Source organism: Scleropages formosus, chromosome 20, assembly GCF_900964775.1.
Source record: "Scleropages formosus chromosome 20, fSclFor1.1, whole genome shotgun sequence".
Lineage (NCBI taxonomy): Eukaryota > Metazoa > Chordata > Actinopteri > Osteoglossiformes > Osteoglossidae > Scleropages > Scleropages formosus.
The window spans coordinates 13626248-13689400 of NC_041825.1; the positions used below are offsets into that span (position 1 = coordinate 13626248).

General features: G+C 41.6%; 1 protein-coding gene and 2 long non-coding RNA genes across 5 annotated transcripts; 2 read left to right on the forward strand and 1 right to left on the reverse strand.

The window, feature by feature from the left end:
• The first annotated feature begins 693 nt into the window (after positions 1–693).
• Positions 694–4432, forward strand: tob1b (transducer of ERBB2, 1b). The gene is made up of 2 exons (XM_018761416.2): positions 694–981; positions 2469–4432. Exon 2 carries the CDS (start codon positions 2653–2655, stop codon positions 3619–3621), a length of 969 nt encoding a protein of 322 aa, XP_018616932.1. The 5' UTR covers positions 694–981; positions 2469–2652; the 3' UTR covers positions 3622–4432.
• Positions 4433–29018: 24586 nt separating this feature from the next.
• On the reverse strand, positions 29019–37737 carry LOC108939994 (uncharacterized). 3 transcript variants are annotated; one of them, XR_001966540.1, is made up of 3 exons: positions 37298–37737; positions 31364–31434; positions 29019–29372 (listed from the first exon to the last, which is right to left on the reverse strand). It is a non-coding gene; the product is annotated as an uncharacterized LOC108939994 (long non-coding RNA). The 3 variants fall into 3 exon arrangements; XR_001966541.1 differs by lacking the exon at positions 37298–37737 and adding an exon at positions 36493–36693; XR_001966539.1 differs by lacking the exon at positions 37298–37737 and adding an exon at positions 36425–36692.
• Positions 37738–39542: 1805 nt separating this feature from the next.
• Positions 39543–51075, forward strand: LOC108939840 (uncharacterized). The gene is made up of 5 exons (XR_001966534.1): positions 39543–39664; positions 43296–43326; positions 44107–44189; positions 48585–48663; positions 50270–51075. It is a non-coding gene; the product is annotated as an uncharacterized LOC108939840 (long non-coding RNA).
• Positions 51076–63153: the final 12078 nt, after the last annotated feature.

The window sequence follows — 63153 nt, forward strand, 5'->3', positions numbered from 1 at the left end:
TGCGTGCGTCCCATTCAGTCACGGCATGACGTATTATATGGCATCAGCAGCTTAGTTAGGACCGCTCAGCCAATCACCATGGACCTATTTTTCATCCGCGCAAGCACTCGATGACAAAGTACAACTCTACAGCTGTCGTGAACTGTGTAGCTCCGCATTTGGGACTGATCTTTAACATAGCATGGAAATTGGTTTACTGCTGCCTGTGTGATTATTTTGTCACACATCCTTCCCGTGGAAACGAGTATACGTACTTTTTGTTATTTCTTCGAATTTTATAAGTCATCACATTATTTATATGGTATACGTGTCGTTTTTTTTTTATCTGACAGTACATTGACGTGTGGTGCAGCCACGAAAAAACACATTCTTTAACAGTTTACAACGGTATTGTGCCAAAAATATATTTTGTGGATGACCTGTCTTCCTTCAATTCACATAACTTTCAACGCATTCGTCTATGATCCCTTAAGAGTGTCCAGCTGATGTAGCTCAACCAATCAGAGAGTAAAGCGTAGACTCATCAATATGGCGAAGAAGTACCCACTCCCCGCTGTTGGTGTATCGCAGAATAGACCAATGAAAAACGAGGAGGGACCATCTTTGGACCAATAGCGTAGCCTGGGTGTTTCTCTCTGTGTTTTGACCTCTGTGAGCCGCATCACCGCCTACTTCATGCCCGTGGCGGAGTGAAGCTATAAATTGCGGGCAGACGACAGCTGGTTTGAGAGAGTTGTAAAAACTCCCCAGCAATAGGGAGTCGGTTAGTCTACACACAGATAAACCTAAATATCTTAAAATAGGAAACACTTAAATAAAAACCTAGAAGACTGGAATACCTTTTCAAACAAATTGTGTACCAATACATAATATATGAAGAAATTGTTTGCCTAGCTAATCTTACATAATCCACTTTTTTGCACTAGCTAGCGAACGGTACTTCAAGAATCTGCTGTGAATCTTTTGTATTTTTTACCTTAAGTAAGTATTATTTTCCGATCTTTGTGTCCGTTCTTTTGCTGCGTGGGTACAGAGAATGCTGTGCATCTACGTTGGCTAGTAATGCGTGGCGTGTTCGCAGCTGTGACCTTTAACTTGGCGTTTTCTGTGGAAGAGCAGGAGTGTCGCTGAGCAGTTATTCACGGTATGTTGTGTGTATATATGTGTAGGCGGTATATTATTGTATGTTCCGAGCTCCTGCGTGTGTGCCCGACTGCTGTTCTCGTGCAGAGCCGTGGAAGCAACACTTCCCAGCTTGCTGGTCTAGACTACCGCGTTCCGATAAGTACGGAGATGCGGACGGTCTAGAGAGACGGCTACCCGGAATTGTGTACACACACAGCTACTGCGCCCCATCTCGCATCCGTTCGACGGCTTCATCAGCTGCGTTCCTTCGCTGGCACAATATGTTGAACGTTTATTTGGCGTGTTGCGTAACGGGGCTGCGGTGGTTTCGAGCCGCGTCGCTCGTGCGCTGAACGCTGCGCCTGCTGTGTTGGATCGAGCTTCCAGCCGAAGCGAAGGTCAGAGCCGGAGCCGAATTAAAAGGTCGCATTGTGTTCACTCTGGAATTTGCAGGGCTGCACCCGCGACTTCGGCTTGCTGCGCTTTCCGTTCCTTGGGCTTGGGAGAGGGAGAGAAACTCGGTGGACAAGTCTCCGCAGCGGCTGAGATGACTCAATGTGGGCGAAATGGGGCGCCAGGGCGGTTCTCGAACGTTCTTGGGCACGGTTTTTGTGAGGAGCGCCCCGCCGCCACTTTGTGATAAGAAATTTAATGAGGACCGCCTGTTATGTAACGAGTTCAGCTGCTACCTCCGGTGGTGACAACCAGCCGCAGCCCCGACGCCCTTTCTCCGCATTAATATTGCACTAAATCATGGACTCGAACCGTTTCGGAAGCGGGTATCGCTTTTACGACGGTGGTTCTTTGCGACAGCCCGGCTGAGGCGAACGAGCGCCCTGTCGACGCCCGAGAAATGAACGAATGTTTCAAATTAGAAGCACTTGCCCAGTAGCTTCCATACGCACAGTGCCTCGCTGAGGAGGAGGTATTGTGTCCTTCTCACGGTGCCGTAGTGCCTCCTTTAAAGGTCATTCACTGCACCGCCCAGCTAAACTACTAGCTTCCGAGCCACTAAGCATTTATTTCGGCAGCTTATCTGTATGATCACTTGAGTTTGTCTGGGCTAACTTGTATGCCAGGAGGTTGTCCCCTCAGTGGCTGTTTTGGTTGCTTGCGGTAATATATATGCGTCACAGAGGCTTGCCCAGGTGGTCAAGTCATGATAAAGGGGAAGTAGCAAAGAGAAACACCTTACGTTGACCGTTTCCCTTCTGTTCCTTGACTCCGAGTACTTCTGGGTATCTTTTCACCGTGTGAACATCCAACTGTCCTTTTAGATTCACAGCAACTGTTACTGCCTCAAAGTAATTCTTTGTTTTCCTCCTTCCTTCTTGTCCTTCAAGGAACAAGAACACTTCCTTGTGGAAAGACAGATTTCTTCTGCAACCACCTGTTTAATTTTCATAGTTTGTTTTCCTCTGTTTGGGGAAGACTGAACACTGCTGTCTTGGAGGGTTTTTTTGGCAACACTTGGCAAAAGGAACAAGACAAAGGAAGGGAAACTGTACACTGTACCGTTCAGCAGCTATGCAGCTTGAAATCCAAGTAGCACTCAACTTTATTATTTCTTACTTGTACAACAAGCTCCCTCGGCGACGTGTGAACATCTTTGGCGAAGAACTGGAGCGCCAGCTTAAGAAAAAATATGATGGACACTGGTACCCAGACAAGCCATACAAAGGGTCTGGATTCAGGTGCATACATGTGGGAGAGAAAGTGGACCCAGTTGTGGAACAAGCAGCCAAAGAGAGTGGGTTGGACATAGAAGACGTCCGTAACAACTTGCCTCAGGATCTAAGCGTGTGGATCGATCCTTTTGAGGTGTCTTATCAGATCGGGGAGAGGGGACCGGTCAAGGTGCTCTATGTGGATGATAACAGTGAGAATGGGTCAGAGTTGGACAAAGAGATCAAAAACAGCTTTAACCCTGAGGCCCAGGTGTTCATGCCAATCAGCGACCCGGTGGGGGCCTCCTCTGAGTCCAGCTCCCCTTCGCCACCATTTGGCCAGTCCGCTGCGGTCAGCCCCTCCTTCATGCCGCGCTCCACCCAGCCTTTAACCTTCACCACTGCCACTTTTGCTGCCACCAAGTTTGGCTCGACCAAAATGAAGAACAGCGGCCGCAGCAGCAGCAAGGTCGCGCGCACGTCCCCCACCAACCTGGGCTTGAATGTGAATCTCCTGAAGCAGAAAGCCATCTCTACGTCAATGCATTCTCTCTATGGGCTTGGTCTGGGCAGCCAGCAGCAGAAGACTTCTGCCCTTTCTCCCAATGCAAAGGAGTTTGTGTTTCCAAACATCCAAGGGCAGGGTAACAGCAGTGCAGTGTTCCCAGGCGACAACTCCCTCAGTCTCAGTCCTCTCCAGTACAATGCCTTTGATGTGTTTGCGGCCTATGGTGGCCTCAACGAGAAGTCCCTCATGGATGGCTTAAACTTCAGCCTGAGCAACATGCAGTATTCTAACCAGCAATTCCAGCCAGTAATGGCTAACTAATAAATGAAGATGCATATAAACAGCAAATGGGGGTGGATAATGAATAAATGACATGTCAGTTTAGATCCCTGTTAGTTGTTGAAGTAAAAGCGCATGTGCCCAAGGGTGGGTTTTTCTTTTGTGCCCCCTTGAGTTTGTTTCAAAAGCTTGTAGTAGAAACATGTCCAAGCTTGGTTACTTAAATTGAACATGCATTTTTTTTCCTTTTACTTTTTTGCCAACCAAGCACAAGATTTTTTTTTTTATACTATGTTTGAGGGGGCACTAAAGTGTTAAACTCAAGTTATGGCCTCTTACAGTATTTAAGTTAGTAAGACATGGCTGATTTTTAAAAATTGGCACTAATGGGGTTACTTGGTCTTTTTTCTAATTGTATAATTTAATTTAGTACAGAGTTTGTAAAATATCAGAGTATATATTGTTTCTACGACATGGTATTGCATTTATATCTTTTTACTACTCCAGTGATCTGTGATGGCTGCAGCAGCTTTATGTTATTCTTTTTTTAACGGAAATTGTAAAACAAATCCATCTAAAACTATTCTAAAGATTGTGTACAGAATATTCCTGTTGTGGTGGAATTACAGTGTAGGAATATTTGCTTTTTTTGAAAGAGTTGTATTTTCTGTTAAGAGTTTAAAGATTTTGCTATATTGAAAAAATGTAATCGTATATAATTTTGTACCTACATTGTGCAATACTTGATGAAAAAAAACGGTATAACAAAGTATTTTGAGTCAGTGTCTTACATGTCAAGAGGGACTGAAATAGTTTATATTGTTAAGTTTGTATTAAAATGCTACAAAAATTATGCTTGTCTTTATTTTTTTTAATTTCATATTTGCATCTTGGCCTTTTTAATAAAATTCACTATAGTCAAAACTGAGCTTTTGGATTTTATATCTAATGCTACACCTGTGTGGCAATGTGACAATGCTTCATTTTGAGTGGTGGAAACATTACTCTTGCAATATATTCTGAACTAGATTGTTGAATAGGGGTGTATCCAGAACACCTAGTAGTTTAGTGTGTGTATACAAGTGCTTCAGTATATTGTATGCAATGGGTATACACCCGTAAAGTGATGGTTATGCCAAACAAAAATGGGCTTGGTTTGTGTACAACACTCACTCAGTGCTAGGCCTACACACTAGAAGAGCTAATCTCCTGAGCTATGAACTCTTTGAGCCAGACCTTTAAATGTACAGCAACCTAGCACAACTTAATTCCATTATCATTTGCACTTCAGTTACTATGCTTTTGAAGGCATAAATGCCTTAATCTATACTTCAGTATGATTTCGGTATGTACCTTTGCTATTTGTAACTGCTGGTTTGTTCATTAGATAAAGCTGGCACACCTTTGGAGGTAATAGGTATCCGTCCTGAGTTTTACAGTACTTAACCATAGAGTCCAGCTGCAAATTACTCTAATTTTCTCTCAAGTAGTACTGATGACTTCAGACCCCTTAGTGACCAGTTAGCCTGCTGGGCCTAAAGTCATATAGGTTCTTCTGCCTTTCTCAAATGTGAGAGAGTATGATGTTGACATTTCTTATGAAGCATATCTACATGTGAACAAGAGGAATCTACAGTCATTTTTCTGGTTATCCTAAAAGATTGCTGTAAAAAATTATAACATGATTGCCTGAACTCCTGGTTGGTGAGATATTGCAGGATTTGTATTAGTCCTATAGAATCTTGCCTCTCATAAGGACATGTGATCTGTTCTCGGTTGTGCCAGAGTGACACGTCCAACACTTGAATGTGAGTAGCATTCCTTTCCTTAGTGGAAAAGAACTTAACATCATTCTTGATACATCATGAGGGCCCTGAGAGCAAGTGGTGTGCTCTTTATCCGTATCATAACAACTATCTTGTGCCGACAGCTTACGGTGTTTGAGCTTTAATGGACACAACGTTGTTCCTTTCTGGCAAGCAACTCCTAATTTTTGACTTTGGAAGGTCGTCTTGTAATAATTAGATATGATGGAAAGCCATTTGAATGTCGAGTGTTTTAGAATTTGTGGATATGCAGCAAAGGTCTAAATCAAAAATATTTTAAGCTTGTGTGTTGAAGCCCAAGTGATAACGTCATTCCCTGGAGTCAGGGCATGGGTTTTGGCTGCTTGCTTGAACATGGTGAGCTGATCTATCAGAGTGGCAGTACAGGTTTTTACTGCTATGAATGAAGGTCCAAATCTTGCTCAAGCTATATCTATTGTGCTGATGCTGAGAAACTCTTACATATGGGACTCATAGCTGTTGTGGTTCCTCAATGTGTTATTGGGGAGGACCAGTAGGGTGTTACAGAGTGAATAAAGTAACTGAGTCCACTTTGATAAGGTCCCTGCCTGGAGTTCTGGCAAAAATTTCATTGGGTACACTGCTAAACAAGCCTTTTGTTGCAAAGGGACTGAGAGGGGATCTCACCATTTGTGCGTTGACAGTGGTGTTTGGAAAGTCAATTTGTTCATCTTTAACAGCAGATTATTAAATTCAGCAGAGTGACCCAGATCTCCTCACTTGGCTCGCTCTGTTTTGGTCTGCCTGTCTTAAATAGGGGTTCAGATGGGTTTTTCGGTACTCTGGGTTCTCAAAGCAGCCCGTGGAGCGTTACCAGACCTTTTCTGTCTTTAAATGTGTCAGAAGAAATTTACCAATGGCAGTGTAGTGAACATGAAGTTATTTGACAAAGGCAGCTGCAATTAATTTTTGGAAGTTAATCTTTTGACCTTGAATGGGTTCAGAAGCAGAACATTATGTTCCTTTGCATATATGAGTGTTTCCAAAACAATCACGTTTGAACTAACTTACGTCTATACATTAATTTGCTATTCAAACAGGTGAGCAGTAGGCTATGAAGATTTGCAGGAGCAACACTGGTTATTAAAAGTACAAATATGACCTGCATGTTCCGAATGCATTTAAGAGAAGTGAAGAGTATGTGGCATTAACTCCAGCAAGGGTCTATATTCACGTGTCTATAATAGTTTTAAAGAATAATTCTAAAAGCCACCAGCATAGGGTGTCAAGTGAACCAGCTATAATTATATATACTTCACTTAACTGAGAAATGATTGCAGCAGCTTATATGAGGTCTGTAGTGTGGCTCTGGAAAGACACTCATTGCTTATTGCTTCGATTTTTCGTACAAAGTTAATAAAAAAAAATTATGGTGTATATCTGTAAATGTTGATAGTGTATTTATATTCATATTTACATTTATTAATTTAGCAAACACTTTTCTCCAAAGCGACATACATCTCATAGAACATGCAATGTGTGCATTACATTAGCAGAAAGAGAGACACAGATGCAGGTGCGTGATTCTTAAGTGCAGTTTGTTTCTTTCCACCGTATGAGCCAATGTTCATCACATGAGTAGCTGCATAAATCTTCATCCGAATATCAAAGATATCTTCCTTGGAATAACTTCTGTGTGTGGGTGTGTGGGTGTGTATAAACATTTATGTTACATTAAAGGAGTAGTTGCATGAAGGTTTATCCATTGTTTAACAGGCATGATCTTGAAGTTATAGTGCATGAACATTTACACATTACATGAACTTAATAGATCGCGGGCGAAGTGAGTCCAGAGGAGGTGACTTTTAAAACCCTTTTCAAATGTAGACAGAGATTCAGCAGTCCTGACTGAGAGGGGGAGGTCATTCCACAGTCACTGCGAAAAAATGGACGGTGTCTCATGTATGAGGAAACAGAAAGAGCTGACAGAAAAAGTACCTGGTTGAGTGTCAGGTAAGTTCAGTACATGGTATGTCAAGTAATGTAAATGCTGGAGGATGTAGCTGGGTTGGAGCCACAGGCTTAGTCTATGGGTGGGACAGGGAAGCTGCTTAGGAAAGAAAGAGCTATTGTTGCTGTGAGCTAAGTTGCTTCTTATTCTGATGAAATAGCAAGAAGTAATTTTCCTGCCTTGTGATGCTCTGAAGGAGCATTAGATACAGACTTGTTAAGTCCAGCAGAACCTCATCAATGGCCTTATGAGGCAGAAGCTTTCATGGATTTCACTGTAGCCAAATGGAAATGTGGCCTATAGCTGAACCCGATCTGAGAAATCGTTGAACTGCAAGGTCACACTTTTTTCTCTGCTTGGTAAGTCATATCACAACTCCACCAGTGAAGGCAAGAGATAGCACATGTTTCTAATTCATAGTTTTACTGGTCGGACAACAACAACCACCAGTCGTGATGCACCAAACATGCAAGGACATATTTTTTTTATTTGGGCGACTGGTTAAGAATTTAAAGTAAACACTATAGTTTAATAAAAAGAAAAGGAAAAGAAAAAAATAGAAGATGATATTACAAGTAAAACCCAAAGCTGAGGCTGATGATAAACTTTTAATGAATCCCTCATGTATTTCCAACGGATAAAATATATCTCTGTTTTATCTTTCATCTGCTGCCAAGTAATTTCATTGCATAGTCCAAGGATCACCCCTCTTGCCCACTAGCTATTTCAAAACAGGACAGTTATGCCTTCTTTTCATTCAACCTGAAAGTACTCCAATAAGAGTGCATAATTCAAGTAAGGTGTTCAAGTCGAACCTTAAAATATGAGTTTGGAATCCAAGAAGAGGTCTGCAGAAGCCCTGTGCACAGGTCAGAGCGAGAGCATGAAGCATTTCTTCCTCGTGTGCATAAGGTACTGTTAGCACTACGTATGCGCGCGCATACACACACACACACACACACACATTCCTGGTTCTGTGACAACAAAAGCAAGAAATGGGTGTCCTTCTATCGCTCTTGGGTGTGTCCAAAACCCTACAAATACAAGTAGGCCAGTGTGATTTTAGTGAATGTTTCTAAAAATGAACCCACGAAGAACTCGAAAATCAAGCTTAAACGCAAGTATTCCTCAGGGTGCAGCAGGTGAGATCTATGAATCACCTGGATTGTGCCAGAACAATATATCATATTGTTAATATGGCAAACGCTTAGATCATAACATCTAACAGAATATAAGAATATACAGACCCTCCAGCTTGATATTTCTTATGATTTTCTTGTTGTTATCTTCATCATCATCTTTTGGGCTAACATCTTCATCATCATCTTTTGGGCTAACAAACTTCAGATATTATCTCTTGTACAGCTTCATTTTCTGGTTGTAAAATGGTTAAAACAAAACAAGTAAAAATTTTTTTTACAAAATTTACAAGTGCAAGTACAAGTGCAATCATCTGGCGTTACCTTGAATGTTGCTAACGCTATGCTGCTGTTCTCTTATATGTAGCTATTATCTTATATCGTAAGAAAAATGAAAACAGTTCTAATTAGCCACACACACTGCTGACCAGCTGTTATCTTACATTTAGGCAACTGACTGTTCCCTTATCTGAGCTGTAACACCCAGCCATTGCCTTATATTTATAGCTATACCTAGCTGACCAGCTGTTACCTTATAAGTGCTTTTGCTCACCTGCTGTTAGCAGATTATTTTAATTTTCATCCTTCACACATGAATTCAAGCATTTCCTTTCAATTTCAGAGGTATTTCTCTTTCCTTGTAGCAACTGTTTCCAAGCAAGTGTGTGTGTTACCACAGTGTTATTCTCACTGCCATCTTTGTCTAATTTCACTGTTGTTATTATCCTATCCTACACTATTTGTAGCCTGTGCTGTACCTGATGGATTGAAACCTAGTTAGTATTTATTCAGCTAATACACACACATACAGTACACACACACATTGACTGAAACCGCTTGTCCCAAGCGGGGTCGTGACAAACCGGAGCCTAACCCGGCAACACAGGGCACAAGGCTGGAGGGGGGGAGTGGACACACCCAGGACGGAACACCAGTAAGTTGCAAGGCACCCCAGGCGGGACTCGAATCCCAGACCCGCCAGAGAGCGGGACCTGACCAAGCGCGCCGCACCATCCGTACAGTACACACGTGCCCATTGGCTGAAGCCACTTGTCCCAAGTGGGGTTGCAGCAAGCCAGAGCCTAACCTGGCAACATAGGGCACAAGGCTGGAGGGGGACGGGACACACCCAGGACGGGACACCAGTCCGTCGCAAGGCACCCCAAGCGGGACTCAAACCCAAGACCCGCCAGAGAGCAGGACCCGACCAAGCTCGCTGCGCCATCGCGCCCCCCATACGGTACATAGGATGGATACACACACACACACACACACACACACACACACACACACACACACACACACACACACACACACACATTTTCAGAACCGCTTGTCCCTCACGGGGTCACGGGAAACCGGAGCCTACCCAGCAACACAGGGCGTAAGGCCGGAGGGGGAAGGGGACACACCCAGGACGGGACGCCAGTCCGTCACAAGGCACCCCAAGCAGGACTCAAACCCCAGACCCACCGGAGAGCAGGACTGCGGTCCAACCCACTGCGCCACCGCACCCCCACATAGGATGGATATTCTCCTTCAAAATGCCTTAGAAGATCCATTTCTTTGTTTATGGTTTGTAGAGGCATCATATATTTCTGTGCATCCTGGGCCCCTTTAGGATCTCAGTTTGTTGTGTCGGAGAAGAATAACGATAGATCCGGCCATAACAATCAAGAACACTTATGAAACTGAAAGGCCACTACGCTGATCTCAGAGGGGACTGTGAATGACAATGTCATCATGCAACAGTTAAACTGTATTCTCAGGCAGTCATTTTTCACTTTTGAAAGCGCGTGTATGGGAAATGTAAAACTGATGGATTTCATTTGCTGCTGTTGCGACTTTCTGTCCAGCAGCTCCAGTTAAAGGCATGCAACTCTTTTTTTTTCTCTCTCTCCTCCCTGAAAGTTTCTGTGGTGTTTGATCTTCCAAGGCTGTGTAATTTAATCGTGGGTGATTCCCCATAGCTTCCAGCCACAAACCACTGGTCTTGCAGTGGAAGGCGGCAACACCATTTCGTCTCTCATCTCCGTGCTGCTGCTTTGGGGAGATAAGACAGTAGTTTGTATTGACCAGTGAAAGCATGTCACAACTTCTACCCTAATCATCACGCTCACAGAGGAGCACTGAAGATAGCTTGAGAAACACACACGCTCCGTGCATGGCTCAACTGCAACTAGGACCCAACGTAAGTGTGACTGATCTGTCCATTTTAGATTGTGCACATCATTACCAGACTCAAACAATCATTAGTGCTCCTCTCATACTATGAATTACTTGCATTTGTTTGGCAAGATGAGTCCTTGTTGACTGTCTTTAAGTGGACCATCACATGCCCCAGAAGGCATCTTTATTTTTTCAGGTAATCACTTCATTTTAATCTCCACACTGTATGTAGACACATAGAAGAAGAAATCATGTTTTGTTGCACACACACACACTGTCCGAAACTGCTTGTCCCAAGTGGGGTCACAGCGAACACAGGGCGTAAGGCTGGAGGGGACACACCCAGGGCGGGATGCCACTCCATCACAAGGCACCCCAAGCAGGACTCGAACCCCAGACCCACCAGAGAGCAGGACCCAGCCAAACCCGCTGCGCCACAGCACCCTGTTTTGTTATATTTACTGTATAATTAACAAATACATAAAGTATTGCTCATATCCGTCTTTATTACTGTTATTGTTCTTATGCAGTCCCTAAATAATAAAAGAAAATTTTCGAATGTAGGTTTGCACTTTACTCAGTTATATCAGACATGGTGTGAAACAAATACGTGGCCATTATTTTCTCCCCCCAAAATGGTTTTCATAAAGATGTTTTTAAAAATCGGTTTAATCATAGGAGACGGAAATGCTGGTTAAAAACAGCTTTCACCTTGACAGTCCAGTTTATACTGGTTTTGTTTACACTGGTTTCTCTGAGCTTAGAGAGCGTGCTGGAACTCCTGTGTTATCAGAACTCCAGTGTTGGCATCCCCAGGCAGATAGGGAAACACCCTGTGACTCACAACAGGAGAATTCCTGTCTAATTATGAACAATGGAATTCTAGTCAGCTGTTCCATGAGACGCAAGCAGGCAATCGTCAAATTCCAGCAGCTATTTTTTCCACTTTGCTCTACAAATGGACCATGTAAGGGACAGGTAAATCTAGTACGAACACTGCACATTGTCTATTTTTAAGCGTTGATGATTTTATGTGTTTTGCTGATTAATTGCCTTTGAATATCCAAAAATTAACTAAAAGAGTAAAACACAAATAAATAACAAATCAGAAGCTGCTATCATGATTTATGATCTGGAAAGCTGGATCTAAATTCGGTCCCCAGAGATGATTTTGCTGGTTTGTATCCAGAGATGCTAACGGGAAATTAATAAAATGTATAACAATATTATACTGTAGATAAAATTACGGTAGACTGGAAACTTGACCACATTGTATGAGCAGATGCTTTTCCAAAAGAGTTAGGCTTGCAACGCCACATTTTCTTCTACCGTGGAGACACATTTGATTCTAGTGGGTAATGGATTATAGTTCTATTTAGCATAAATTCTTGTTTCTCTGAAATTGAAGTTTAGCACTTGGTTCACTTATGGTCCAGCAGATTCATCAAGTAATACAAAACTAGCTTGTCACTTTGATCTCTAAGGATTACACATTCACTTTTAAAGCCGACACATGATTTTAACAAGGCATTAAATGACAAGGCATATCTGAGTCTCTATGAATTTTCAGAAAGTTGTCTATCAGCATTTTTTTTTCTTTACAGTTACACCAAGGAAAGACAAGTGTCAAGGCTAGATTTGGCTGAGGTCCTGTCACACTCGCTGCAGTTTTTGTTTATACTATCTATAACGACGCTTTATCTTTGCTAGAATTAGATAATATCCTACTCACTTGTTGACATCTTTTAAGTGTGAAATTGTACTTCATTTCCTGCTTGCTACTGCAGTTAATTTACCCCAGTTATTGCCATTACTGTTGTTAATGGCTATAATGATGCATTGTAGTATTATATATTGTTTTATGATGTGAAGTTATAAAAGACTGAAGCAATATAAAGTACTCTATTGTCAAAAAACAAAATATAGTTCTTGCTGAGCCACCAGGCCTTCGAATGTTTTTGATGATATGTCTCTTTCATTTCGGGAGATAGATTACATTAGCAGAACAGTAGATATTGTTTTCTGGTGACATTACGTAACACATTTGCAGCTTTAATGCTTGTGTCAAAAATATATATATGTGAGGAGTATTAAATTAGAGAACTTTGCTGAAGAATCAGCTGAAAGAGCTGCATATTTACAAAAATAGGCCCTGGGACATCGTGCTTCAGAACCGTGAAAGAACAATAGCGCTGCAGTCTGCCATTATCGGCATGAAGGAGTCACTGAATGTTGATTTTGCTTTACCGAGAAACTCCTGGTAGGGACTGCGGTCTTACCAGTTAGTCGACTGGAGGCATGAGTAAATTGACATGGGTATTTCCCCACCTTTACAGTTTTTATAGGCCTAATGCATGTTTGATAGAGTAAAGAAACACTAGCAGCAAGTACTGTGTATCTTATAGCCACTAGAAAGACCATGACAGGATTAGATGTGATTTTGGCTAAATGAGCTGTGTTAAATTGTTTTTCCTTTTTTCCCCAAACAGTTTTGTCCTCTTTAAGGTTTCTTCTTCGGCTTTTGAACTTATGATTAATGCTCACATGACATTCCTTTTTTCTTCTATATATTTTGACTGAAGTTTGACCCCGAAGAGCGAAATTTCCCCAGGCCAATACCCGTGTGTAGAATTTGAAGTTTACGTGTGAACTTTCTCATGAAATACAAAGATAGCGCTTGTTTTCAGTATGAATTTAACAATTTCTCATTTGTTACAGTGGTTTTTTGTTTTTTCTATTTTCATGGCCTATCAAAGCATTTTCCAATACTTTTCTGAGCTTTCCAGACCCATTAAAAATCTGAACATACTGTAAAACCTATATAATAATTCCATATATATATTCTAAATTATTTATAACTGTCTGAATAATCTGTGGTTTCTGAAATCATTTAAAAAATCTGAAAACCTTAATATGGCAAACACTTTGAAATAATGAAGTTGATAATTGCTTGTCCTCCTGCAGGGTCGTGGGCAGCCCAGAGCCTATCCTGGAAACACAGGGCTTGAGGCAGGGTACAACCCTGGACAGGATACCAGTCCGTTTTAGGGCGATTATGCACACACTCTTCGACACATTTGCACATTAAAGGCAAATCAGAGTGACCAATTTACCTGAAACACGTCTCCGGACTGTGGGAGGAATCCCACGCAAGCACCCGGCAGAACATGCAAACTCCAAGCAGGCTGAATAAGTATCACACCTAAATTCAGCTGTACTAGCTGCATCTTCCAACTGCTATTTCATCTTTAACTCTGTACAGCCCATTAGCTTTTTTGCAATTCAAAAATTAAAAGTGTAAAAAACTTAACCAGTTCAAATGACCGGACAGTTCGTTTTGACAGGCCTTTTGTCAGTCAGATTGTCTAAAGCGCTGCCTGTGCTTATTTTGCACGATCTATTAACTCGGCTGGGCTGAAATTTCAGCGTCACAGGCAAGGTAATGATTGACAGATTGTAGTTCACAAAAAAAAAAAAAAACAAACACCATAAGTGCGTTCCTCCTTGTGCTGTGAGGATTAATTTGCAAAATGTCCTCTGCAGTGCGCTAAGTAAAAATGAGTTGAGGCACAATAATGGCACCGCTAATGAGCCAGATGGAGTGTTTGCATCATGTCATTCTATTTTCATCTTTTATATCTCCTCATGTTACATTTAGCTGCTCCAAAGATCTTTTTTAAAGGTGATTATGTACAGCCAGAATGAAACAAGCCATAATTTTCAAATGCAGTTAAATTATCACGGTCTGATAAAACAGGCAAGCAAACTGCATGTTTTTTTGGGAAGCAATGCTGCATTACCCTCCCTGCTGCATTCCTTTTGTCCCACATCACTCCTAGGAAACCTGCAAAGTGTAATGGCCTCGGAGAGGTACCAGTATCGGTGCTGAGAAGAGGTGGACTTAGGAGCAGATGTCAGTCCAGACACCCTACTGCTGGTCTCCATGTGTCCTGCCCTCTGATAGATTTCTGTGTCGGGGGAAGCTGAGCTGCTTTCAGGATCTATATTGGGTCACACCACCCTTGCCAAAGTCATGTGCTCAGCATTATGGTGTTAGAGCAAATGCATATCCTCTAGTTCCTGATATGGTTTTAAAGTATTGGAATGGTTTACAAGAACTTACATCAACCCTGTATCAGAGCAAAACATTAAATGTACAGCTACTTCACTTTTTGATCAATTAAAATATAATATTGTCACATTTTAAAACACACCTCTGCTTCTAATTTTCACTCTTTCTCTCACTGTCACACTTGCCCAGGTTATGGGTCTGGAGCCTACCCCAGAAGCATGGGGCATGGAGCACAAGGCTAAGCATGACAGGCTGGAGATCAGTTCACTGCAGGCAAACTACACACACTACGCAGAATTTAGAGTCACTAATCAACCTGAAGCACATGTCTTCGGACTTTTGGAGGAAACCAGAGCACCCAGAGGAACTTCACTGAGACACAGGAAGAACATGTAAATTCCACACAAGGTGAGCTGGATTCAAACGTAGGCCAAAAACAGCCCAGGGGCTGTGAGGTGGCAATGCTTCCTGCTGCACCGCTGTACCACCCTGTTTATAACTTTCTTGGTTCTCACTTCTCTTTTGTTTTCAAGTTTTTTTTCTCACATTCTGGCTGATGGTTGGATGGAGTTTGGGGTAAGGTTGTTATAATTTTTTTGCTACATTGCATATGACACCGTAACCAGAAGATTATGGAAGTGACATGTAGTCAACAATGTCACATTTTCAGAGAGAAAAATGTATTGTATGTCTGTTTCAGTTTTTGCCTTAATACTTAGCACCTTGCATATTTGATATATGATTATGTTGTATCCCAGGTTATATCTCTGTACACTATGGAAAATTAAAAATAATTAATAATTTTCAAATATGAAAGTCTCATCAAATAATGGAAAGTTCAGATTTTAAGAGTCCTGAGTACAAATTTATGTCTAGAATAAAGCTTTGGTCTCCTTCTTAAAATGTTTCTCAAAATTATTTTCAAAATGTCTTCTGGGTCTGGCAATTTTTTTGGCTCTCTGCCAGGTAAATAACAAGAGAAAGTTGTTCTAGGCTGTAAGTTTGTTTTTCCTCATGTATCAACATGGGTGTTTGTGTGTTACTCATGTGTCATGTGTTCATCTATGTGGTTTTGAAGTGTTGGTCTAGGCTCTGCCCATGTGGTGTGTGTGTGTGTGTGTGTGTGTGTGTGTGTGTGTGTGTGTGTGTTTTAATATTTGTCCATCTGTGTGCATGTGTTGGTCTAGGCTCTGTACATATGGTGTGTTTTTTTAATATGTGTCCTTCTGCTTGTGTGTGCATGTGTTGCTGTGCAGGTTTAGAGCCGCAGCATTGGGACTTGTGCTGGAGGCTTTTTTCATTAAGAGTGCGTGTGATTTAGCTCTGCAGCTGGCGGCTGCCCAGGGCTGCCGCTACGTCAGCAAAGCAGCCTGCCAGGTTTAGCAAGCGGCGAGTAAACAGGCCCGTGGAGCAGGAGTGCATCCGAGAATAACTGTGCTTCTCAGCCGGCTTTCCCTTCACTGCTTCAGGGAAACGAACCTCTTGCTCATTATGGCGCTGCATCCGCACCGATGGCTGATGTGGAAGCAACACATACAAAAAGCACAGTTTCACTGCAGTGCTGGTGGTATATGTGCGAATGACTTTGTGACTATGTGCTAAACACTGTCGTTTGCAGAACCGAGACCTGAGAGGGCTCATATGTAACTAGACCAGGCAGTTCAAAAGGTTTTTATTGGCCTGTTTGTCCATTCATCCATCCGTAGATTCCAACCAACCTTTTTTGTATAACTTATCTGGTTCAAGTGCAAAGTCATTTTAGATGCAGGTGAAGAGAATACATTTACAAAGTGCAGTAGCAATCATGCTTTAGTGTACTCCTCAAAAATGAGAAAGAGAAAATTAAGGGATGGCTGAGATTTCACTGAGATTTGTCTGTGAGTTAGAATTGCCCCTTTTTTTAGTACATGTAGATAATAGTATAACTGTGGATTTTGTTTACTAGTGGCTCACATAAAGGCAGGTGAAACACTTCTAACAGTAACCAAATAAAGGAGAAAAATTCTCATTGTTGTTGTTTTGCTATTTGTCAGACAATGCACAGTGATGTGGCAGCTGTGAATGCATGGTTACTGTCTTCCTGTGGGGAATGTGGCAATTCAACCTGATCATCTTAAGGAATCCAGTCAAGCTGCAAAGGTTTTTTTCTGCTGTGGGTGTGTACTGTGCTCTGCAGAGCAATCCCATGGGGGAGAACAGGGACAACCAGGTCTGAGGACACAGTTGACAAGCACTTCTGCCTGTACTGCAGAGGTAGCCAATACTGTCAAGGTATTTCAAGCGCCTTCTCAGATGATAAAAATGGTCTAAAATAATCTTATGTCCAGGAACTGCACACAAGTAAACCACAAAAAGCAGACACTGTCAGTTCAAAAGATGCACATTTTTCTGCAATAAATGTACAGTTGCAGACTGTCAGTAACTCAGTGTCAAATATTTACCTTCGATAATTTTTGTAGTTACATGCAGAAGTCTTGCGTTTAACCTGCTTCATCAGTTAAAGATCTTAGAGTAATGATTGACTAAAGCCTGTCCTTCTCTCAACACATTGAATGTATAATCTGGTTTTGTAGGTACTGCATAGCATCTGCAGAATCTGGCCTTATCTCACAACAAACTCTACCCAAATTCTGGTCCAGGCCTTGGGATATCCACCTGGCCTACTACAACTCTCTTCTGTCTGGTTTTCCAGCCTCGGGCATCAGACCTCTCCAGTTGGTTCAGAATGCTCTTGCACGAGTTGTGTTTGACCTACCAAAGTGTTCCCACGTAACTCTCCTCCTCACATCTCTCGGTTGGCTGCCTGTAGCTGTCCGTATCAAACTCAAGACTCTGATTATGACCTATGAAACCAATGATGAATCTGCTAACCGATACCAACAAGACCTAATTATTCGCTACACCTTGACCAGACTGCTATGATCCCATGTAAAGAGGTCTAAAAAGCAAAGCCTAAAGGTGTTAGATCTGGCTTCTGTGCACTGGAATGATCTTTCTTTCTCACTTAGAACTGCTGAATCCTTCTCAGCATTTGGACTTACTTTTTTCCAGATCTACTATCTACTCCATAAATTTACATTATGTAATATGTGATCAATACCTTTGTATTTCCTATCAAATGTATATGCTGGTATTCATGTAATACTACTGCTGATGTCACCATTTTAAAATTTTGCACTCTCTACCAAATCTACATGCAGCTACCAATGTAATGTATACTAGTTTAAACACTGACAACAGACAATCTGATTGTACTTCAAGAATTACACGCCTGTCTCTGTTTTGTAAAATCCACTTTTGTTTTCGTTGAGTTGTACATCACTGTGGATAAAAGCATCTGCTAAATGAATACATTTAAATGTAAATGTAAATCTGTCGATGATGAAATACAAAAAGGGACTTCCTATATAAAGCAACCAACCAACAACAATATTAATGAACATGCACTGCTAGTCCTATAAAATTATAGTTCTGAAAGCTTAGTTTTGTGCTTAAATTACCCAGTCTTTTCCTTGCATGGTTAAATATTGAGAAATGATTTTCATTAAATACAAAATGCATTAGATGCAATATTTGTACTACTACCTGTAATAGTCTCTAAACTTTTATTTAGAAAATTGAAGATTTTTAGACAAATCTGAAATATATGTACATTGAAATCAAAATTCTGTTTGAAATATTAAAAACTAACACCTGCGTCTTTGGAAGAGATGAGGCATTCATTCTGTTATGTGTCTTCCTTTGGATACATGAGGATGAAAAGATTTTTTCTTTGCTCAGTGCTTGATGACTCACCCTAGTTCTCTGCTGCTTTCTCTTCACTGAGTCTGAAAATGCCATTCTCTGCTCATCTGTTGTGCTGCTATTCTGCTCCCCACTTTTAGTGACTAGGATACCCATCCCAGGATGAAGCAGCTATTTTAGTGTTTTCTTCTGTTAAAAAGCAGCTTAGATAATACAACTGAGTGGGCTTTCCAGTGTCAGCATTTACAGGTGTCTGTTACTTGTCCAAGTAGCGTTTTCCAAGTAGCGTCCTGCAGATGAGCAGAACACCTCAGTGCTCCCCTGTCACAAATATCTGAAGCTGCCAGTAACTCCTTGGTTGGAATGAATTTTCAAAAAAAGGAAAAAACAGACAATGCAAAAGTAGAGGTTGGCCCAGACCATAAACCAATACTGTTTTAGCACATATTTTTCAAGTCTTTGCCTTTTTATGGTATTACTGTAAAAAGACACTGTTTAGACAGTCGTGTGTTGCATCAGAATTTTGTGATCTTTTCTATTTTTTGAAATAGAAAAATCATTCTAGAGGCAGTGCAATTTTAGCATGGAATTGTTTTTTTAATAAGCCTTTTAAGTCATGAAAATGCTTCCAGAAACACAGTATTTTTTCACTGTTCCCACAGTTCAAGATAACTGGTTATAAGAGATATGGAAGTTTGTATTCATTCATTTAGGTCATGCTTTTCTCCAAAGTCACTCACAATGTTCAGGTACCTACAATTATTCACCCATTTATACAGCTGGGTAATTTTGATGGAGGAGTTTTAGGGTAAATACCTTGCTCAAGGGTATTACAACTAGAGATTGCAGTCAAACCTGCAACCTCTGGGTCCAAAGGAGACAGCTCCAACCAGTATGCAACCAGTTTTTAGGATGAATAATGAAAGTGTTTACAATGAATACGATAAATAATGCACTGAAGAAGGGGAACATTGCTTGATCAATAATTAATCCCTTGACTGAAAAGGAATGTGATTATTGTGGATGATTTTGAGCCAACATTGAGTTACACTGTGCTGATATGTACAGCGTTTTCAGTTCTTGTTTGACCTGATTGAATGAGGCTTTAATGCCATCAAGCTGACTCTCACCATACTTAATCACCGTTGCCAAATATAAAAACTAGCTGGTCTGAAAGTCTGAAAAATACTGAGGTGGTGAGCCCAAGAACCTTCCATTGAAGAGTATGCTTTCAGTTTGATAAAAAGTCCCTGCATTCATGTAGTTCTCTTCAGTTTCATAGCAAAGCACCTTTTAGTTAATTTCTCTTACAAAACTCCAGCTGCAACAAACATTGCTTATAAACTGAACAAAAATCACACTGGGTATGTTGTTTCCCAATATATTATTACAGAGTGCTAGCATATGTTGGTAAGCAAGCAGCAGGTTTATCTCTGCCAGCAGAGAGAGATGTGCTGCTTCTCTAATAGGTGCCATTTGGCCTGGAGTTCTTAAAGTAGGCAATCAGCTTTGAAGAACATCTCAGAGTAATGCATCTCTGAAGTCTGGGGCAGGGGGTTCTGCAAGTGGTGTAACGAACAGAGAAAATTATTATATAAATCCAAAGTATATCAACTGTGTAAAGAAAATAATTGTACTTGTCTGTGATTTATTGTCGAGAATATATGCTTTTAGTTTTTGTAGCTAACCTTTGGGTTTAGTGTTTATAGACAGATTCTGAATAAAATGATGAGGGACAATACCTTGCTGGCTGAACTGTGTGTAAATGAGCACATGTGTGAGGCGTGAGTGGACATTTGGGACGTGTAAGCGGATTCTATACAGTCTGGGAGCAGGACAAATCCATCTGGATCCATGTAAATGATACATATCTATTACTGCACAGCCTCAGATCCATGAATTATGAAAATATGAATCATCACACCTTTCCTTCACCTATATTAAGGCCTCTCTTTTTATCAGGTCAGCTCAAAAGCTGAAGTCCACTGAATTCCAGAAATACCACAAGACAGCCAAATGGATTCCACTGGGTGCCAGTGGAATGTATTTAGATTTAAAACTCAAATGTAAAATTTGAGGAACATTATAAAGCAGCTCTGTTACTGCATGGAGGAAAGTCAGGATGCCTAGCACATTTCTAGGCTTATTTCTATATGGATACTAAGCTAAATGGCAATCATGGGCCCGTTTCCCTCCTGAGAAAGCAAAAAAGGCTGACGGTAAAAGAAGAATGCATCAGTTGTCTTATACTAATATAGCAACATGTTGACTTTATACGATGGGCAGAGAGCCTGAAAAAGAAGGAATTTTGTCTTCTCTTTTTTTAAATATCGTGATACATAATGGCAGCTTTCTAAAAAATATCAGCACAGTTGCGGCCTGCAGAGGGAAAGGAGAGACCCTCTTAGAAGGGGACTTTGGGTGTAACTGGGCCCCTACTGATGCCAAGACAGTAGTGACACATGGTAAGGAGTCAACACGGACTTAGGTCTTACAAAGGGCCACAAAGATGTTACACGTACGGTCCTCTCATTATGCCTCAGCTGATGAGGCTGTTTTATGTACACTCTCTGGTAGGATGTTTGAATCCTGGGTTTCCTATTTCCCCCACAAGCTAATTATGCGATGATCCAACAGTGACACTCAGTACAGTATGTTCTCTATTGCCATTTTTAGATAGTGGGATAACTGTACCACCAGGGGTGTAATCTGTCTCTCCTCTGTGCCCAGACGTGCACTAAAAAAGACTGGCTCCAACAACCCTAGTAGGACAGCGTACCGAGGGTCTGAAAAAACCCTGCATTTTTTGGTCAGTCCGATCCATCACCGCTAGGTGTGGAATGTACAAGCATCCATAAGTCATTTTTTGTCTAAAAAAGGCACGCAAATGTATCGTCTTCTGTCTGACATTTCTTGGAAGCTTAATTTTCTGAGAACACCAGCACGTGGCTGATTTTAATTAATTTTAAATTTCTGTTAATTGCTTGAAAACCAATTAACTATTGTAATGTTTTTGTATGAAAGCACTTGTGTATGACCTTATGTTTTGCTTCCAAAATGTGTATATGTGCATAAACCTGTGCAACTATAATGGATATTATTATTATCTTTTGCTTGAAAGACAGATTTATCCAAGGTGACTTACAGTATCAGCATATCAGGGCAGTGTTTTATTAAACAGCACTACGGATTTCTGCACTACTGTGTGCGTATCAAACAAAATGTTTTGCTCTGAATCCCTTTCTTGCCTCTCTAGCAGAGCTACAGGAAAAATTGAAAGCACCTTTCATAAAATCAGGTTCCTTACACAGAAAAGAAAGTTGCAATACATGAAAAGGCACAATAAATGTAATCCAGATGGACAGTGCAGACAGGGGGGTCAGACAGAGCTCTGGGTGTACCAGCCACCACCTTCTCTGCTTCTCTGTGCTCCATCACTTTTGCTCTGTCATAATATCACGGTCCTGCACAGGTTCTCGACCATTCAGGCTGACTCACAAGCTCTTCGCAGTCTCAGAAAACCGCTCGTATGTTACCCCTCCCCCGTACTAGATACCCCCATCGGCCTAAATAAAACAGCGTCTGTTCCACCCAGACCATCCTGCTCAGGCACAATGTTACACATTCTAATGTGTCCATGTTCGGTTGGAGAAAACCAGCTGTGCTAGCATTTGTTACACTAACAGTCACGAAAACACAGACTTTAGCATAATGTCCACACTGCACGCCCTGCTGATACAGGCCTCCCATTATGTGGCCTGTAATCTGAGCTTTTAGGACCCAGGCTGTACTCCTCTTTCCTGAATGGGCCACTGCTGGGCTCGCACTGTTTCCGGAGCTTTCTCTTTGCTTAGCTCGGCACTATGATTATAGTGAGCCGCAGTAGGGCGAGCCCATTTGTGCTGAGGAGACACCAGAACACGGTCGGTCCACAGAAGTCACCCTGCGGGGTTTGCCGCAGACCCAATAAAATCTGGTTTTAATTCTCCCTTTCGTCTCCTTTTCTCCTCGACCATCCCCATGAGCTCCCAGTTGGTAGGGGAGAAACTCCTTCCTGCTCCTTAGCCAGTGTAACCGTTTGACGTAATAAAGCTGCGAAATTCTATTATTTCTATTGCGTTGTTTACACAAACTTTAGGTCCTTTAGTTTGTACTGATTATTTTCCATTAGTTGGATATAATGCCTTAGATACGTGCCACTTCTTACATGCATACACACGCACTGTCCAAAACCCCTTCTCCCGAGCTGGGTCACGGTGAACCGAAGCCTAAGCCAGCAAAACAGGGGGGTAGGGGACACACCCAGGATGGGACGCCAGTCCACTCCAAGGCACCCTAAGCGGGACTCGAACCCCAGACCTGCCAGAGAGCAGGACCCAGCCAAGCACTTTGCGGCCACTACACCACAACAGAATATACTGTTGGATTGTTTCATGTTGACTTTCCTCATACGCTTTAAAGCTACTCTGTTATTGTGATACTGGAGCGTTTCTGAAGTGGTATTATCTTTGTCAGCAAAATCCAGTTTTCAGCTTAAGGTACGAATTCAGTGAAATTGCTTGTGCTAAACAAATAAGAATGTACTTTAATTCAAAATCAAGATTTCTGTGAAGCTATTATCAGTGGAGTCCATACAACTGTATTGGCACTGGTATCTCTATATGTTAATATTGCATTCAGCTGTGACATTAGAAACATAATTATTTTTATTCACTAGTTTTCTTCTGCATTGATTAGTTAGTTTGCTCCAGATTAAATTTCAAGACATTTCTCCCATTGTTTAATATTTGTTGAACCAACAGATCATTTCTATTTTTGTATTTAGAATCACTTATTTATTCCTCCATTTAGTTGTTTTAGTCATCTGATCTTTTTTTTTCTTATGTGCATTTTTCCGTATTTACTTCTTTTTGGTGTTTTGCAAAGCTTGCAAGAGAAACATTGTTTCATCTGGTAAATCCCCCTTCTTTCCTGTAAAGGAACGAAACGGGTGACAAATTTGATAAATATGCCAAAATGACTATGGTTTGAGATTTTCAACAGCAAATTGAATTTAGCTAACAATTTTTAATTATGCCTGAGTTGCTCACAAGAGACTGCACAAGTTTTTTTTTCAGTAAAATGTGAAAAGTTTTGTATGGTCTGTATGGTCAGCCCTTTCCTTTTCACTTGAAATCAGACAATGGCAGCTTGTGTCAGGGTCTGTATTTTGACAACCGTGACTGCCATGGCAGATGAACCGCAAATTGCTGTTAGGGCTTTCAGTACATGTTATTCACGTATGATGCACCATTCCTATAGCGCGCCATAAGCTGACAGGGCCACTGCGTGACATGGGGCTTATAGAAACCCTCTAAGGTTTTTGCAGAAAAGCAGTGCAACAAACACATTTTCTTCATAGGACACATAATCCGACCTACACTTACGGTCCCATGAGATGACTCAAAAACAAGCTTTGCTTTTTGTATGTCATCACTTTAGATCACACCAGGTCTTGGGGGTTTTCAGTGATTCATACTGTATGTTGTCAGTCTAACTGCTTGGACATGATGTACATGACTCGATTGCCTGTACTTATAGTAATTAGTGGCAATAGTTATGTTAACGTCACTACTTATACGAACATTAACGAATAAGTGCTTATTGGCTTAGTGGCCACATAAGAGTGAGCATCTAGGTGCTAGTTGTGAGAGTGCAGCCCAGACTGTGGTTTGAGTACAGGACATGTCATCCAATGATTGCTGCTGGCTGTTCCTTAGGGGTGGAACATAACTGACGTAATTTTGCCGTAGAGTGATAGGCTATCTTACCTGGTCATTGCATTAATGCAGTTAGTGGTTGACATCACTGAGAGAGTCACACCTCTCTTGTGTGATACTTGGCAGGATACTGCCTGTCACAGAGCCAATATCGGACAGGAGTGCGTGCCGTAAAAAGACACAGTCTCTGCGTTCAAAGCTTTTAGCTACGTACAGGTACACAAAGATTTTGTAAATGCATTATTAAATTTCAGGAAAAACTGAGGAAAATGGCACTAAAACAGAGCAAACAAGCATTTCACATTTACATTGCCCATAAAAATCCGTTTCTAATGAGTGATCTTGTATTTCAGTGTCATCCTGCAGGTGATTAAGCTCATGTTCTTGTTTGAGAAGCTTTTCCATTTGCCCCCAATGATATATTGAGCATCCATTTTTTATTGATGTCAAATTCTTCACGCCTTCTCATAGCAATTACTGACATTAGTGAGCAAACTGATTTGGCATGATTCATGGGTTGTGGGCGTTCCGCTGGTTGCTTTGCATGCTAAATGAAGCCACAGTTACACCATGAGCCCCAGTGTCCACTGGGGCCTGAGGATGGGAAAGCATGGCTTGCTTGATTTGCATGGATCACGTAGCTGCAAGAGCTCTTCCGATTTTAGATAAAAGGGCCCTAAATTCACCCTTTGGATCTTTGCAAAGGGTAAAATTCAATGCAGCTGAATTTATTCCCAGTACAACTCTCCTGTGTTTTAGTTTAGTTTATTCTGATGTAAAAAACATGGTTTTAAAACCAAGCATGAACATTTTTTTCTGAATGTTTTGATATTTTTAGAGTGAATGTGACAAAATTATGGAATGAAGTTTTATTGCAGCGGAAAAATGGATTTCTGTACATTGTTTGTAATAAACGTGGCTAATAATAGTCAGCTTAGGGCAAAAATAATTGTACCTGAACTGGTGTTTTATTGTCTAGTTGAGGACATCATTTAGACACATGGGTGGCCGGCCAGTGGATTTGGTGTGGGCCAGCTGAAAATGTTAGCTGTATGTATTTTTATAGCAGAATGCAACATCCTAGAGACCCTCTGCTTCCACTGGTATACTTCTAGTGGTGTCAGAGGTGCCATAATACATGTGGGGCAGCTGCATGTTTGAAATGGCTGTAGCTTCCTTGATGGAATGTAGAGAGGCATTTATCCACTGTGGGTAATATGTGCTCAGGAACACACTTTGCTGCTAATGGGCAGTCAATATAACATGCTGATGGTAGATTACTTAGTGAATCCCGCTACACTGTCTTAGAAATGCCATTAACCCCAACAGTCTGGCCAAATGGGAACCCTTGCTGCATCTTTCATTGTGGGTCTTCAGACTCATCTTCATCTTCATTGGAAACTAATAGAATAGATAAGATCATAAGTGTTTTTTTTTAATTTTAATTTAATATATTTAATAACGGTATCCCTTAATCCTGAATTTGAAAAGAAACTGCTGCTTTGTCTCCTTGTATTACGGACAGCAGAATTAAGCTATTAAGAGTTCAAGCAGTTATAGACTGAGTAAAATGAGAACACACCGTGGTTTAATGATTCGAGGATTAGCATTTCCTGTCCTTCAGATATTTGTTTAAAGTTCTTTACTTTAAAAATAGTCATAGAAATAGTAAGTAAGTTATACAGGTTATAATCTTTAGAAGATAGAGAGCACCCTCAACTTGTATGTGAGCGCCAAAGGAAGGATCCAGCCAAGTCTCTACTGCAGAAATTATACAGAATACATTTTATGTATACAGTATGTGTATATATTAACTTTAAGCATAAATTTTGTTTGAAATACTTTTTTAAATTACTTTTTTTTTTTTATTATCTTCTGCAAATGGATTTTAAGCATATATTTCTCATGCATATGGAAACTGAATGATGTGTTCCATGTGGTTGGTGTCTGTATCAAAGCAGGACTTCTAGTTCTCTGATGTCTTACTGGAAATAGTGGAATCACTGCTATTTTCTTCTGACCTGACAAAATTCTCTTTAGCCGGGATCGTAACCAGAGGCATATATTGTATTCTACCACTTTATATATCATTCTTCAAGTTCCAGTGAGAAGTTAATTTTTTTTTACCAACGCACATTGATAAATTTTGTGGAAAATTAAATTTAGTGATTAAAGGAGTGTGCCAGCAGTGATGATCTCCTTTCTAAATATTCGGTTCAATGTGAAGGGCACATTGTGAGTGAATGAGGCCTTCAGACCCAGTAGGACTTGTGTTTCTAAGACTATGAGTAGCTCCCTTCTCCAATAGATTCACTTGAGGCTATTAAATCCTGGGCCTTCTGTTTTCTTGCTGCTCCGCTCTCGTGTTCCCCCAGCCCGTGTGTCTGTGAGAAAGCGGCTGAAAAGCTGGCAGGGCGTCAAACCAGGGGAGCCCCTGGAAAAGCTGTGTTTTTCAACCTCTCCACAGTTTGCCATGCAGTTGCCCTCTCTGTAACTAGGGTCAGAGAACATTACACCCCCACACATACCCCCACACACACACCCTCGAAGCCTACTGTTAGGGATGGCTTAGCTAACAAGTGAAATCAGTGGAACCATTTAGGCATTCTTTGTTTTATCTTTCCTATGCAAGCGCCAAAGTCTGTACTAGAGACAAACACACATTAAACAGCCATCAGATGAATCCAAAAAGTATAAAAACTTGGATCTTGCTGCGGGTTTGAGCTCATCGTTTTAAAGAGACAAGAGCTAACACAGGTAGCCCGCTCGTTCTTTACAACCCAGCCAAAAAGTAGCATTAATGCATACACTAGATTTAGTTTGAACAAGAGCTGTGCATTAGCATTCTTAACAATGGGACTATAAAGTATGATGTTTAGAATGCTGAAGCAGAACAACGATTCAGCTCGTGGATGGCTGCTCCGCGGGCTAAGTACTGAAGGGCCAGGGAAAACAATTAGGATTTGTCAAGTTAATGTGTGGATGTCTCTGTACAGTACAATGGATCTGAGGGAGGGAATATGCTGTTTTTCATACATTCCTGCTGCGCAGCCTTGGAACAGTAGTCTTCTATTGCAGAACCGCACGCTGAAAGGGGGGTTATTGTAACTCCGGACCCCTCCTCATTTGTTGCACCTTGTCTGAATGTTGCTTTCCATCTGATGGACGTCAACCAATTTGGTCTCCGAGAGGGGTTTTGCTTATCGCAGTGAATCTTGATCTTAAACCGCTGTCTTAATACCACACAGTATGTATTTATTAAGAACTGACACTAACTGTTCCCACGATAGTCTCAAACACCATTGCTTTGGGCCATCTCAAATCTTCAGTGTAAAGTATTAAAAAATAACAATAAAAGTGATAAGTACATTAACATTTTAATTTATAGGAATATTTTGTTTTTTAAGTTTTCAAGAGAAATTCAACATCTGCTCTTCCTGCTGATTGGTCCAATTTGTAGTGGAGTGTTTTGTGACATACAATGCACATTTGTGATCAACAGGATATGAAAAACAATTATTCGAGGCACAATGAACAATCATGCTCTTTAAAGGAAACTACATCGGACATTTTGTCATGTGCTTCCTATATATGCTTCCATATCAGTAAACGTATGTGTCCCTTTTGAATTCTTTCTGCTAACATTTAAAGTGAACCTCTGGTGGATGTATATAATGATACGTTACAATGTATGTATTACAGAAAACATTGATCAAGCTGCGGAGCCGTGTTGGGTTCTGCTGGTGCCTGCTGCGTGGGGGGTCTGGGGTTCGAGCCCTACTTGGGGTGCCTTGCAATGGACTGGCGTCCTGTCCTGGGTGTGCTCCCTCCCCCTCGGGCTTGCGCCCTGTGTTTCCGGGTTAGGCTCCGGTTCACCGTGACCCAGCTCAGGACAAGTGGTTGTTGACGATGGATGGATTCATCAAGCTCTATTTCCATTGTTTTTTCACAGCTGTGGGATTTTGTCCTTTTTGATACGATTTTGTCCTATCACGCATATTCTCTTTACCGTGTTTCCGGTACACAGGTGAGCTATTAGCCCGGGTGCTTTTGCTGGTAGAAGGAAATAGTTGCTACCTTGACAATCAAAGTTCTCCTTTGCATTCTCAGAAGGTCATCCGGTTTTAAAATCTAATGAGGTCAATGGAGAAGCTGCAGTGGAGCAGGCATCTGAATACAGCTGAAATCTAAGGTTTCACCCTGGTTTGTTGAGACTGGATGCCAAGAGTGGCTCTACCTGCATTATTCATTTACAGTCACAGACTTCATTTTCTGTGTCTGTGAAAGAGGTGCTTGAGGCCTGCGTGTCTCTGACCCGCAGGCCTTCACCTTAATTCACTGACCAGCGCCTGTCATTCTCAATTAGGGGAAAACAATGAGAGCTCTTTAGTTTTAATCTCTCTACAGCCAGTTGAGAACTGCTCACACAAAGCATGCTCCATTAACCTGCAAAGGATATCCAATAACTCACGAAGCAGCTGTTGAGTCCCCTTTTCCTATTATCCTCTGCTTTTAGCTTTCTATTTTTTGCTTAATGTAGGAAACAGACGTGAAGAGACACGGACATGTGAAAGAGGGCGTTCCTTAAACTAGTCAAGGCTGCATGCATGCAGTAATTTAAAAATCTGACATTGATAAATGGTATGCCACGATTCTCTGGATGCTTGTAAAATTTTCTTAAAAGTATAGGTATACTTGCATTTTTTTCAGAAATCCAAAGTATAAAGGAAAGTGTAAGCCTCACAGAAGTTCAGCTCACCACAGAAATGTATGATTTGACATTTTATCAAAGCAAATAACAAATGTTCTCACCCTTGTTAATTACATTTATTTCTCACATGTTGGTAGATGCCGACCTGTTGCACTGTACAAAGTGATCCAGTGTAATTGTGTTGCAACATAATTCAGGCAAACAGCTTGTTAGTTGTTATAATTCTGACTAATAATAAACCACGGGCCCTTTGTGCTCAAACTAACAGGAATGTGAATACAGACAGTCTGATTGGCTGGAAACCATATCCTCCCCTTCCCTGAATGAGGGCCAGTTTCTCTGTTAGCTTCACTGTGCATACTGGTCTGTCTACTTAGTGGGCTCTGCAGGGACATGGAGACCTAGACGGGAAGACGTAAAAGGAAATGCTCAGCTCAGAACTGGGAGTAAAAACCAGAGCACCACAATATTTCATATGAATGATTACGAGATGAATAATGATGATATGAATAATGTTGATATGAATAAAATCAACAATTACATCATTCGCTGGAGTATGTGCCTCTTGCATCTATTTTCCAATATTCAGTATTTACTTCTACGCTGTATTCAAGTCTCTGTTCCTGAATGTTTTTTCTTGAATTTATATGTCACCTCACTTTGCTTTCTCCGTATCCGTACGCTGGCAATTACCCTGTTCTCTGTTGCTTCTTTTATTGTTTGTCTTCATTATCCCATGTTTTAAAGCATGCTTGAACTAACTAATTAGACAACATGAATTAATTATATCAGAATTTATACATTTCACAAATGCACAAAATAAATAGTTTGAGAAAAGGAAAAAAAAATGCTAAAAAAATCGTTAAAACTAAATGATTGACAGTAAGCATGTTGTCTACAGTCCTGCGCATTTCAACCTTCCGAGGGCAGATTATTCCGCAGTGTTTGACTTGACGACGTTCTCGTTTTTGGAGTAGTGTTTCTTCCCTTGTCCCAGCAGCTCAGACTTGGTGAGCAGGAAGTAACAGGAGATGTGGAGGTCAAGAAAGCGAGGCGCGTGTGTTTTTCCAGTTGCTCCTTTGCTTTGTTAAGCAGGAGGTGTACCTGTTACCGTGGACTTGCGCTCTCCAGGGCCCTGGCTGTAATGCTGTGGGAAGGCCTGAGTCACTATTCAAACTCTGAAATAAGGCCCTCGATATTAAGGTTCTGTACAAAGGCAATCTTGCCAGATGGCACTAAGTTTAATGGCTCCATGGAATCACGCTGAATGTTCCATTACAAGTCTGTGATATGAAAGCAAATGGTTGTGTGCCGGCATTAGCATGCAGTGGCATCACCTTGGTGATGAGTGTTTCCAAAATGGAATGAACGCTGAGCTGGAACCTTTTGTAAGCAGCCCGGCCACAGGGAACCATGGTGCTCTCCGGCATCCCTGTACTCAGGCAGTGTACAGTGTGTGCTTTGTTAAGCCTGCTGGGGACATAGTCCAGGAGATATAAGTATGCTCTTAGATTGCATACTTCCTCATCCATGATTGCAGTCGAGTGTCGGTTTTTTGTGTGAACTTCTCAAAAGCCGAAAAGCATCACAAGCAAATTTTTTTCGAAAAAGTTTTGAATTATAGCTATAATTCAGGCTCATGCTGGAGGTGAAGGTAGGGCTGGACTGTTCAAAGGGTTTATTATGTTTTGTAATTGTGTTCTTGGAATGCAAATTCAATGCCTGTCACTTGAGAGGGCTCGTTTTAATAAGGCACTGTTTTGATAATGGGGTGTTCGCATGGTGCAATTTTTCAAGATTGCGCTGAAAATGCAATTTATTAATGTATGCAGTGAAAATAAAATGTTTTGTGGTGTACACTTTTCGATGCAGCGGTACAGAAATTTAATGAGTGTACTTCCCATGCTGCAGCTCGCACAGTGTCACCGTTATGTTTGAATGGCATTTTCTTGTTTCTATTTCTTAACGCATACATTTAAAAAATCCAGTGAAGGCGAGCTGTGTTCACCTCTATTTGTTTGTCACACTATGAACAATTCATTGAACTTCTGGAACAGTTAAGCAAAGGAATGGGATAACTTGATTAAGATGAATGATTTCGTTAATATATTTTTTCAAATTAAATTAATATGAATATGTATAAATATGATCAGAGGCAGCTGGTGTGTCTGAAAAATGGACCGAACGTGATGTGTTTCCTAACATAGCAGTGGCCAGGCTGGCTGCGGACGTAGTTGAGTCGCAAGGAGGTCTGGATACACAGTAATCAATTTCCCAAACCAAAAACCTGTTATACCATTTAGACATGACAATAACTTGAAACACATTGATTTACAAGCTAAAGACTTTCACTGGCTTGCAAAAAAAACAGTCTTAAACACAGTATTCTTACACTTTGCCTCTTCTGTGCTTCTCTCTCCATCCTCTGAAATTCAAGGCCAGCTCTGTAGAATGCACTCTGCCCTAGGACATTCCATTCAACCAAAAAAGAACAATTAGTCATCTTCCATCAAGTGCATTAATAACAACATTGAGAACATTAGTTCTCGAAAGGTGCTGTACTTTGTCTTTTTTCCCTTTTAAATCAGATAACAATGAAGAAACCAATTTATCTGGCCCCCACAACTCACTTCTCAAATGCATTCTTCCCAGAAATAATCTTTCCTGGATAACTACACCAATCCTATAACTGTGTTCACAGTCATCATGGGTATATTTCATAAACAAGAAGTCCATTTAAATGTGTGGAGCAACTGTTCCATCACAGTCATAAACTGGTCTAATACAATGTTAAACTACTCTTACAGAGAACATAAAGAGGTCTGTGCTCAAATCAAGAGAAAGCAACAGAAATGAAATGGACTGATTTAACCTATTCTTATACCCTACAGCATACAGACAAAACCATGACACTGTACAGTATTATGATAAAGAAAAAAACAATTAAATGTTTAAAACACTGTTTTTGTCTATTTTATACCTGGTTTAGTACTTGAGTGAACTGTTGTTCACAATGTCAGTTCTACCCATGAGTTGCTAAAACTTCTGTTATAAGCAGGTTAATAAATAACAGCAGTGTGCAAAACTCAGTGTAATATTAAAACATCTGATTCAAATCTGCACTTTATGCTTACCTGATGCTTTTCTCCAAACACACTCATAATCATTTGCACAGCAGTTACTGCAGCAATTCAGCAGAGGTACAGGGTCACTACAGCAGGGATACTACAGCAGAAAGTGGGATTTGAACCCGGGTCCCTTCACAACAAGGGAATATCTTTAGCCTCTGCTCCAACATTAAAACTGTTTTATGATTAATTGATTCTGTATTTTTCTAGTTAATTTAATATTGCACATATTATTTATATCTTCTGAAACTTTAGTGTGGGTTGTGTTCCCTTTTCTCTCCATAAAAGACACCACTGATACACATGCAAATTGTAATGTAATAGCACATTTATGCATGTACATTAATGATTGCTTAGGATCAGAGATATTTAGTCATTTTCAAGCACAGTGTTTCTGCAGACATTATGTTTCCTTGTTAGGTTACAGTATATACCTTTTCGTCAGTGGTGCTCCCCAAAGCGCTTCCTTCCTTCCACACTATGAGGCAACTGCTGTCAGTCCATTCTTTGGTATTTGGTGGGATGTGAACACTTGCCCCGTCCTGGGTGTGTCCCCTCCCCTTCCAGCCTTGTACCCTGGGTTGCCAGGTTAGGCTCCGGTTCACCATGACCCCGCTTGGGATGAGTGGCATCAGACAATGTATGTGTGCATGTGTATGTGTGTGTGTGTGTGTGTGTGTGTGTGTTTGTGTGCGTGTGTGAACACTTGCCTATATCTGGCATCTCCTTACAAATGTCAGCCCTGTGAAGGATAATTGCTCTTGGACACAGTGTGTGTTAACTGTAAACAAGGTATATATTAACTATACAGAACCCTACTGCACCTCAGCATATTTGAAACTGCTTTCAAACCTGATATGTTAACTGAAGCAAACGCTTCACTCACGCAGAACATTTTTCGCTGAGATGTTGACTAAAGTTTAATTTTAGTGATTCTTAATCTGTTCAGTCTGGAAGAAAAAGTTGACTGCTGCTCCCGCGGCTACATTACAACATGTTTTTGCAGTTTTCTTAATGATGATGATGATGAGTTTTTGACCTTGAAAATGCATGGACTGAGTTTCTACTGTTGCACTAATCTGAAAAAGAGATTTATATGTTTCAACGGGATACACTGATAAATATATGTTTGAGAATTTTTGTGTTTATATTTTCAAACTGTCACTCACAAACATCCAACCAAAGGCTTCACACTAATGCTGCCTCCTCTCCCACACACACACACACACACACACACACACACACACACACACACACACACACACACACACACTTCTAATTGATTGTGAGCACTGTTCCCGCAGTTAAGGGAAGAAAATTAGCACACTCATCCACAAGAGCACTGCTTGAGCTGTCACATGTTTGGTGGCCTCCCATGTGCAATTTTTCCACTTGGTATGCAAACAAATGGTCTGAATCTATCAAACACCCTGCTGGGTGACCGTAGCTTTTGTCCACAGTCACCCTTTAAGTGTAAGGTTGTGACCAGCTCTTAGAACAGCCTGTCACTTGAACTGCAAACTCAATAAATCATGTAACTAAACATTCAGATATTTGTTTTGTTCTACAGTTTTCCAGTTTGCATACAGTGTTTTTTATACATAATCAAGATGTGGTGACTAGGCAGACAAAAAAATCCCACCGGATGTCACTGATTTTTCCTTATTGTACCTATAAGACATTTTGCTTAATTTTACTTTACTCAGTTTGCGTCTTGTTACGAATCTGTAAGCTAAAGTATAAAAGCAGTTATTAGAAATAACGGAGAAACGTCAGCCTGTGCCTTATTATTAGTTGTTGTTGTTGGCTGCTGCTGAAATCAATATATGATCTGACATACACAAAACAGCAGTGGGACAGCATTTATACTCTAATAGAAACAGTGTCCTCATTAGTGAGCTGAAGAAAATTATCTCATGTTACAGATTAAAGTTTTAGCATAGGAAGGAGTATAAAGACTGATGAGCCAAGGGCACGGAGGATAAGCTGTGCAGAGTGCTACAAAGATAATAAGAGGACAGCCTATATGGGGTAATGTGTTGTTGAAGAATTCAGATTGGGACACTTCATAAGTAAATTGCAGCTTTTCATGTAGTCCATATTTCAGCAGAGTAAAACTAAAGAAGACATGTGATGTCCTTGGATTTGCATATCCTCATCTCTTTTGCCTCTTGCCTTGTCTTCTTGTGTCCTCACCCCCCTCGCTCATTTGCTCTCTCTCTGTGCACCACTGGCTGTGGGTGGCTGTGGTTAATTCTGCGCCGGTGCTGTCATCGACCCAAGACTATTGGTGCTCGGGATAATAAATCACCGTGTGCCTTTACCACAGTGCACAGCTGCTCCAAAGCACGAGCGTAAATGTGGCGCTAATAAAACTGACAGACATCTAGAAGGCTTATCTGTCACTGGTGACATTTCAAGCCCTATCCCTTTGGAAATAGGCTGGTCCGTTTTTATAACTCAGTGGTCTTTTTTAAATGATAAAATTTAGATTCCAATATTCTGATTATTATTATCAATTTTTTCATCTTTTTTGTCAAATTTCATGAAAATGTTTGTTTCTGAAATTTATATGTGGAGCCACACACACACACACACACACACACACACACACACACACACACACTGTCTGAACTGCTTGTCCCATGGGGGGGGGGGTCGCATGGAGCCAGAGCCTAACCCAGGGCGAAAGGCTGGAGGGGGAGGGGACACACCCAGGATGGGACACCAGTACATTGCAAGGCACCCCAAATAGGACTCGAACCCCAGACACACCGGAGAGCAGGACCCAGTCCAACCCACTGCACCACTGCACCCCCCCTGTAGAGCTACACTTTAATACAAAACTTGATGGGAATTTTATGCTACAGGAATCCTGAAGTCTCGATTAAAGCAAGTAAAGCACCCAAAATGTTTAAAAAGTAGAGAGTTGAGAGCTGTTGTAAAATTGTGGACATTTCCTTTGTTTCCCTGCAATAAATATATTTGGTGGTTACTTATGTGTTGGTTATTTAAATGTACATGTGTGGCTGGTCATGCCCCAAGCGCACGTGGTGTCCTCTTATTCAAATCTGAATGATGAAGTGTCATTTTTTACAGTGAAGATTAGTAACCGTGGTTTCTTCATGGCAGCTAGTAGTGAGAGCCTCTATTTGCTGCCCTGGTTCCGAAACCAACGAAAAATCTGTGCAACAACGCCCCCATTTAATCTGCTTTCTGCGCACTGGAAAGACAGTGGGGTTTAGAAAAGAACTAAATCAGGTGCTGCCAGCTGTAATTAGTTGGTCATTTAACTTTAATTGTATTCTTAACGTTTCAGATTTTGTGATGCCAGAATATCTGAATGTGTGAAATACCAAATGGAAAATGTTCTCAGCGTCTTTTCATGTCAGCGAATAAGTCGCTGTTTGTGGAAAAAATTCACCCCCCTCCCCTTTCCTGAAAGCCCGTCCTCAGGGTGAATGTGTTTACATTTTAGGCTGACATCGGTTTGCGCACACAATGGAAAAAAGCTGTGTAAATTGCGGTTTAAAATTTCATTTACATTTAGCCATGGTTATATCATAGATGAAGGTTAAGCAGTGCCATGTCGAGCACCTCAATTTATTTATCCATTTGGTAGAAACTGTGCACATAAAAATGAAAAGAAAATTACTTTTCTCATTGGCTATGATTGTGCACAATGAACAAGGAAATGGTGCTGCAAGGTTTGATTTGCATTTGCTTTTGCATGAAAGCAGAAATGTAGTGCTTAAAAATAAAAACTGGAAATGCCAGGAGAAGTGATCTTTGCCATGACATTGCTGGTCTTGGATTAATCTCTTTTTGCCCTTTTGCTAATCCTTGGAAGCCGGAATTCAGAACATAAGAAAAAATACAAAAACACGCATACAGTGCTTCTTGAAAGAAGGCCTTCTTGCATAAAATTCATGTATAAAGTCTTAAAGTAAGCTTATAACATGGATAGATGATTGTGATTAACACACCTTATTCTACTTACCTACTTGGTGTAACCAATGCAACTTGGGGTTCACTTATTTTTGCACCTGCACTACTTCTGTTTTCATACTACATACATGATTTCCTCATAAGCAACATATAGAACTGGTAAAAAACACACCTCTTATATAAGATGAGAAAGACTGCTTCTCATTAAATAACCCTTTGCAGTGAAACTAGGGGACAAGGGGTTCACATACTTTCAAGAAGCGTTGTCTGTTAAAGTTTTTCTCGTCGGAATTTGAATAAACTTGAAATTTATTTCGCGCGATGAAAAGTAAAATTTGGGGAAGCTTCAGTTTTCGAACGAGAAACTGGATAGGCACCTGATTTCATGTTGTTCCGCAGAGGCGCGCTGACAGTGATGGATGGACCGGGCCCCGTGAGCGGTTACCTGTGGGCTGATGGTCTGCTGGTGTCACCAGATGGAAGGCTCAACCAGGGCGTGTATCCTATTGCACATTCTCAAATAGTCCGTATTGGTTGTCTCTAACGAGGCCTCGGGTGCGAAAACGAGAGCAAACGTGCGACTTACTAAGCCTGCGTCTATCTCTTGCGCTCAGCGGCACAGAGGCACGCACGCACGCACACACGCCCACCAGGAACCGTGCGCAAACATCCATAGTAAACACACATATTTACCGAGTCAGAAGGTGAAATCCCACCCTGTGATTCTGAGCATTACACTAATGTGTCCTTTGAGGACAGTGTGTGTGTGTGTGTGTGTGTGTGTGAGCTTGAAGGGCCCCCGAAGGGACAGCCGCTGACGCTCAGAGGGAGGGTGAGGGGAGCGAGTCACATGACTGTCCTTCACTTGTCCCTATGTACTTTGTAAGCTCCCAAAAATAGATGTGTTTTTCTGGCTCTGCCCAGTGCCTCCATCTTTCCAGGGTAAAGGCACGCACTGCAGCACCACGAAGAGCTGCGCTCTGTCTCATACCATATCGCTCTCCCTCGTCACCTCTGTACTCTTTTCCTATCTGTCCCTTTGTCTCCTCCTCCCTCAGTATCTTTCCACCGCTGCTCGCCCTCACCCCCGCCCCATCCCGTCTCTCTCTCTCTCTGGCCCATTTCTGCAGCCCTCACCGGCTTTGATTTCAGCAGTAATGTTCACGGCGCTGTAATTAATGAGAACGCCGCTGCTTAGGTAACAACCGTGTTTATGCGAACTCCAGATTGCTCGGATGTCTGCAACTTACCAAGGGGTAGTACTGCGAACGGGGCCCGGGCACCCGTACCCGCTCATTTGCGAAGTAATAATAGTCGCGTCTGACGAGCGACCGCGTGCGGGAACGGCGCAGGTGAACGTGCCGATCGCTCGCAAAGTCGTCCCGTGCGCGTGCGGCGCCGTCTCACGCAGTCTGATGCTGTGTGCGCGTGTGCTGGGTGGGAGGTTGCGGTGCGGCCCAGGGATCGAGCACCCCCCGCCACCAGCCCACGCCCCCAAGTCACACAAAGAGACTCTTCTCCCTTCATCTGGCTCCGAGAGGCCCTCTGAGCATTGTTGTGGAAGCTGGCTTTATGCACCTGGCATGGACAAACAAAGGTCTTTATTTCACTGGCAGCGGTGCCGGGCCTCCAATCGCAGCGTGAGTTAGGAAGAGCCGTGTTCAGCGACGTGGCCCGAGAGACGGCCCCTGCGTTTCTGCGCCCTTGAGATTCCCGAGGGAGACGAACTCTTTCAGCTAAATCGAGAAAAAAGAAAGGTTTGCACCACAGCTGGGCCGATATGGACCGAAAGGCAGTTTCTTTTCCCCGTTTTCCTCAGTAACAATAAATGCAATGATACGTGCAGAGATCTGACATTCCTCATCATCTTTTTTAATCCCTGTGTTAAACATGAAACACTGATAGCACAGTTATTAGTTGTTCCAACAAGCTGTACCCAAAGGAGCCAAAAACCAAATGCGCTGTTTCTATAGCACATCTCACCTCGTCAGCTCTCATTTTTCTTCAAATAAAAAAAAAAATTTCTTTAGAATGACATCACATACACAGCCACACTGGAGGTAAATTCTGATTGTGTGTTGTTTAAATTTAATATAAAATATGCATATTCAGAATCAGTTGGCCTGCAGTAAACATCTACGTTCAGGGTTAAAGCTAATTTTATTGTGCTTGGACTGTGTGGGTGGTGGTGGCAGGTTTGCCCTGGGCCTCCTGTGTGGCGGGTCTGGGGTTTGAGTCCTGCTTGGGGTGCCTTGTGATAGATTGGTGTCCTGTCCTGGGTGTGTCCCCTCCCCCTCCAGCCCTTCACCCTGTGTTGCCAGGTTAGGCTCTGGTTCATCGTGACCCTGCTCGGGAAAAGCGGTTATTGACTGTGTAAAAAATCAATACAACATCCTTTTCACTGCCTTCAAATCTGTAATGTTAGTATCAAAAAATTCATTAAACCAGAGCTTTGTACTTTTTTGTGAAATCCTCAAAATATGGCAGAGTCATCATGATTCAGTGCAATTCACAGTGAGCAGAGTACTCCTAAGTTTCCTGAAGTCCCTGGAATTCTTTTTTTCAACTAGCAGGTGCAGTTTTCGAAATATTTTTGACTTGTCATCTTCCACATGCATAATTTCCAATTTTGAAGCCTGGAACAAATACTATACATGCTATGTGTGGAAAAAGCATATGCACTGCAACCTTGGATCACTAATGCTACTTTGCAATGATGTCATCACACTGAACATAGATTTTACTATTGTATCTTTACATTATATTTATTCATTTGCACACAGCAAATACCATTACTGTAGTATTTGAGATTCTCCACACCGCACTGACATACACACTCCCTACTGCCAGTTGATAGCCACCAATACATCTAAAACAATTGTCTTTGGGAGGAAACCCATGCAGACTGAGCAAGGATCAAGCCTACACCCATCAGGAGCTGTGTGACATTGGTGTTACCTGCTGTGCCACTGTGCTAACCGTTGGTTCCTCTTGATTTGGTTGACTTCAGCGCCAGGTGAGCATCTGCTTTGCGTCTAACATTTTCTCTGCTGACGCCGCCCTGACAAGTTCGTTGCTTTCTACACACACCCAGCAGCATATGTCACTGGCAGCAATCATCTGGGGCAACCAACCCCGAGAAACCCTACTGCACTGTACATAATACTGTGGTCAATGAAAAACACGTGTTCCTAAAACCCTGTCAAGTTAGACCTTCCCCCCCCCCACACACACACGCACACACACACACACACACACACACACACACACACACACACACACTTGTCTCCCATGACTTCAGCTGTACAGCAGATTGCAATGATGTTTTGCCTCTGCAAGGTTCTTGGTCACCATGGGTGGGTGACAGAGCTCATACCCACATGTGGGAGGAGCGCCCTTGTTGGCTGAGTAACTCGGTAGCCTGGCAGGGATTATTTAAAGACCCCTGCGCTCCCCGTGTCTCTGTAGGCCCGCTCCCTCCTCCCGGAGCACATGTTTTGTTCCACATGTCTGTGAAGATCTGGACTGACGCCAGGATGAGTCAGGGCCTTGAATTCACACACTGGCATAAGAGTTTCCTCTTTTACAGCACACAGTGCCCACAGGAGTGTGATAAGGTTAGTCAATACGTGTGGGTTCGTATGCGTGCATGGGCTTCATCTCTATGCATTTTACTACCGATGAGGCTTTTCGCTTCGGTACCAGTGCTGATATTTCAACTCCCAGGGAGATACTGATGAAAATTTCACATTTTGTTTAATTTTGACGCACCACCAGCTTAAATGAGACGCCACCCGAGCTGCTTTTAAAATGTTCTTTTTCCTTGCTGCAGATCTGCAAGGCGATTGTCTGATGTGGCAGTGATATGAACTTAGAATAGAACTGCAGACTCACCTTTATGGTGAATGTATTGAAAACCTGAGTCTAATTGGAACTGTACAGTAGTTTCATTTTATTTCTATTGTTGCGGCTGATACGCGGTTTCTGTGAGCTCTGCAAAAACATCAGAAAAACCCTGGCAGCACAGCTTGCTTCACGAGTGGTGTGTGTGTGTGTGTGTGTGTGTGTGTGTGTGGTGCATGTTTAAGGAAGCAGGAACTTATGTGTACAAGAGTGGGGGTTGAAGGCAAGAAATGAATGCACTAAACTGAGCTGGGATTGGTGTGTTAACAGCTCCTACCTCTGAGAGCGTCAGTGCCATGTCACACCAGCGCCTGACTCTACCTACCACACTTTATTTATACCCTCTGTCGCCGAGACACAGAGGCAGCCCTGGGTGCGCACGTGCCGCCGTGTGTGTGCGCACGTGTGCTTGAGATAGAGCGAGAGAGAGGGGGGGAAGAGTGTGTGTGTGTGTGTGTGTGATGGAGAGAGAGAGAGAGAGAGAGAGAGAGAGAGAGAGAGAGAGAGAGAGGGAGAGAGAGAGAGAGCCTGAGTTTGGAGGAGGACACGGAAATAGAAAATGCCAGTGCTTTACAAGCGATGCCATCAAAGCTGTTTTTATAGGGCAGCGCCTTGTTAATATAATACATTTCTTACTTTCATATCAACTTCGTCTCCTGCACTTCGCAGCTGTTTCAAGGTCTGCCTGAAATTTGAATAATAAAGAATAAGGCCACCCAGTGCTCTGCCCTGCTTTGGTGTGGAAATGAATATTTATTCTCCCTCACCGCTGTTGCTTTAAGAGGATTTCTGTGCCTATAAATGCCCGTACCCGGGGGCGGGGGCGGAAGTAATTCATCAGGTGAGGTAAACTGCTTAGCCATTCGCCAGGTTCAGGTAACTTTCATAACGTCAGAATGCAGGGGTCTTTAAATAAGCATAATCTTGCCTTTTTATTATTGGCCAGTTCCCCATTTTGTCATTATGTTCATAGATGTTTGCTGGCTGATGGGGATAACCGAACCGGCCTAAAAAAATCACCCCTGTAATGTGCTTCTTTTAAGCTTTGCTTTGGTTACACACACGTTAACTACTGCATTTTTTACCACTGCCATCAACTTGCATCTTTCCATACCGCTCTTCCCAGATTTCTGTGTGAGGTGTACAGGAGGGAGATTCCTCTCTCTCCTGAAGCATAGCCAAAAATTGATAAAACACTTGCACACGGCTGACTTGGTGAAGGGAAAGCAGCACCAGTACAGCCACGAATTACAGCCCACTCCACTCTGCGCGTGCTGGTCTTTCTATAGTGCAGAAATGTTTACTACTGATAGGGCTTCACACAGCTGAATTGGTGCCAATAGTCATTTTCCCGAAATGATTAAAAACATATTATCCAAAATGAAATATCCATTTGATGTCCAACTGGAGTTAGCGGGGTGGAATTTTAATGAAATCAGATTTGATTTCATTATTTCATCTGCCTGACGCATTTCTCATTTTTGAATTACAGAAATGGAATACAAACATGGAACAGCACTGATATATCTGTATATAGCTGTTGTGCAAACGGCACAAATTTATTTTTGTATTTTTAAATTAGAATAAAAATAATAAAAATAATAGTTATTAGAGGGGTGCGGTGACGCAGTGGGTTGGACCGGGTCCTGCTCTCCAGTGGGTCTGGGGTTCAAGTCCCACTTGGGGTGCCTTGCGACGGACTGGCGTCCCGTCCTGGGTGTGTCCCCTCCCCCTCCGGCCTTACGCCCTGTGTTGCCGGGTTAGGCTCCGGTTCCCCGCGACCCCGTATGGGACAAGCGGTTCAGAAAATGTGTGTGTGTGTGATAGTTGTTATTATTATTGTTATTATAAATCTATTCCTGGAAGCTATTTTACAGTCTTCTCAGCAAATAGTCAAATTAATGATTAATGTTTATTATCTGCCTACATGCAGACCTTTTAATAAACTGAATAAGAAGCTATATTTTTTAATGAGTGTAGTGAAAAATTCAGTGAGAAAGGGCACAAAAACTGGTAGAAACAGTTATGTACGTCAATAGTCATTGTAAATCTTCCTGTGGTTATTCATCACTTTACAAGATGTGATAATCTACTGTATAATCTTTACAGCTTTACTGTAATTGACTGTAAGGCTTCTTAGTGCAGCACAAAACAGCAACATTGTTTAAAAGTCTAATATGTATTGGCTTCTCACTAATGGGTAAGAATGAGAAAGTAATAGCATGAAACTAACAAATACAGCAATTCCCTCCCAAGAAGGGACATAATATGCTTGACTTGCCATGTTCGTTGTTTTATGCAGCATTACAGTACCTCTTGGAAGAAAAAGTGATTATTCAGTACGTGCTTTCTTCAGATTAATGGAGAGACGTACATTTTGCTGCTAAGGCAGTTCTTAATTTTATAATCGTCTTTCGTTCTGATTTTAACCCGGGGGCACATTGTTTTACTGGGAGAAAAGTTTATGTCAGGAAACTAGTGTTGTAAAATAAGCAGAAAAACTGTAAGTACTTAGCTTTGTTCCGCTCCACTGAAAATACTGTCTCTATGATAAATGAGAAATGATGAAAACATTAGATGGTACTTTTTTATTTCGGATGACCTGATCACTGACATAACCATTGTCGGTGATTAAGTTCTACGGCAGCGTATCAGCTATTTCTTCATTACCTTGTTCTCGCGGATATTGCAATACAGTATGTGATTCAAGCTTCAAGGAACTCGTATACAGCATTACGGACTTGATATGAAACCTCATTCCCCTTATGCTTCAAGAGCCAGTGGAGCCGAACACCAAAACCTGATGATGACAAAAGTAACTATTTTCTCTCAAGTTGCACTTAAATGTGCACGAGCTTGTTTTCTGCAGTAACACCAGCTCTTTAGTAGTGTAATCACATTTCTCAATTTTTGATTAAGTTTACATTTACATTTACTTTTATTCACTTAGCAGACGCTTTCTCCAAAGCAACTTCCAATGAACTCTATGTAGTGTTCGCAGCCCACACACCTTATTCACCGTGGTGAATTACACTGCTAGATACACTACTTACACTGGCTCACTCATCCGTACATCAGTGGAACATACTCACTCTGTGACACTCACACACTATAAGTTCATTAATGTTGGTACTTGTAGGCCTGTATTATTCTAGGGTACGCATTGAATTCTGTGCGCTGCACATGCTTCACCTGGCCTGTACATCACCACGTGATGCAAACTGTCATACGTACACATGTCCAACTGCATGCAAACGACTGGCTAGCTGTCCTGCTATGTCACTGTCCAAGGCATGTCACTTTCTCTAACCCTTCTAACACGATGTTTTTTTTTTTCTGCTCCAGGTCATAGACTTAATTCTGGCGTGAAGGACAGGTGAGCATTTCGTACTCCAGCAGAGCTTGACAGTGATGATTGTGTTAATCAACTTAAGTCATGGGGCTTATTAGCATGAGATGTTAAAATAACGTGTTTTTGTGTGGGTTCTGTCTGCTAACTGAAATGAAACAGCACACCCGAGCAAATAAAAATAGGCAAGACCGTTTTCGCTGGACCATTTATAGTGACATGTTGGGTCAACACAACTTCAGATGTACATCATAAATGTAGTTCCAAGTGAGAAACCCTGAGGTTAACAATAAAAGTGAAAAACATCCTGAGTTAGCGATTATTAGTTCAGTTTCTACCGGGGTGAATTAGCAAAGAACATCTGTATAATGCAGATTCTTAAATGTAACTTGTTGGACACGACTGAAGTCAAAGAATAGTATGTATTAAATTCGAGATTCGCCGGAATCTATTGCTTTCAAAAAACATGTGAGCCAATTACTTCGAAGCTCCATCACGGGGGCCTAGCGCAACCTTCACCAAGTTTCCCTGCTGTCCTGCCTCCTCCTGCTCCTGTCAAAATTATCCTCATTCGAAGGAAAGCGATTATCAACGCATCCCAGGGGGGCCAGCAGGCATGTTGCCATGGCGGCGAGATATGACAATCATAGCAGAGCTCTCGGGAACCAGTGGCGGCCATGTGCCCATCTGCTCACACGAGTCTCTGCGTGGACAAACGGACAAATAAATACATAAAAAAATAACAAAATAAAGACATAAATAAATACAAATCACTAAAGTCTTTGTGTTTTACTGATTTCCCCCCAGCTGCCAGCGAACAATAAAGCCGTCCGGGGCCAAGCTGCCACCTGGGCCAGATGAGGAAAGCTGAGCTGAGCAGATAAGCCTTGGTGATTACTCATCTCACCTGCAGCTGTTCTCCTCCAGTGCTTTATCTCAGCTCTCCAGATGATCATCACGGTGATGTACATGCTTTCCAGCATCCTGGGCACATGCAGAGCAGAGCTGCGGATCTGGACATACCCCTGTGGCGATCTGTGTGACACAGCATTAATGGGAATTTCTTTGTGAAAAAGTGTCAGTTAAATGAATAAATGAATGGAGCGTGCAGAGAAAGAAATGCTTGAACGCGGGTGATGCTGCAAACATCTGGATCAAGTTGCACTCTTTCATTACTTCCAAAACATGCTAAATGTGCTGCAGGGTACACTAATGAGAAATTGCACTGATCAGAATAAAATACTTTTGATGAACACAATCCAAGGAGACCACATGCATATGTGTGTGTGTGTGTTCATATGTAGTATCAAATATATATATATATGCAGTGGGTTGGATCAGGTCCTGCTCTCTGGTGGGTCTGGGGTTCGAGCCCCGCTTGGGGTGCCTTGTGATGGACTGGCGTCCCGTCCTGGGTGTGTCCCCTTCCCCCTCCGGCCTTACGCCCTGAGTTGCTGGGTTAGGCTCCGGCTCACTGCGACCCCCTACGGGACAAGCGGTTCAGACAATGTGTGTGTGTATGTGTGTGTGTGTGTGTGTGTGTGTATATATTCATAAACTATATATGTATATCACATATAGTATATATGTTTTGATGTATCTCAATATAAAAAAAACTACCAGGAAGGTGACTAGGAATCAGTTATATTATGGTAGTTTTATGCAGCTACGTGTGTGATGAACGTCGGTGAATATGGTGAAGGAAACTAACTGTACTTAAGAATTACGTCTGCAGCTATGTCTTTCTCCTAAGGTAATGCACAAGCTGTATTTTCTATGAGATGTACGTCGCTTTGGAGAAAAGCGTCTGCTAAAAGAATAAATGTAAATGTCAATGTAAATACCCAAAACATCGAGAATAACAAAGAGTGCTGTTGTCCGGAAGTTTTGTCGTTTTACTCAGCTACAGATCCTTTTTCAGTCGATGACAGCATTCTGAAATCATTCCTCATAGCACCTTGAGTAATTTTATTTTAGAGAGTGTACTCTTGCTTTCACATTTTGCATTATTAAATATTGCCTACCAGAGCACTACCATCAAATACCAGAAATTTATATTTTAAGCTGCATATTTAAATTCATGTTCACCACGCACTTAAACGAGACTCTAGTGAAACTTGTCAGACAAATATGCAACTTTCAATAGAAGACAACAGCAGTCACTTGCTGTTAGGAATGTGCTACATTTTGGAAAATTCATTACCGCTGGGGGTGGCTGGTGGCGTCACGGTTGGAGTGGCTGCCTTTGGTTCTGAGGGTTGCCGGTTCAATCTCTATCTCCAGCTGTAGCATCCTTGAGGGAGGTGCCTGCCCTGCAATTGCTCCAGTACCTTCACCCGGCTGTGTGCCTGGGTACCTAGTTGTGGCCCTGCAATGGCGTGGCGTCCCATCCAGTGTGTGTGCCCTCCTGCCCCTTGTGCCCAGTGTCTCCAGGATAGGCTCTGGCTCACTGTGACCCTGCTCAGAATGAGTGGTTGTTGAGATTGGTTGGGTGGTAATTACTTCTGAATATGGCAAAATGCGGTGGGTTTTGCCACTAAGCACATCAATGTTTTTCCCCAAAAACAAGTAAAATGCTGTTTCGTAAGTGTGACTGTACTTGTGTGTATCTGCTCAGTGCAGATCACAATGGGTACTAACGTGTAAACCGATGTCCTGATCCATTAAATGCACAACATGTTCACGGGTATTTTTCTAAATATGTAATGTCTGTTTTAAAAAATCAGCCCTTCAGGTGTACAGCATTTCACAAGAGTTTACCAGTTTTTTTGCATATAATTTGTAACTACTGATAATTGCACGGTTGTGTAGAAAAGTTTGCATCTTTCGATTCCCTTGACGATGAAACTACCGTAACACACACACACATTTTCAGAACCGCCTGTCCCGTACGGGGTCACAGGGAACCGGAGCCTAACCCGGTAACACAGGGCGTAAGGCTGAAGGGGGAGAGGACACACCCAGGATGGGACACCAGTCCATCGCAAGGCACCCCAAGCAGGATTCGAACCCCAGACCCACCGGAGAGGAGGACTGTGGTCCAACCCACTGCGCCACTGCGCCACCGCACCCCCCACTACCGTAACAAAGAATCAGAAATAATCATGTAGAAAAGAGTTTAATTTGGACAACCATATTATAGGTGTGTATAAAGTGGATAAAGTGTAGTCACATCTTAGATGCTTTTTGACTTTTAAGGTCTCAGCTTCATGTACAGTTAGTCTCTGTCATAAACTTTACACTAATGACCATTTCACTTTTACAAGCTTTTCTGAAAAATTTTAAGCATTAATTTTTTAACAAAAATATCAGAGCATATTAAATAAAAAACTAACAATATATGTATTGTACCATACAAAAGTGTTTTGAAGAGATGAAAACATGCATATCTGTCTTGAAGATGCAGCCTCTCTCAAACACGCATTGAACACTAAAAACAGACCTTCTTCACACACTTTAGCACATTTTGAAACATAACTTAGCAAATGTTGAAATAGTGAATTTGATGGGTCAGGTTTTTTTTTTTAAATATTGGCTGTGGTTTATGATTTATATGTATGTGCATCTGTTTTTATTATTATTATTATTATTATTATTATGACAAATAGCTTATATCTGTGTCTCACTGTAGCACATTGGCTATCGGCTTTATGTTTTCCTCATAGCAAGGAGCAGCTGTAAAGATAACTTGAGCAATGGGAATGGGTGATACTGGGCTCTTTCTTCCAGAGAGATAAAAAGCAAGGAGATATAACCTTGGAAGAGTCTTTTTTGGATAAGCACCAAAATGAATTCTCAATTGCTGCAGTCTAGCGATCCTCTAGGGCAACTATCTTTTACGAGCATATGAAAAGGGAGATTGTAAATATTCTCTATATTGATAACTATGTGATCATTTTGGTGCAGGCATATACAGAAACGTGCACACACATAAGGAGTCGGAAATCAAAGCCGCATCAATTGGTTTCTGGCACCGTCCTTAGTGTATTGGAACAAACCCCTCGGGAATACTGAATCCCTCAGTCTTCAAGAGGGGTCCTCACATACCAGTTTCACTTCAGTACCACAAAGTTACTTTTGCTAATTGCACGGAACTGCTTTTGTTTTGTGGAAATTATTTTGGCACCAAAAACCATACGAACAGCGGTGCAAAATAGCCTGGCTGCACTTTCTACAGTTGCGTGTGCCTGCATTTGAAGAATGTAGTTTTTCTTCAGTTGCACTTTTTATACATATCTTCTGAATTGTTCTTGAGGAAAAGTCAAGAGCTCAGCAATGGCTATTTATCTAATGTCTATACTCTCAGTTTCCACAGTATGAGGATATCCAGGCACAGCTTCAAATTCTCACTGTGGAGAAGGCTGTTAATACAAGATTTTGCTTGTATAGATCAGGACAGTATAAGTCAAACATTATGAACCATTTACTGCTGTTGTTGAACGTATGTCATAAATTTTAGTGTGTCTTATATACATTTCCTTTTTATGAGTGTTCATAGATGCACACAGAGCTTTTACTTGTGATTTTTCATTAATCTATTTTACACTGGTAGCCCTATAGCAGCTGTTAATTAAAGATGGTGTTAATAGCTGAAAAAGTACAGTGTGTTGTAACTGCCACTTGGACATTGTAGGGGCCACTATGGTAAAAATTTAGTAAAGAGCATTGAAACTTTTTGTATTTTTTTTAGTACATTTATTTATTTAGCAGATGCTTTTCTCCAAAGCGACTTCTAATGAACTCTATGTAGTGCTATCAGCCCACACACCTCATTCACCATGGTGACTTACACTGCTAGATACACTACTTAGAACAAGTTACTCGTTCACATACCAGTGACACCCACACACATACACAATGGGTCACTTCTAGAGTCACCAACTCACCTGAACATCATGTCTTTAGCTTGTCAGAGGAAACCAACAGAGTGAGAACATGTAAACTTCTCACAGACTGAGTGTTAATTGAACCCATGTCTTCTTGCACCACCCAGCCCCTGTGAGACAGCAGCATTACTTGCTGTGCCACCATGCCGCTTGGAACTACCAGCATTAATTACAGCATTACTGCATACTGTAATCAGGGCATTGATTTATGGACACCTTGTATATATCAGACCTACATATGAATATTTAAGAGAACAACAAAACATTTCCATAAGGAGAACTGGCAGACAGTATCTCGCACTGCCATCATCCCCCCAAGGCTGAGCAACAGGCACAGCGGGCCCTGTTTGTGGTTCACGTACAGCAAGTTGTTTCACCACCCTCATTTTCTTTTTGCAGGGGTTTTGACTGAGTTAACGCAGTGAAACCTGGCGACAAGATTGTCAAGGTTCATGTAATACTGGTTGCTATCCTACAGGTAAAATAAGTTCACCTCCAAACTGCACATGTGCGATATCCCAAACCGAGAACCTCATCCACACACCATGTACGACTATCAAGAGACAATTTCAGACATGTCTATAATTCACTGAGAAAAGGCCAATGATACAAGATCTCACTTGTGTAGATCAGGGCTGCGTATGTTAAACCACATGAGTATTTTTTTTTTTACTGCGGAAACACTGGGTCACAGCAACATAGCAACAAACTGCAACAATAAAACAAAGCTAAACAGTTACATGTTTCTCAGTGGTGATCACCTACTATTGTCCAATTATGAAAGAGTAAATAGAGTACCTGTGAGCTGTAATACAAATAAAACTCTAATTTTATCTGATGGAAGAAGATTCATCACTAAGATCCTCCATATATAAAATCAGTTATGAGTATAGACCACAACTGCAAAATTCCAAGTTATTTAAAGTAATAGAAGTGAAACAGATACAGGTATTTTTAATTTTCAGTGCAATTTTGCCCAGACCTTTAACTTTTAGTGTAGTACTTCAACAGAAGGAAACCTACCTATGTAAAATTATATTAACATCCTAAATTGATTAATGATGAAAGTGATAAAATGTGCAGTTTCTTATCACTTTTAATCTTGGTAATCATTGTTATGCTGACATCTGTGTCCAAGGCCATCTACACTTTGAGTTTTGTACAGTAAACATTTCTTTAGCTTAAGACTTTGTCCAGCACATCATAAAATTATTTATTCAGCAGGGTGTCCTACTGGAATAATTCATTGTAAGTACTTCACTCAAAGGTACTGCAAAAAACTAAGAATTTGCAGCACCATCTTTAAATGACATGCCAGTGGCCTTAATCACTATCCCACATATTTTCTGCTCTTCTACCTACTGCTTTTCTTTAAAGTGAATTGACATCTTGTACCTGCATTTTATATTTATTTCTCCGCCAGTGAACGATGATTTTCCACATTGTAGTCCGACTAAGTTTTAATTCAAAGCCCCTTGCCTGAATTGTCAGGCAATCCTGACACAATGTTGCATATGATGTCAGCAGGGTTTGGGAAGTTACCTCACAGTATCTTTGACCATTCGGCTTAGAGTGATGAGGGCGATACACTTTCAGAAATCCTGACACCAAGCGTCTCTGCATGTGTTGCATCACTTTGGATATTAAAACACCGAGATCTTAAGTTAAGTTATAGTTGCTCATAGCACCCACAAGATTATAGCCTCACTCTCTTTACACAGTTGTTTTGATGGAGTCAGGCAGAGCAAAATTTCATAAATAATTTTTAGACGGCTATCATTCTCTAGCAGCCCATTTCTCAAGCAGAAGTATACAATCCCTTCACTTGTTTACACTTCCATCGCTGCCAGCCCTACAGTAGCAAACCTGGACCAACGGAAAACAACAAATGATAGTACTTTAAAGTAACATGTAATCTGGGAAAGACGTGTCTTCACACACTATGTTTACTTGTCCAGTGAAAAAGAAACCAAAATTTTATCTTGGATTAAACCAGAGAATGAGTGTAACAATGAGGTTATTGTGAGTTTGAATAACTGTATGGACTTCTTTGAGCATAACTTATTCTTTGCCTTCCTTTTCAGCTGGACACAATACTTTAATACTGAACAATGTGGAGAACAACAAATTGGGACAATCCAACAACAGAAAATCGTCTTAAACTTTGGGCTCCGCCATACGGTGCAAAGCATTGCCATTAAAACATTTTGCAAGCTTACAGCACATTCAGAGCATAGGTGCTGACAAAATAGTGCTGCATTCTCTAAGGGAAAAACAACCTACAAGAGCAATCAACCAGATAGTGCATTAAATTGTGCTGGGTCACTTTGCCGCATTGCTCTATCTAAACTCAGTGTTCCAAAGCCACGATTGTTCCTGCGGCAAAAACACGAGGGAATTCTTTAACATAAAAATACTAACCTCAGTGTACTCTGTGCAAGAGTGACCAACTTGTTCTCCATATATTTTACGCTATCTGTTTTTTGTCTTTGGGATAGCATTTGTGCCTCTTAGAATGTATAATATGAGAAAATATGTAAAGTTCTCATGTGGTTTTACAAGAACCCTATACTAAATAATTGTAGTATATTGGTTCAAACCGAGGATAAGCCCGCTGATTTCGTTAGCCTTACCTGTGAGAATTCTCTACACTCTGATTCTTCTCTATGCTGCAAAGAAGAAGTATGAAATAAAGTCAAGAATACATGCAAAGGATGAGATCATGATTCTGTTTGTGTTTGGCGACAGTAATACAATGGTTCTTAGTCTCAGCCTCGCTAAGGAAAAAAGTTGCCCTCTTGGTTTGGCTGACAGAATGCACCCATATTTTATAGCTGTTAATACTGCGAGGAGTGAGGTGATTAATAGCCAGTTTTGCATTTAGATTGAATTCATGCTGAACCCACACCACAGAGACATTTCGTGTCAGAATGGTCTATTTCAAGCCATGCTTTCAGGATTTTATCTTCCAGCACGCAGATATTACATAAAGCAATTCTGGTAATGCATCCAGGTCAGGATTTATGACTTGCTGTAAAGGTCGAGGCTGTGGGGGAATGGGGGGGAATGGGGGGGATGGGAGGTGTGCCGATGGGTGAGGAGGTGTAGCAGCCACACTCATATTTACATAAATTTTCTAACATTTTAACTGTGACATTCCTAACATTGCGGAATAATACTAAAATGATGCCACCTCATACATACAACATGCAGAGATATCAACTCAGAATTACGGTCCAATAAATATTTTTGTCCTGGAAAAACTATATATTATTTATAGTTGCATCATTGTATCAAATTCTATAATGATATCTTAGTACGACCGTATACTTAGTCATTCCATAGAATATTGTTATTCTTAATACCGACAAAGCCATGTAGCAAACCTATATAATAAAAACAAGACGGTAAGACAGCTCAGACCGTCTCCCAGTCGGGGTGATGTCACAGACTGAATGCAGTTGCATAACAATGAATATAATAAACCTTAGAGCATAGCAGGGAGAAATGATTGCTCTCACAGTGCAGCGCATTCAGATTGCTAATTAAAGAGGCGTACTGAATTCCTCCCTTTGTGATGGCAGTAAGTCGTACCTGCACAAAGTCAGGGAGAGCTCTGCTGCATCTGAATCACGAGCGAGGAAAACATATTCCTCTTCACACAGTGAGACTTGCTTATGCAATCGAGTGCAGCCGCAGTGCCGTTCTGTGATTCATGCAGGCCGCTTCGTTTTCTGTCTTGGGCTGCAGAATGCGTTGGCCAGATATAGGGTGTCACCAAGATCCCATCCAGAGAGCAGCGAAATCCCAAGTGGCATTAGTTAAGTATGAACTTTCGAGGCAGACTTCGCCAAAAGCTGCACTCGTGCTGTAACAAAACATACTGAGAGGTTTTGGCTGAGCTACAAATAGGCCGGAGCTTGAATATTTTTTCTGGAGAGAAGAAAAGAAATAGTATTGTTTAAAATCACAGAATTTTATTTATCAAGAAGGCTATTGTGCGATGTCAGATTTTGCACCTAAACAACAGAATTGCTCGAAGCTTTGCTAACTAATGCTCTGTTTGTAAGCAAATTCCCTCTGATCCCATGTAAACAAGACAGGTTCCAGCAACCGATCAGGTGCGTCACACCAGGGTAACACATTTATATAAACATTTAATCATGAATAATCAATTTTAAGGTGTTAAACCTAGGCTGCCTTCACCCTTGTACACAAAGATAATCACCGCAGATGCCTGACAAAGATTATATCGTCACATTTGGAACCTGCATGTTTTAGTACGTTTGAGTTTCAATACTGGGTAAAGGTCACTATTCAGGTACATTAGTAACCCTATTTGGCCAGTATTCAGTCTCAATACTGTAACAGAATTTTGTTAATAAACAGCTTTAAAAGTTCGATCACATGAAAATACTGGCATCAGGCAGATTTTCATTTGTTCGGTGAAAGTACAAGTATGTTGGTGCGAAGACTTGAACCGGCTGTATAAAAGAATGTGATGCTCACCATTAACAGCCTGACGGAAAAATATGAGTCAATAAGGCTGAGTGATATAGCAAAGCGCACTTTAACAAACAGAATGAAATGTTTAGTTTTTAAGAGGTCCACATTATAAATGCATCATTTCCCCACTTCTCTCAAATCATTTTGAAAATCTGACTGCCTCATCTTTTATTTATTCATTTTTGGGGGGTTTCTTTTGCACATTACCCATTAATTCTGCTGTACATTTTTATATTGAAGTGCATAGTATATTGTACATTGTGTATCATCCAGGCAATTTGTGTCATACAGAAAAACAAAAAAAAAACATTTGCACAAACACACATTTCAATGAGCAAATGTGTGTGTGTGTGTGTGTGTGTGTGTGTGTGTGTGTGTGTGTGTGTGTTTGGGCATATGTGTGTTTGTGTGCTGGCTGCATTAAGACTTCGAAGCTCGCAGGAATCAGCGCTGTTGATTCAGAATGAGTCACTCAGCTCAGCGCCTTTATTTTTGGAATTATCTCCAGGCTTTCAGGAATATTTTACAAAAAAGGAAGTCAATGTTTAAGGAAGCAACGAGTCTGCTGTTTCAGGTCTGTGCTAGAAAGGAACACAGAATAGCATTTATAGAACTGAATGGTGGCAGTATAGAAACCATCATGTAAATGACAAGAGCGCACTTGTTACAGGCCCACAATAGAAAATTACAAAATCCATCTTCATCCATCCATTACGTATAGATGTCTGCAAATGTATAGTCCAGGTGGCAATTCAAAATCTGATGATATGTTAAAGTGCACGTGGTGTTGAAAAAGCTCAGTACCGCTGGTAAACTTTATCTGAAATGAGGACATCTCCATTTATAATTTCCTAGTTGGACACGAAATGAGGTGAATATTTCGAAATAATTTTCAGCAGTCAACTATGAATAAAAGTTGTCTGCTAAGCGGTGAATTAATAATTCACTGGCCAATATTATCTAATTTTTTTTTTTTTTCCCCAATAGTGAAGAAAACTAAACCCCAGGTTTTTTTTTGTAAAGCCCTTGACTACTAGTGAGACAGGTGTTTAAAGGTATACAAAGGTTTTTTGGTTTTAGAAACACATCAGGAAGCCTTGTCACTGTGACAGAGAGCGGTGATCCATTTTCATGCTGCGCTGCACAATCCCACATTGTCCTTAAGCAATGGATAGGCACAGCTGCAAAGCCATCAACCACAGCACCATTTCTCCGAGCTGATGCTAAATCATTAAAGCCATTTATTTCAACTGATCCCTTTTGTCCTTCTCCGGCAGAAAGCGTTGTACCTCGAAAACGCCCTGCGTTCTAATAAAAAATATTACAAGTTCTGTTCATTTTCTTTCTCTAAGCCAATAAGCATGTGCTGGTTTGACGTTACAAAATGCAATTATGAATGACACAAAAACTTAAGGGAATCATTTCAGATTTAATATCTGATTTAAGCCACGAAAAAGCAACTGCACACGCCCTTGTGTTAACGTGTGCCGCCGTTTCCTTTTCGTAAATTAAGTACCGCATTAATGCTCATTGACCTTAAGTAACATTTCAGAGCGTTGTGTCATAGCACACGTCATCTTATTGCTAAGGGGGTCTTAACAGTCTGGTAACTTTGGACTCATTAACTGTTAGGTAACGCAGAACATGGTGTGCACTGTTGGGAGCTGCGAAGAGAAGCGAAATGATCCATTCACCCACCTTATCCCCAGTCCTGGCTGTGTTCAGCTGACCACAGCGGGCCGTGCAGTTTAAAAGCGAGCCCTCGGGGGACCAAACATGGAAAGAGGTCCGCCACCACGCACACCAGGCCTATTTATAGCACGGGCCGCTCCTACCGGTTCCGATATGTCACCCCACAGTCAGGCACGCTTTCCGCGGAAAACAGGACAGACGACATGGGAAAACGTGAACAAGGCTTGCGTAATCCATTCCTTCCGACAGGGACCGTCTGCCTCCCGCAAACACGTTAACTTGCGAAGATAAATGGCTGAAAGAATAAATGTTACCTCTGACCAACACCGCGGCTGCAAATAGGACCATGATCAAATCAATGTGTGTCACGTACCCAGACTTTGCTCTAACAATGCTAATTATGGCCTCAGTGGTAGGCAGCGTTGACAGAAAGACAAAGTCATTCACCGCATGAGCACACCAGAAAAATTTGAGGACCAATTTAAATGTAAATTTCCCCATCGCTTATTCTCCTATATATAGTATTGGTAATGCGCTCCTGATATCCTTCAAGAGGGCTGTTTGTGATCACAATTCTTCAGTAAGGCTTCTCATATAAATGATTCTGTCTTTTTTTTTTGTATATATATATATATATATGTTTAAAATGTTCCAAGAAAATATGTATTTTTTATTTCTTTAAGCTGGTGGATCAAAACAAACCATGAAGGATGAAATTTCATAGATCAGTTTATCTGTAAACGTGCATAAATGCAGATGAAAATATGTATGGTCTTTGTTACAAAGCAAATTAAATAAAAACCATTTAAAGGACATCTGTAAAATCTTTCAGCTGTTTCCCGTTTGCACTCACACCGGCTGAACTGCTTGTCCCATACAGGGTCGCGCCTAAGCCGGCAACACAGGGTGTGAGGCTGGAAGGGGAGGGGACACACCCAGGAAGGGGTGCCAGTCCATCACAAGGCACCCCAAGCGGGACTCAAACCACAGACCCACCGGAGAGCAGGACCCGGTCCAACCCACTGCGCCACTGCACCACCATGCCACCGCACCCTCTGTTTGCACTCAGCAGTGAATTAAAATACTGATTCCAAAAACTGTATTAGGAGTTCGTCAAAGTCAAAAGGTAATACAATATCAAAATGAATGACCGTAAACCACGGGTGGAAAGTTCAAGTCCCAGGAGACATGTAAATATAAAACCCTTGAGAGAAGTACTTGATTTAGAAAGCTCAGGTTAATCATAGCTAATATTAACTAATTGCTTTATTGTATTGTTCTGTCTAAGATAATCTGTAGAATTTATCCCATTTATGCAGCTTTTTTGACTGAAGCAAGCCCAACAAGTGCCTTGCTCAGGGTTGCTCTGGCATAACATGGGATTTGAACCTGCAAGTTTAAAGGTCATGTGCTTAACTGCCCCACTACCTCCTGGCCCAAGGTATGTCACTGCTCTACAAATGGGAACAGCTGTAGATCACTTTGGATCAAAGTTCTGGATAAGTGATTCAGCAACATCAGTTTCAAACACTAAAGAGAAGATGTCTGGAAAAGCCTTTTTTAAATTATTGAATGCATCAATAATTACAAGCGAGTCTGATCACAGTCAGGCATTGGATGTGATCACCTATAAGTGACCTAGGAAAATATCCTGCATTTAATTCCACAGAACTATTCATACAGCACTTTTAGTGCTGCATTCAACTTACAGGATTTGCAGGTTAGGTCACAAGTTGCATTGCATTTAATTGGATTTGGATCCAACAAGCTGTCGGACCCAGGTGGGCTGGACTGTTATACCCTTGATTGCACACTTTAACGTTGGTCAAAATGACATGAGAGAAGATTTATTTGAGTATATCTCCACAATTTCTGTGGATTTAAAATGCAAATGAGGATTTTCTGGTTTTATGACATTCATAAGTCTAATTTGTGGTTATAGTCCTTGTCTGTGAACGTGTGTGTCTTCCCTGCAGTTGGCTGGTTTTCCATCCAATGGGTATTCTGGATTTTTTGCCAAAATAGGGGGTGAGCAATTGATCAGGTGGACTTGCTTTGTTGGATGTCACTAGGCTATACAAGCTTATCATGTAAAAGCAGAACCCCTTCCAGCAGGAAAAGAAAGTTAAATCACATCTATGCAATATTATATGAAGCCTTGAGATTTTCACTTTAGCTTTTACGAGTAAATGAGATGGATTTGGCATGCAAGGATGCAGATGTCCTTGCCACACTCACTTTTGCTCCACTAATATACCTGACTTCTTAATTTCCATAAAATACTGCAACGTTCTGTGGACATTGATAATCGCTAAATATTTCTGTGCTGGTGATATAAGTGACTATGTCCTAGGGTGTAGTAATTCATGTCCTAGAGCTCAGTAATTTATCATGACTCTGAAGAATAATAAAATCTAATAAAATCTAAAATCCTTGCATGTACCTTGGCAGAAGCCCTTTTTCCCCTCAATGCACAGATAGCGTAATGCAGTTTTATAGCATTGTCTTCCTTCTGCTCTTCCAGCCCGATCCTTTCTGCCAGTGTGCTGCATTCTCAGCCAACTCGTTTCATTTTTGTTGAGATGGCATGCTCTTTGGGGTGAATCCGAGCCCAATAGTTGAGGATTGTTTCAGGGCTCTCAAAGGAAGCCTGGGCCCTCGCCAGCGTCCCACATGCCTGACGGCTGAGTGCTGCTCTCTCTGTGTCCGAGGGTCTGGATTGTACACTATGTACTGAGACACATTTTTCCTGGCGCCTGCCCAGGAGCTGGAGACTGCATGCAGTGGAGAGTTAGGACACCTATGCCTCCATGTCCATCCTGACCCAGCAGATCCAGCCCCTTAAAAACCATACATGACATGTCCATTGCTTAAATGTGACACAGTAGTATGTTCTTATAGTATTTCCAAAATCTCTGCCTTGTTAACTGCTATTTTTCATTCAGAAAGCCTCACAAAATTTAATTTCAACATTCTGACTGTATACATTTATCTGATACTTTTTCTCAAAGGAACATGCGATGTTAAGGTGCTTACAGTTATTTATTCATTGATACAGCTGGGTAATTTTACTGGAGCAATTTAGGGTGAGTTCCTTGCTCAAGGGTACTACAGTCAGAGGTGGGAATTGAACCTGCAACCAGGCAGTAGCTCTAAGCACTGCAATACCAGCTGTGCCCATCGATTATTGATAAGCAATTTTGCACTTATTCAAAACAAGCTTAAAGTGCTGTAATGGTGAGAATTGAAGCTGTTTCAGGTAAATAATAATGTGATCAAAAATTGACGTCCTCTGAAGGCATTACGTATGATGCGTCGGTCAGGTTCTGGAGGAGTCTCTGCCGACAGCTAGCATGTGGTTCAGCTCACTCAGTGCCAGGATTCAGCACAATGCAGCCGCAGGAAGCTACAATTATTTGTGCCTGTTAGACACTGATCAGGTTGGCAGGGGTTTTCGTGTGTGGAGCCTCGCACAATGGAAAGGTCTGGAGCCCTGCCTCCTTGTCAGTGTAGCAGCCTGTGTCTCTGGCACGAGGACACATTGTGGTCCCGTGGCCTCCGTCACACTGCTGCTTTGTGATTAAAAGGTCCATGTTGTTAAAAGGACAGCGACACAAGCGTCGTTACATCCACAAGGTGCCGTCCCAAGGGGACTGCACACTTACCTCTCAACATTTTCAGTGCATAGGTGACCGTGTTTGATGACTATGCATGGCTAATGATAGGCTGACTGCAAAAATAGTGAGATAATTAACCTTTAAACGCAGACTAGAGTATGAACAATCCTTAACAAAGAAGAAAGCCTAAGAAAAAAATCAGTTTTGCTCCAAATTACCAAATAATTATTGAACACATTTCCTTCCACAATGTAAATTAATAAACATGTCTAAAACAAAATTATAACCTTTGCAAATCTTCACTCTATGTAAGCATGAACAAGCAATGTGTTTTTTCTTTTTTTTTAAAATAGTTTTTCACAGGCTATTATCAAAACCATGTACTGTTCTCTGGAAATCAACACTTTTTAAAAAATAATTTAGAATAACAGTTTGATTCTCTGCCCCATTGTCTTTGCTTTTCCCTGTGAGGTCTTGGTCTTCTTTCACAATATGCATAAAGTGAATAAAATAAAGACAGTAAAGTTCAGTTCCTCACTTGGTCCATTACCAGCCTGGTTCTTCTGTCACCACACACACTTTCTGAACCGCTTGTCCCATTCAGGGTCACGGGGAGCCAGAACCTAACCTGGCAACACAGGGTGTAAGGCTGGAGGGGGACGAGACACACCTAGGACAGAACGCCAGTCTGTCGCAAGGCACCCCAAGCAGGACTCAAACCCTAGACCCACCAGAAAGCAGGACCCAGTCCAACCCACTGCGCCACCATGCCCCGCTTCTGTTGCTAACCTTATAATAATATAGATCAGGTAATACAAACCTGTGATTCCGTAAGGTTAAAGCATCACAGCACATGCTCTCTTACAGATGAGTGTCATTCTATGCACTATTAAGCTTTACAGTTATATATGGTGATAAATTATAATAGTAATCATTAAATAAATATCATTTTCAAAACATCATAGCTACAGTAAAAAACTAAGGTCATATCATTGAGAGCTGACAAATTTTTCTTTGGTCCTATATCATCTTGACAGTCCTTTTGTGATGTATATGTGGTTGTTTCAGCTCAGTGAAAATACACCTTAATGTTGGCAGATGTTGGCAGTTAGTCATTTGCTGGCTAACTAATGCTACACTCAAAAGCTAAAGGATTTGATAAATGGTACTGTATACAGACACACACACACACAAATTCACAGCCCTGCCTCTTGGTCTTCGATCCCTTATAGAAGTAGAGCAATAGTCTCTTTTCCATGGAACACAGCTTGGCAAGAACTGTACACAATACTGTTACTTTACACCATAAATGTCCTGACAGCATTTCAGCTAACATTCTGAAATATTTAAGAATAATGCAGATCACTGGGGTTGTTGCCTTAAAACACTTCAGTTTCTGAAACATCAGTATACATTCAAAACCCATCAGTGTACAGGGGGTAGTTTATAATATCATGAACATTATAGGTTTTGAAGTAACATTATTCCACTGATCTACTGACAAAATTTGAGCATACTATTCAGTAAAAATGTAACCACAACTCAACACACACTTTTACTGAGAAATTCAAAAGCAATTGTTGTTTGTGACACCATTACAACCTTTTAAAGAATTATTATTTCACTTTAAATAAGTATGAAAGTACACACACAATCTGAAACCACTTGTCCCATATGGGGTTGCAGGAAACCAGAACCAAACCTGGCAACACAGGGTGTAAGGCTGCACGAGGAGGGGACACACCCATGATGGGACGCCAGTCCATCGCAAGGCACCCCAAGCAGGACTCGAACCCCAGACCCACCCGAGAGCAGGACCCGGTCCAACACACTGCACCACCATGTCCCCCTTGTACGAAAACACTAATAGCCTAAAATATATTACTAATAAAAATAATATTCAGCATGTCCACTTGTGAATTTTCATCGGATGTTGCAATGTTACATCACTGGTGATCCTGTTAAAGAGTGAAAGAACAGTGGACAGCGGTTTTATCAACACAAAAGAATTACACTTATAAATAGAAAAAAGGAACTTCCTTGATGCTGAGTATTGACATTTGAACCTCAGAAAGGATTCAACCATGGGGAGTTGTCAGTGTAACTTGTGCATGACAAAACATGTTCCACTAAGAAACGAAACTCAAGAATCCATCAGACATTTTTCACCGAACAGTGAGATCGAGCTGCGAGAAGCTCATACGCAGCTGACGCTGAGGTGGTTAGTTTGTGTGGTGAGCTGTCATGTCACATCATGGTTCTCATAACCACAAAGTGCCATATAACTGGACCTCAGACTTGGCATTAACTGTGCCACTGATGCAAAGCAAAGGAAAGCTATAAAAATTTTAAATGGGAGACATAATGGCTTAATAGGGAGGATGACATTTACATAGCAAACAGTTCATGATATGCAGATGAATTTTTTTCCTGCTGCCCACGGGGGAATACTGTATGTGATGTCAAGCAGTATGCAATTGGTGAGACTGAGCCCATAATGAGAGAGTACAGAGGATCCGGATGCCATTTGCCAATTTTGTTCCACAGGAGGTGGTAACTAACAAGATATTATGGCATCTGCAACTCTATATGGATTTAATTTAGCTCTTTATTTAGCCTATGAAGTGCAGTGTTCAGATGTCTCCAAATATAACATGAATGGAAACCTACACTGGCCCTTGAAGCAGTTTTTTCACGCTTAACGCAGGGGTGTTTAAATGTCACGTGTTCAGTTTTTCATGTCGAGTCTGTTATAATCTGTGTAATATGAGAGAGGGAAATGTCCGGAATCTCATCTCAGAGCTTTTGTCTCTTGTCTTGGGACCGGCCTAAAAATGATAGAAGACAATCTGCTGTAGTGCTGTGCTGCACCGACTTCCAATGAATCCCACATTGTTTCAGTGTAGCAGATACACATTGCATGTGATGCCCTGCGGATCCGTGCTCTGGTGTCCTAACTGGCAGCATAGCATGGTACTAGAGCAAATGCCACATGAAAGCCACGGTGAACACAGGCCTCCCCGTGTCACACACATCGTCAAAGGATCATCTCAGCTGCTCACAGTCTCAGGATGCCACAGGCAATGATATCAGAGTAGTCAGACCACAGAGTCATAGTGGCTAGTGACATTCAACACAGTGTATGAATAGCGACCACAGAGTGCAAAGCAACTAGGGGGGTGTGGTGGCATGGCATGGCGTGGCGGGTTCAGCTGGTGCCTATTGTGTAGAGGGTCTGGGGAGGCGGCGGCAGCGAGCGCGCTTGGCGGTTCGGCGCGGGCGGTTTCTCCCTGGCGGTTACGGCGTGCCCGGGTGTTGGCGCGGTACAGGCCGGCCCGGGAACTCCGTCTACCCGACTCGCTCGCCGCACGGCGCCGGCCCTCACCGGGTGTGGGACCCCGGGCCCGCCGGGTCCCCTCCGCCATTCCGCCAGCCTTTAACCTAACCGAAAGGGAGCCGCGGGGACCTTGCCGTGGTCCCGCTACGCAGGCGTCGGGGGCATCCCCGCGCCGGCCCGCCCCGGGTACCTACTTGAGGTGCCTTGCGATTGACTGGCGTCCTGTCCTGGGTGTGTTCTCTTACCCTTCGGCCCTACGCCCTGTGCTGCCTGGTAAGGCACTGGCTTGCCACGATCCCCGGCTTGAGACAAGCAGTATTCTTTTCAGGGCATATTACCAGTTTAGCAATGTACTTGGATAATACGTTTTGCAGGTTAATAAATAGTTCTTTTAAGGTATGTTGTAGTGAAACAGGTGAGGAGTGTGTACATCAACATGAGTACATTAATTCCAGCTATTTCTAGAATGCAATTAGTCACAAGTCTGAAGGTGTAAAGCGCAAAGTGCCCCTTCATAAAGTAGTGGACTGGGCCCTTTTTCAGGGTCCTTGACTGTTCCTAAATAAGCGCATCTCTTTACAGCTGTTCGCCTTCACAAAATAAAACTGAGCACGTTTAGTTTTGTGAAGTATGAAATGCATTATTTTCCTCATTTCCTTTTTTGCTTTTGCTTGCATATACACACAGCAGGTTGCGCTGGTGTCTCACTGTGCATCCTCCGTTTAGACGTGCATTCGAATGAAGCTCAGTGTGTGTAGAGTCTGTTGCGTGAACATGTGTTTCAGGAGGATCGGTGTGACTCTAAATTGCCAATAGTGTGTGTGTTTTATGTGTATGATTAGATAACTGAAGGAGTTTAATGTTGGGTACCTAGCACTGTAAGTCACCTTGGACATAGGCCTTAGCTAAATGTAACTTATGAGTAAAACAGTAGGAAATATGTAATATGTAATGCTGCATATTTACGTGTGAAAAATTACTTGTACTTAGGGGCGCTCATTTATGATTGTATTTTGCTAAACTGGCTCTACGTGGTATCTCCTCCGAGTGGATCAAAGCTGACGATGAGCGCATGCTGAAAACACGGGGATTCTGCAAGCAATCAACAAGCATCTGTTTAAATAAAAATTTCATCAAAAGAATGATGTTTTTATCCTCACATCCTAAAGACAGGGAAAGTGCGTTTCAAATTTAGACATATCCTGGCATATTCTCTTCTGTAGAAGGAAAACTTGACTGCTGTTATCCAAGTCCATTTGACATTTCAGATCAAATCTGCATTATAGCAGTGATGTCACTGTATTTTTAAATATGCTTGTTTTTTATAAATAGAGTATGGTTAAATAATGTATAATGATCATGGGAAAACCTTCTTTCATCATTCCAGTTTGCCTGATGAAAGAAAAATTGCATTTTTTTTGGGTCAAAGCTAACCGAAGCAAGGAAACTTCCAAATGGAAATTTTGTCATGAATTTCCCACAGCAATCAAAATATGGAAATGAAGGGTGCACATCCAACTGTTACATGGTCATTGTGTTTCATAATGTTTACGTATGCCTGTGGTGAAAGTTCATGCATTTATTCCACAGGACAGTTGACAGGGACTAGTCTTCACTGCAAAGAGTATGAAGGTATAAGACAGAAAAAAGAAATAATGTTTATCGGGGATAAATACACTGTACGTCTGTGCTTCAAGGGGAGTCAAGAAGGTACTCCCTGAAACCATGCACTGAATCAGCAGTTTAACTCTAGACTATCTATTAAGGTATAGTAAAATATGTAGTTGAAGTAGAGTCCCTGCTATGCATGTGATGC

Bases quoted from the DNA above. Each gene is read 5' to 3' on its own strand.
- tob1b (XM_018761416.2), top strand. From the start codon at position 2,653: ATGCAGCTTGAAATCCAAGTAGCACTCAACTTTATTATTTCTTACTTG.